The sequence below is a fragment of the Pollachius pollachius genome, assembly GCF_949987615.1.
Source record: "Pollachius pollachius genome assembly, chromosome: 3".
Taxonomy (NCBI): Eukaryota; Metazoa; Chordata; class Actinopteri; order Gadiformes; family Gadidae; genus Pollachius; species Pollachius pollachius.
This window is the reverse complement of record NC_136936.1, coordinates 34,901,944-34,974,032: the sequence shown is the minus strand read 5'-3', so window position 1 is coordinate 34,974,032 and position 72,089 is coordinate 34,901,944. Positions and strand designations below refer to the sequence as shown.

The 72,089-nt window shown below is 42.7% G+C and overlaps 1 protein-coding gene across 1 annotated transcript; it reads left to right on the top strand.

Annotated features, from left to right (window-relative positions):
- Window positions 1–16,981: 16,981 nt before the first annotated feature.
- Window positions 16,982–43,786, top strand: calcrla (calcitonin receptor-like a). Its single transcript, XM_079732602.1, has 13 exons — window positions 16,982–17,085; window positions 27,722–27,821; window positions 29,063–29,219; window positions 29,713–29,829; window positions 31,482–31,594; window positions 32,387–32,478; window positions 32,827–32,953; window positions 34,433–34,586; window positions 35,111–35,171; window positions 35,487–35,553; window positions 38,535–38,753; window positions 39,658–39,699; window positions 40,192–43,786. Exons 2-13 carry the CDS (start codon window positions 27,750–27,752, stop codon window positions 40,411–40,413), a joined length of 1,443 nt encoding a protein of 480 aa, XP_079588728.1. The 5' UTR covers window positions 16,982–17,085; window positions 27,722–27,749; the 3' UTR covers window positions 40,414–43,786.
- Window positions 43,787–72,089: the final 28,303 nt, after the last annotated feature.

Here is a 72,089-nt window from a genome sequence, read left to right as displayed (position 1 = left end):
CTCTGTCTTTTTGCAGCAGACCTCTGATTGTCAGTGTTTTTGCGGATAGATTTGGAATAAACTTCCCTAAAAAGTTCACCATTCCCATAGCTCGCTGTACCCCCTTCTTGTCCATAGGGGCAGGCATGTCAAGAATAGCCTGTACTTTGGAGTGGTCTGGCTCTACACCCTCTCCGGACAGCTTGTCACCTAAGAAAGTGATCTCTGTGACCCCGAACTGACATTTGCTTTCGTTTACGTTTCGTTTCAGACCGCTCAACTGAATCCTTTTCAGGAGATTCAGCAGCCTTTCATTATGTTGTGCTAGTGTTGAGCCCCATACTATTAAATCATCGATGTACACACGGGTGCCCTCTAGCCCCTCTATGATCGATTCCATCGCCCTATGAAAAGTCTCGGGGGCCGATTTTATTCCAAATGGCAATCGAAGAAAACTGTATCTTCCGAAAGGTGTGTTGAATGTGCAATACTTGCTACTCTCAGAGTCCAGTTTCAGTTGCTAGAAACCATGAGATGCATCTAGTTTGCTAAAATATCTCGCCCCTGCCATTTCACTAGTGATCTCTTCCCTTTTTGATATCTGGTAATGCTCTCTTTTAATGTTCTCATTGAGATCTTTGGGGTCTAGGCACACTCTTAACTCACCATTGGGTTTTTTCACACATGTGATGGAGTTCACCCAGTCTGTGGGCTCCTCGATGGGCCGAATTACTCCCAGATCCATCATTCTGTCCAGCTCCTTTTTCAGACTGTCTCTGAGCGGTGCTGGTACTCTCCGCGGCGCATGTATGACTGGCATGGCATCACTTTTTAGTTGGATCTTATATGTGAAAGGCAGCGTTCCATGGCCCTTGAACAGTTCTGGAAACCTGTGCACTATATCATTTACGGATTCCTTTCCTGTGTCGGTGTCTGACACCTTTTCACTGTTGAGCTGGTAGACCCTCTTGACCAGCTCCAGGTCCTCACATGCTCTGTCTCCGAGCAACGATTCGTGGTCATCAGGAACCACTGCAAACATGAGGTTTTGTGTCTTGCCTTTCACACACATTTTAAGCCGGCACACCCCCTTGGTTTCAATTGGCTGTCCATTATATGTTTTCAGTGGGACAGTGCGTTTCTGTATTTTTGGCTTCTCTTTAAGTGCTTTAATGTCCTTTAAACTGATCAGGTTGGCTTTTTCCCCTGTGTCTAGTCTGAACAACACCACTGTCCCATTAACTAACAGTGATGCCACCCATTTGTCTGTTTGCACTGCATTGACTGGCCGCACAGTCTCATCTGCATTGACTGGCTGTCCAGTCTCCTCTATTTCACTGCCCCCCTCAGTAACCATGTACACAAACTCTGGATCACTCTGCGAATCACTGTCATCTGTTTCATTCACTACGTGGACTTTTCGTTCCTTCTTCCTTGAAAGACACATTCTAGCATAGTGATTTTGTCCATGACACCTGGAGCAGGTTTTTCCAAATGCTGGGCACTGTCTGGCCTTGTGCTGGCCTCCACATCGTTTGCAGGTAAATTCCTTTTCTCTGAATTCTTTGTCACTGCTCCTCTCTGTTCCTTCTTTGTGCCTAGTGTCTCTATCTCGGTCCTTCCCGCGCCGCCAAATTGCGTCTACGTCACCATGCATTTGAGCGGGCTGCTGAGCTAGTCCTTTGTCAGCAACATCAAACGTTTCGGCATGCCTAACTAACTCCCTCGCCTGGCATATTTTCACTGCCTTCTCTAGGTTCAGGTCAGCCTCACCCAACAGCTTTTCCCTGACTTTCCTGTCACAGACCCCGAACACAATTTGATCACGAATCAATGAGTCCTTCAATACATTGAAATTACAGGTGCTAGCTTTTAGCTTCAGGTCCGTGAGGAAGCTGTCGAACGCCTCTCCTTCACGTTGCAGTCATGATCTAAAAACGTACCTTTCGTAGGTCTCATTCTTTTTAGCAAGACAATGTTCATCAAACTGCTTGAGTACTGCATCCAGCTTGTTCTTGTCTTCTTCAGGGTCAAAAGTGAACGTGTTATACACCTCTATTGCTTCGGTCCCTGCAACAGTTAGCAACAGTGCTATTTTTCTCTTGTTAGACGTCTCCGACACACCGATGGCCGCGAGGTACAGCTCAAACTGCTGTTTAAAAGTCTTCCAGTTGGCGTCGAGGTTCCCGGTAAGTTTTAGAGTCCCTGGTGGCTTTATAGAATCCATTCCTGGTACCATGTAAAGTTATGTAATTATAAATATACAACTTTGGATATTTCTAAGTAGGTGTCTTTATTTTACCAGCCTTCATGGTTCTCCCGTTACACTTGTTCTGTCGTTCTCAAGTCTAGCTTCATCTGATCTAGTAATCAACACTGCCACCTAGTGGTCATAACATATAACATATATACAGAACATACATATCATTACACTCATGGCATAAAAAATTCACTTTCTGAGGTTTTCTAACATTAATATGAGTTCCCCTAGCCTACCTATGCCCCCCCCAGTGGCTAGAAATTTCGTTGGGTGTAAGACGAGCACTTTCTGCTCCGCCTTTGAAAAATGAAGGTCAGACGTGCTGTTTTGGAAATTTCTCCGTATGTCATCATAAGGGGAGATGCCACCGCCCCTTTCTCTGCCTTGCCAGCCTAGAGAATTTCGCCCGCCAATGAGACAAGTAGGTACGATCGTGCGAGCGCCACATGTCTGTGTGTGTGTGTGATTACACACACTGTAACACAAGTGTTATACACTTCTTTGTTATTTGCATAACCGTTCTGCTGTTGGTGTTATGGCATATGACACGTCGGTTCTTTGATGTCTCTGGTATTTCCACAACAAAAATTTAGTTGGGGTTATCTCAGCCATGGTTGAGAATGAATTGGGGGAAAGGAACTTTGGCTTTGACTCCCTTAAGTACATGAAGTGCGACATGGAGGAGAAAGGGAGTAGGCAGTGTTACAGAGTGTCCCGGAAGGTTAGAGATGTAAGATACTCTGGTCAACAGATACGCTTTAGTCTTGGAGTTAACGGTAGGTTTTATTGAACTGCGCATGCGTACAAGCGGCACTACGGGTAATCCAGGCGGGACAGAACAGACCGTAGTCATGGGATTAAATCAAACAATACATTACATCTTCCTTCTTATCAAAGAAAAGGCATACAACCTAGGAACAACTCAGAAACATGTTAGCAGCTTAAATGTCCTGACTTCATGTCAAATTAACCTTGACATCCATTTGACTTAAGTAAACAAAGTAACAAACACTTTAACTTTAACTCTGATCACACTAACTTGGAAGTTAATACTTTAAACTTTTGATCAGGCTAACTGGGAAGGAGAGGTTACCAGCACTTCACTTCCATAGGTGTCTTTACCAAACCTTGTCCCTAACTAACTTCATGCACACAACTCATAAAGTCAGTCTGTCGGGCGGCTTGACCGCTCTGCCTCGCCTGGTGATGTACAGTTCACCTGCCCGGGCCTGAGCATGGCTCAAGGGTTCTCTGGGAGGCGAGCGAGGCTGTTCAGATGGGGTAGGAGACAGCTGTTCCTTTTCAGCTGTCAGTTCCTTTTCAGCTTTCTGCTCTGGTGGCTCAGTCCATAACTCATTATGTATCCAGTGGCGTGGACGGTTGGCAGCTGGAGTGCTTGTGCGAAGATGTTGGCTGTTGCGGCGGTACTCCTTGTTTCCACTGTCCACAATATAGGATTGCGGAGCACTGTGCTGTCTGACTACAACCGCTGGGGACCATGTGCGGCTACCAGGATGAGGCTGCATTCTGACCTCATCTCCAGGCTTGAGAGCGACACGAGGTTTGCCTGCTCTCTTGCGGTCATGATAGTACTTTTGATTGTCCTTAGTCTGATCTAACAGACGCTTGACATTCAGTGGGTCATAGGCCGTTGGTGCAAGGAGCTCACGTGCCATAGGCAGCTTGTTGCGTGGCCTCCTTCCCATGAGCAGTTGAGCTGGTGAAAGGCAGACTGACTCAAGGGGAGTGGTCCTGTAATCCAGTAGTGCAAGATGTTTGTCTGGTGCCTTGTTCCAGAGCCTCTTCACAGTTTGCACGGCACGCTCCGCTTCACCGTTTCAGTGTGGCGTGTGCGGGGAAGACGTGACGTGTAGGATGCTGTAACTCTTGCAAAAGTCTTTAAACTCCTCTGAGGAGTACTGTGGGCCATTGTCGGTCCTCATGGTTGCAGGGATGCCGTGCCTGCCAAACTGCGCCTTAAGTTTGTCTATGACAGTGCGACTGCGCGTGTCTCTCAATCCATCCACTTCAATGAATTTTGAGTAGTAGTCCACAAGCAGTATGTACTGTTTCCGTTCGAATTCGAAGAGGTCTGATGCTACTTTCTCAAAGGGAAGGTTGGGTGTTTCCGTTGGTTTGAGCGGTTGTCTGGGCAGTTTATTTTGAAAATCTGCACACAAACTGCAGTTTCTGACTACTTCTTCAATTTCATTCAGTTTCTCCAGTATCTTGCCTCTAAGGGCGGCTGGTTGCCTCCGTACAGGATGAACTACACCTTTAGCACCTGGTTCGAGCATTATGGTGTATTTACCTGGCATGGTTCCAGTGGTGCACGTCAGCTCTGGGAACTCAAGAAGTCCAGCAGGAACACGCTGTGTTTCAGTATTGTTAGGGTTTCGTGTGTAGCGCCTCTCTGCATCACTCTCCAGTAAGTCAAGGCGCACAATCAGCCCCAACGCTTCAGCTGAAGCGCCACCGAGCACATTCTCTTGAGCAATGTCCACAATTTCAAACAGTGGTCTCTTTACACTTTTTTGACTTGACTTGTAGATTAACAGCAGCTACAGGCTTCAGCCGGTGATTGGAGTATGAGCGGAGCACTGTCTCAGAGCGCTGCAGCTCACCTGTGTGGGCAAGCAACTGGTAGCTATTTAGAGTCAATGTCTTACACTTTGCGCCTGTATCAATTCTGAATTTCACTACTTTAGACAGAATTTCCATTTTGACCACCCATTTATCAACAGTGGGGTCTTCGGGCTGCATCATATTTATGCCCAGCATTCCCTCATCATCTGGTGAGTCTTGGTCCGAGTCAATACTCACAGTTTTTACTGCACGCTTGTGGCACACTGCCACCCAGTGGTTTGGTTTGTGGCAGTAGGAACAAACAGAGCCTTTTGCTGGACACTTTCCTTGGTTCCACTTGTGCTGTGGGTCTTTTCCACACTTGGTGCAGTTTTTTGACGAGCTGACCGATGCTTGTTGTCCATAAGTAGAATTTCCTTTGTAGGGCATTGCTTTACTTGACACGAATTGCTTCGGTTTAACAGACACTGCTGACATCTGTGAATCCTCTTCTCTAACTATTTTCATTTGTTTTTGTGATAATTCGAATTGCTGAGGAAGTTCTATGCCTTTGTCTAACGTGAGGCTCTCGCCTCTTTCGAACAGCCGCTCTTGGACCCGCTTCTCTCTCACTCCCGAGATTATGGCGTCAATTAGCATATCGTCAGGCTGAGGATACTCGCAGTCCATCAGAATTAGCCTTACAACCTTCAGGAAGTTATCAAAACTTTCCATTGGCCCTTGCTTTCTCTGTTTGAAATGGTGCCTGGCTATCCTCTTATTTTCCGAGGTCTGATATAATTGGCAAATTTGTCCAGTACCTTAGACGGATCTTGCTTTTCTCCGTCTTCCCAGGGCAGCGTCTTATAAACCTCCCTGCCTTGCTCCCCGATCCACGTGCCCAGTCAGCCTGCCTGTTGTCTAGGCGCCAAGTCGGAGAGGGGACCCTCAAAGACGAACGTTACGTGACTCCGGAATCTTGAAAACTCTTGATACAAATCCGAGGCGTCCCAATCTATTTTGGGATGTTCGAACTGTGACGAAGCCATTTTCCCACAGTTCCTGTTCTTGGAAAAACTTCTGACACCATGTAAGATACTCTGGTCAACAGATACGCTTTAGTCTTGGAGTTAAGGTTTTATTGAACTGCGCATGCGTACAAGCGGCACTAAGGGTAATCCAGGCGGGACAGAACAGACCGTAGTCATGGGAGTAAATCAAACAATACATTACAAGAGACACACTCGTCACGGTCACGCGTAAGATGCGAGGGGCTGAGCGGGAGTTATTGGAAACTATGCAATATTAAATGAAACAGAACCCCCCTCTATAGGCCTGTATACAACAACCATGTTGACCCAACATTACGTATTTTTGTATGATACTGCATGCAGAGAAAGGCAGGAGCTGTTGGCAGAAATCCACAAAAGATTTAAGACGCCAAGCTCGGAGACTTTGCTGTTAGACGCAATTAGAGCCTCTGATGAGGCTACTTCGCCTACAGCTCTTCTAACGAATGTTTTTATTTTTTTATGAATGAAGACACCCGCATGCAAGAATCAGTTCACGTCTGAGTGTAGGCTACAAACGTGATTAACTATTTACAAACGCCAGATATTCCTTATTTTGCTGACCGCTTGTTTTTAATCCCGACAAAAGGCTTGTAAGGACAGTTCCCCTGCGTCTCTCGTAGATTGCACCACCTTTCAACGTCTTTGTTTAATACGACTGCATCACCTTCTCTCATATGATCAGCAGCTTGCGGATTTCACTTTATCTCCAGTTAGAACTGCTCGTGATGATATCGCTGCGTTGTCTCTGTGGAGGCAGTGCAGCAACATCTCTACCCAAGGCGGGATGTCCCCCGCTCGGCTACATTATGAAATAACTTATTTTTCTTTTTCAATGCAATAATCACAATCGCGTTTGCTGTTTATTACGTGATCAGGGATGACGTTTACGTGATTAGGGCATACACTTGTTATATGTACGTCTTTTTAGAGTCATCTTGTGCTTGGTAGGCATATGACTAAGCCAGCTGACGGGCCTGCGTCGCAGTTCCAGATGCACTTTCATTAATCAATTCCTTGAACTAGCCTTTGATAATGTTCTGGCCCGCCACCTACTGGCTGGAAAAAAAATTGGCCCGAGGCCAAACTTAGTTGCCGACCCCTGCTATATAGTGTACACCCCTACTGTCCAAAAGCACCCCCCCCGCCCCCATACATTCATACAATGATCAATTAGGAGGCCGAAGCCCTAAAGGAGGTGATGCAATAGGTGACTGTGTTGAGGACATTAACAAGTATGCTATAGACCTGGGGTCTATTTTATATCAAAGGGGGTCTCAAAGGACACATATCATTATCAACCTGGGGGCTCCAGCCCTAAGAAATGAAGCAAGTGCTTCATCTCGTTGCACCTCACCCAGCGGCTCGCTTGCAAGATTTTGGCCTGAAGTTCTCCCCAGACCTACACCCTAGCCATCCAGCATGCATATCTGAGAATCAGGCCTCACTTAAATAATGACAAAAAGTTATGAGAGAAATTTTGTTTGAGTTCTCCAGTATATAGTACCATCTGCTCTGATTTCAAGCTTGCCCCACTCTCTCACCAGTGCTTTAAACTCAACACTTTCACCCTTTAGCTCTTGTACAGTAGGCTTCTCATTTCTGTCTTTGTATTCATACATTCTCCCTATCACAGGGTCTTGTTGCTGAGCTGCCTGTATCTCTTCACTGGATAACGGTTGAACAGTATTGAGCAAACTCTCATCTTCCATCTGTGCCTTGAGAACATTAAACGACACTGAACTGAGGAGTGGGCTCGGTTCTTTTTGTTGGGACTAAAATGCCCTGTTCTGTTGCTCTGACGGCATCCTGACAGACTGACTGGGTGCACTGACTTATCAAAAATGACTCTCAAAATCCATTGGCATTCTTGATAACCCGTCTGCATCAGCATTTGCTTTGCCTGGCCTGTATTTAATTTTGAAATTAAAGTCAGCTAACTCAGCAACCCACCTCTGTCCAGTAGCATTCAACCTAGCTGTTGTCAATACATATGTGAATGTCTCTGAAGCGCTCACAGATGGCCCATTTAAGCGCTAGGAACTCTAGCTTTCCAGAGTGAAGGTTATTTTTCTCTAGGGGAGTGAGCGTTCTGGACCAATAGGCTAATACTTTTAGCTTGCCGTGACTCTGCTGGTAGAGCACTGCCCCTAGTCCTGCTTGAGAAGCATCCGTGTGCAGCACGAATGGTTCATTAAAGTCCGGGTAGCCTAGAATTGGAGGGCTGGAGAGTTCGTCAATCAGATAACACAAAACCTGGTGATGATTATCAGCCCATGAAACTTGTGTCCCTGAGGGTAACTGTCCTGATTTCCCTTTCTTTGTTTTCCCCCTTTTAGCAACTTTGACATTGTTTTCAGGAATGTGGGCAGTGGGCGGGGCAGCTAACAGTTCATACAAGGGCTTAGCAATGCAAGAAAAGTCTTGAATGTATGATCTATAATAGGATAGGAAGCCCAACATCTGCCTGACTTCTACTGTAGTAGGGTGTTTTTCCTTTAGAGCCTGTACATGGGCCACTTCAGCTGGATCCATGCTATGACCTGCACTTGACACAACTCTGCCCAAATATCTCACTTTAGACTTAGACAGTTCACATTTCTTTGCAGTGAGTTTTATTCCATGTTGCTTGTACCGACGTAGCACTTCCCTTATATTTTCTACATGGTCCTCAAAGGACTTACTGTGGACTAAATTGTCATCTAAGTAAGGCAGGCATATGTCGTTACGCAGACCCCACAGACGCTCCTCCATACTTCTTTGAAACTCAGCTGGAGCTGAACTCAGTCCGAATGGGATCCTCACCCACTGGTATAAGCCCCACGGAGTTATAAAGACAGTGAGTGGCTGAGTTTTTTTCATCTAAGAAGCCTTGGTGGTACGCCTTTCCTTGGTCTAGTACCGAAAACCAAGAGCTTCCACTGAGACTGTCTAGCATATCCTGTATCCTGGGAATAGGATGTCTATCCGGCACTGACTTCTTATTTTGTTCACGATAGTCCACACATAGTCTCAATTCACCTGATTTCTTCCTCAAACAAACTATGGGTGATGAGTAGGGTGATTTTGATTTTGTAATCCAGCCCCGGTTAATGAGGTCCTGTAAGTACTCCTTTACTTCCTGATGTAATGGCTTAGGCACACTAATGTATGTCTTTTGGACTGGTGTTTGGTCAGTTAGAGTAATGTACATACGGAGTGAAGGAATACAGCCTACATCATACTCATTGTGGGCAAAGGCTTCACATTCCTCTTTAAGCATTTCTCTTGCAAGGGCCTGCTGGTCACCAGTTAAGTGTTCTAATGTTACAGGGGGATCCCATACTGCCCTACTGTCTGTGGCAGGACATGCTGTGTCCGGGCAGTATGTCTCTCCTGGTTTAACATTGACTGAACTTACTTGTGCTGGTGTCACAGGTTGTATGGCCACCGGGTACACAGCTTTAACACTCTCTATGTGTCCCAGGCTGACGCGTGGGCCCAGAGTAATACTGTGTCCTGTGGTATTAATAACAGAGACAGGGACAGTTGAACAGTTACCTCTTTTCATGGTGAACAACACTTCTTGTATTTTTAACCCCTCAGGTAAGTCTGCACTCGTTTTTGGACAGAACAACATTTCAATGTCTTTCTCAGCCCCCGTCAGTGTGCGACATCTCACTGTAGTGGTTTTACCTGGATGTAGTATCACTTTACTCTTGCCAGTACTTACTGGAATCCCCTCATTACTGGGTTGGTGAGTATGCATCAGCTGGATAAATGTTTTTGCTGCACAAGAGGCAATGTCAAAGGCGCTGCTCACAATTTGTTTCAGTTCTGATGTTTCAGTTCATAAACCACCTCCTCTATTACATTAAAGCCAATGATGGGGTCTTCTGCCACATTGGGATTGCTGGAAACAAGTACTGGCACTAGCAGACTAGAACTAGCAGTGTCGGACATGCTTAGTTGGAATTCTATAGGAACCCACCCCATAAATGGTATCTCTGTCTGATTGGCAGCAAGTCCATTTAGTGGTACTGGCCCTAATAGTTCATCTATTGCTCTGATAGTGCTATTCGGCAGATGCTCAACTCGCCATTTGTCATTTATCACAGTTGCTTGAGCGCCTGTATCCCACAATGCCGTCACTGGCACATTATCAAATGTACATTTTACGTTCCCCAATTAGTTGGATAAGCTTTTTACCTTGTTTTGCTGAGAGGTAATTAACTTTAGCGATTTCTGGTAATTTGTTTCTTTGTGCCTCTTCCCCCGCTAGGTGTTGCTCAATCAACTTAACTGTTTTACTCAGGGCTTTGTGTTCCTGCCAGTGATGCTTCTGCCATACCTTAGAGCAATAGACTGTAGCTGAACAACCTGTACATAACTGTAACCTTCTATTGATGCCTTCTTCCTGCAGACAGAAATGGCACTGTCGGGACCCTGACAATCGTGGCTGAGTCACTGCCAGTCCCTCAGCAGCAACCCCTGGTCGTTACCCTGAGCCTGGCGTGGAACTCTTCATCCTCTGGAGAAGTGGTCCAGCTCTCCACACCTGAAGCAGTGACTGCAGCGGTCTCCTTCTCCTTTGTCCTAGCACGTCCTGCAGCCTCTCCTCCGGCGCGGGTCCCTGTTGTCTTTCGTTGTCTGCTTTGAGTTCGGTGGTCCCACAGCACTCATGGAGGAAAGCATCATCCGTTTCATTTCAGCTACCTCCGTTTGAAGCTCTCTCACCAAGATGTTTACCTCAGGCTCAGATGGATGGTAAGCGACTTTTGTTTTTTCCTTGGAGGGCTCTTTGGTGTTCTTCTCTGGCTCTCTGTTCTGGGTTGAGGAGGAGCCCTGCGTGCTGTCCCAGGTGTTGCTGGTCGTCTGTAGCTCAGCCACTCTGGGTGTCTAGGCACTGTTCCTCTTCACCTTTCTTAGTCTCTCTGTCTCCAGATTAGCTGCTTCATTTATTTTTTTCGATCAAGAGTTCATCAGTCACTTCCAGATTATCAAGGTATGGCTTAATCTGGAATTTGATATTGTCATTTAGCAGTCCTGTACCCACTGACCTTTTTGACCAGCTCTGCATCAAAGTGTTCCTCTCTTTCTTTGGATGAAACAAGCAGTCTTCCTTTAAGTTCAATGGCTCTGAACAAAAAATCCTGTGCTAACTCTTTTGGGTCTTGAGAAATAATGATCAACTTTCGGTACAGGTCTGAGGCATCATCTTCTTTGTAATGTCCCTTTAATATTATTTTTAGCTGAGGCAGGGTCAAATCATGCTTTATTTTCATGTCAGAGTTTAAGGCCTGGGCTGATGGCCCTTATCACTGCTTCTATGACGTCTGACTCACCATGACCCTTACGGAGCCCGCTCTCTATCTGGTGGAGGAGGTTGTTGTATGACAATTTGTCATGCTGTCCTCCCTCGCCGATTTAGCCTCAGATGCGAAACTCATGCAAATGGTCACTTCTGGCGCTCTAATGGCGGCCCGCCTGCGATTTCAACTTGAACTCTTCTCCTGGCTGGTTCGCCAAAATATGTTGCAGGCTTAAAGAAACGTAGGCGGAGGCTGTACTCGCGTTGGAGTAACACTTTTATTTTAAAGTAAAACAAGAAGCAATATGTTCCAACAATACAGTGTGCCAGCATTCTTCTATCTCAGGTTGTAAGCATCAGCTCAGTCAATCAAAAACATTCTCTTCTCCACCATAATAAAAACACATCAACAACGGAGCTTTCTTCTTCTGCTCCAAACATCCGCAGTACTTCAGTAGCATCGCTTAATGGCGGAACTCAGGCATTACAGCTTACAATATTAATTGGCATGAAACAGGAAAACTCAATCATACAATTATAGAACATATATTAAATAACTTGGGGGGTCTGAATTAACCGTCTAGATTGCCCACAAAAACTGAATGAATACAATTTTGACCATGTGAACCTATACCTCTACAAATGCATACGAAGTTCAGATGACAACAATATTCAAGATTGACAAAAAAATTGGCTGAAAAACATAGAAATTGTGGCTCCTGCGCTTCTGTAATGATTTGGAGCCCTGCTTAGGAGTGTTTGACTTGCAGCTGGAAGCTGCAGGCAATTTCCCAAGATGCCCTATTTACTCCTTAACGATCTGTATCTGAATCAGACCAGAGACAGACAGACAAACACAGATTTAGATAAATAGACAGAATGGGGATAGTTGGTTTTAACATGTGAAATCCCTGTCATCCACTGGCTGGGCATATAGTTTCATATAAGTTATAGTAAAAGATGAGATACAATTCTCAAATGTTTAGTTTTGATGTGATTGCTGGGGAATTGTTTGGTGCAGTTGTGTAGATTTTCAGCATCAGAGTAAATTACTCCATCAAGAAAAACCTCGTACATTAAGCAAATGACATACAATTCACCAACCGACTTTCCCCTTTTTTTGTCTAACTACATACAGTAACTAACTAAATATAGTGTAAGGAAAAAAAACTGCAGATAAATCTTCTATTCCATGAGTAAGGGGAATGCTTCATGATTCAACCGATTTGTTTTTATCGTGAGGACATGGTTAAAGGAGACATATTATGGTGTTTTCCCAACAAGTAAACATAGTATTTGAGTTCCAGAAAACCTGTTTTTGAAGCTGTTTGCTGGAAATAGCTTTTAGGAAAAAAAATCTCGCCTACCTCTATTCCCCTCTGTTTCAGTCCCTTCAGAATGCGCTGTTTCTGGTGTCTGTAGCTTTAATGCAAATGAGGTGCTGCCCATTGACCAATGAGCTGTCAGACTGAACCACAGCATAGAGGAGAAGGGATTGTTGCCGTTTGCGGACTCCTTGAGCTCTATATCTATATAATAATAATAATAATAATAATAATAATAATAATAATAATAATAATATATATGTGTATTTATATGATATTATCTCCAATATCACGGCCAAAACCTATGTGCGCCTCAGATGATATTACTTGTTGTGGAAGTCTCTGGTACTTCTGCAACAAGTAAAGACTCGTAGTGGGGGATATCTCGGCCATGGTTGAGAAGAATTGGGGGAAAGGAACTTTGACCTTGACTATCTGAAGTCCATGAACTGTGACATGGAGGAGAAGGGGATTGTACTCGGGAGCTGAGCTGCTGGACTGCCGCCAAGCTCTCCCTCACCAGACCTGCCAGCTTCGGCGACACAACCGCCGGAGTACGCCCGCCGGAGCAGCCGGAAAGCTTTGGGGGCTTTTCAGCTCCCGGAGTACACTGCCAGAGCTGCTGGACTCTAGGAGTTTGTGTGTTTAAAAATATCAATGTTTTAGGTTATGACAGTTGTTACAGCGTGCATCATTTGGAATGTTTACTGTCAATCTGCGTGGGTGGCCAATCACGGTGGCAAGAGGGAGGGGCTTTGCTGACAGATAAAAATGGGGTTTCTGCAATTGTTTGGCGGTAGCAGGCGTTGACCTATAAAGCTACGGTCGGTAGATGGTTGGAGATTTAGAGAGAGTTTGTCCTCTCTGTATTGTTAATAGACAGTCTTTTATTTGTCGGGGGTTACGGCCATACATTAACCTTTGTGTTCACCAATTTAAACTTTGTGTTGCATACTCCTGACTGGACATTCCTGTCACTGGCGGGATCGGTACACTGAAAAAAGTATAACCGTGCTAAAATCAAAAAAATGATGTCGAGATATCACATCTAATATATTTGACTTCACAGAATCTAAATTGAGTCACTTGTTATGACCTGATTATTTTATGTTGATGTAAACAATAATATTGCACTTGACCCAACCTTAAATCTTTGCCTTGATCCAAATGATTTTCTCAACATTTCAGTTGTTGAACCAAACGAACATATTTACTTTCAACTAAATTAACATGAATTAATGTTTGCATTGACACCAGTTAATTTATTATTATATAGTTAATTAAGTTAAATTATTTTATTTATTTATTTATTCTCGTCATGGAAAAAAGGTCGTTGACGAACATTTTTCGTTAACGAAATTAACACTGCTCCGAAGGCCCCCCTTTTTATTTTACTAAGTAGTAATAGGCCTACTATTGCTGATTTCGCTTGAATTTTTGTATTTCTCTACTGATTGCTTCCACAATGCAACATTAAAAGTTACTAACAGCAACTTCACAGAAACTCTGGCTTAGGGCCCCTGGGCATGTGCCCGGTGTGCCCGTGCAGTAATCCACCCTTGCTACCAGTAGCAATTTTGTACAAAAAAAACCAACACAAAATACTAAAACATTGATTATCTGCAACTGATTTGCTACTTACGTTTATGTTTGGATTAAATCCTCCGAGGATGTAAACGACCGAAAGAGAGCTCCTCACGTTCTGGGACTGGGACTTGAACTTGAACATGTGCTCCGACTGTGCAGCGCGCAAATTCAAATTCAAATTCGACTCAAACTAAAAATATCACCTGCAGGTCATGAATAAAAAATAATAGTTTGAGAGAAATCAAAAACTTTGTTTTGTGTCCTTTGGACGTATATTTAGTTCAGTTTAAATCAAACTTGGTGTCTCAAAATGCAAAAAGAATGAGTTACACAATCAAATCAATAATTTTATCCTGTTTTCAATGACAGTTATTAGTTTAAATGAACAACTGCATGTTACACTTTTTACAGTGTACATTGTGTCAGAAGTGAAACTTTCAGGTTCCTGTTTGGCGAGTTCGCTGAAGTTGTTATCACTGCTGGCTTTGGTTTTGTTGTTTTATTTTTGTACATTTTTTCTCAACACCAATAAAGTTCCCTGCGGCCTGTCGAGTGTATACTGGGACAGGTTGAGTAGCGAAGGAGGCTCTAGTGAGGGGACGGGCCCACCTTGAACAGGCTGCCGATGGAAACAATGTAGATGTTTCCCGCTTAGTCTGTAGCTTGCACTGCCCACAGCCGTCACTAGACAGGGACAGACATGGTGGCGCCCGTCTTGCAAAGAGCCCAGTGTCAATCAAGATGCCAAGATACGTAAGGCTGAATGGGAAAGTGTCCATGTTCAATTTGAACTTTTGTCCAAAATAACTTTTACTGGCGGATGGACAGTTGAGGTAAAAGCGCTGCAAATCGCCATGCGTTTGTTGGATGAGGCATTGTCATGTTTGCTGCTGCCTGGCCCATAGGACAAACGTGACTGTAGCCCTAGTGGGGGCCCTGAGGAAGCGTTTTGGACAGTGTGTTGAGCCGGGTCTTCTCCACTCAGAACTCTGTAATAGGATTCGGAAGCCAGGGGAGACACTGCAGACCCTAGCCAATGATATCGGGAGCCTGTCTTGGTGAGCAGACCCCGCATGCTGCATTGGATGGGATCTGTGAGCAAGAGCAGTGACGACTCACAGAAGCCAGTGTGGGTGGATGAACTCACTGAACTTGTGCACACCGTCTTTATACAGGCAGACTATCACTCCCTGTCTCGTCGGGGGCTGAGGGTCTGCTGAGACTGTGGGCAGCCTGGCCACCTGGTCAGAAAATGTCATGAAGCTGTGAGAACCCAGCTTCACGTAGTTTGGGAAAAGCGAGAACTACCCCCGTACCCCCGCCGTCATCGTCTGGAGGATCCCACCAACACAGACAGGGTATTTACCAGCGAATGGCATTCCCAGAGTGGGGTAAGCCTCTGATGCAGCCGTAGGTTGATGACCTTACCACTTATGAGCCAAACACGGCAAGGGCGCAGCACCACCCAGTGGCCGCTGGCAGGATCTTCAGACTGGCAGCCCCCCTGGTGACAAAGATGCCGGCAAAACTGCCCAAGCCGCTAGAGCAATACCTTGCACAGTTCCGGCTTGCTGCGTTACATAGCGGCTAGGGCTTAGAGTTGTCGGCCATCCACCTTGCCCTGGCATTGGAGGGGACAGCAGTGTGGGAACTCCTCGATGTGGCCCCAGTGCAGCAGCGGGACCTCCAGGCCATAACCAAGACTGGAATTCGCCCCAATGGACAGCTGCTGTTTCCTGTGTGGCAAGCCTGGCTGGTGGAGGAGATGTTCAACCCCTCGGGGTCCCCGCCAAGCTCCACAGTGACCACGGACAGAACTATGAGTCCCAGGTCTTCGGGGCAGTCTGCCAGCTGCTGGGGTCCACAAAACGAGGACAAAGCCCCTCCAACCACAGAGTGACGGGCTGGTGGAGTGGTTCAACCGCACCCAGGCCGTCCAGCTTGCCATCTTCACCCGCAAGCATCAACTGGACTTGAACCGACTCCTATCCTTGGTCCTGTGGTCCTATTGGACTGCAGTGCAGGAGTCCAGCCATTGCATGCCTGCTGTTCATGTTAGGGCGGGAGCTCCTGACACTGATGGACTTGGTGTTTCGGCATCCGCCTGAGCCTAGGGGTTGGGGGTGCGGGGGTGCAGCACAACTTTCGCAGGCCTGGAGATCGCCTACAGGTGGTCCATGACTACACTCACCAGGATCAGGGTGCTTCAGGGATGAGGCAGAAGAGGGCTTACGATACCCGCTGCAGGGGACATGACCCTGTCGACACCCGGATTACCTCTCACGTTCCCCTCGCCCTAGTTGTTGCTAAATTCCATCAAATTATAGCAACATACTTTACATGTACTAAATATTTGGTCCATGGCCTGCATGTAATATCAAACAAAAGACAAAGGAGGGCAGTGTTGGATAAAAGTAATTGTGTTTTGTGTATTTGTGTGCGTGTGTGTGTTTGTGTGTGCGTGTGCTTGCGTTACCTACTAAATCCAGTATTTTCAGTACTTAACTAATGTCCCACAATTTTAAAGAAAGAGTACTAAAAGTTATATTTGACAATATAAATAAATATGCATATATGCATATAAAAATGAATAGAAGCCACTCGTATATAGAAGAAAAAACAAACGAGGTTTTAAGTTTTATTTCAGAAATGATGATAAGACATATATTAATATCATCATTATTCAAAGAATTCTTTATCATATCAAAAATAATTATATATTGTTGTTGTTATTAGTAATAGATAGTACTATACTATAATAGTGGGCCCTATAGACTGTTATAGAGCCACTGCCGCGAGAATATATGCTATTTTAAACGGATAGACATGTGCGTGATGTAACAGGAAGCTGTGGGCTGACACCAGTGTGTCATCCCTCTCTCCCTCCCCAGCTCTTCAGTGCGCGGACAGAGCCGTCGCGTCCGCCTCGCAGCCTACCGCGTCGCCGTGTTGGATTGCCGTCCAACTTTTCCCGACCATCCGATCGGATTGGCTGGGCATAACACTCAGGTAAGGGAACGTTTACATGAGCTGATCCTACACGACGGTGCAGGGATGAGGACGTATAGGGATCTCTCCCTATTCCTTTCTATTCCTCTCCAGTGTAGGCTATTGCGGCGTGAATTCAGTGTAACTTTAAAAGATAGGAAACACATCTGCATTGATCACTTGGCGCTGCATGGTATTTGAATGCGTTAACTGTATGCCATTAGGATGGGGACGTACGTGCGTGTTAACGGGGATCCCCGAATAAAAACAACCTGGGAATTTGGGTTCAATGCATTCCATCGCTTATTACCTGTGCATGGTATTGGTATAAATGTGGTATGAATGTGCAGGCCTACTGTAGGCCTTCAGAGCGAGCCACTCCATGTGTGCATTCCAAAGCATTAGGTTTGAAATCGTGGATGTGTAGTTTAGATCGCCACTCAGACACTATTCGTTCGTTGTTCTTCGCGTACGACACGTTATGTTGTGTTTGTTGCATGTTCAACAATAGCGCCGCTAAATATACGGGATCCACATTTAATGAAGCTCGCGACATCCCCTAGAATAATATCAGATGTCATCACTGCATGTTTCATATAATGCACAAAATCGATTGATCGCTCACGCTCGAATCGATCATGACAATTGGACGGTGCCATATTTTAAAGAAGAACGACCATGTCAGAATGCTCATTTGGTCTCTTTTTGTTTGAAAATAAATACCATGGATCGAACCAGATTGAGTAAAAAAAAGTAATTTCGACAGCCAATAGTATTTGTAGACCATGTACATGGTTCGTTGACTAATCTGATGTAGAAAGGTGATATCTTTGGAAGAAGATGGCTGATGATGAGGATGAGGATGATGATGATGCTGATGTGATAATGATGCTATACTCATTTCCATATGGTACCTGTAACGTAGTGCGTTTAATTAGACCTGACACATTCAATACAAGCCCATCAAGTAGGCTTGTGTATATAGATTGGTCCTTCTACCACTGTCAGACATGGATTCTGTCCATAGATTTATTGCACCTTTGCTGATAGAACTACAAATCGATGATCTTGCCTTCTATATCCCATGATGAAAAGTGTCTTGAAAAAGCAATGGTGGTCACCAAAACCATCCAACATTGTTTTTCAGCTGTAGTGTTGGTCATTGCATTGTCTTTTTTGTATCAAAAGCCATGCCATCGGAAGTAGGGTTTTATGTCAATACGGCTGCCAGCTGGCACGATAGTGGCCCTTTGTGCGTGTGCGTGTTGTACCCCGATGTCCTACAGTACGACAACTGCAATAAACATCCAATGGATGTCCAATGGCTAAATCATACCGCGGGAACTTCATACTCAAATAGCAAAGTGGCTGTTTTAGTTCAACCAACAGGGGAAAACAATACTGGCATACCGCAAAGAAATGAGGTGCAGGTGGTCAACATCATAGTTAGGAGGCTGTAAGTCTTAATCCGAATGACTCTGGCTATGCTAACGTTTCTCTTAACCTATCCGTTTTGAGAATAAGAAAATATTAAGTATTGTGATGAATCCCCACCATATCATCCAGCAATATAGTCAATGATAATATAATGCTGTATCCCACTCAAAACCACACACACACACACACACACACACACACACACACACACACCCCTTAACCTACAGCCAAACCTAAAACCAAACCATCCAGTGTCACAGACACCCGACCTGAACCTACAGTCCCCCCTGCCCCTTCCCCCACCTGTGTCACCGGCAAGGTCTTTGTTATTTTTATTGTGCTAACTGGAAATGACTGACATGCACCTCAGTGTCCACTGGGAGAATGATGGCCATGCCGACGTTGTTAAGCAGCAGCTCATAACTCTTCCCGGCACCAACGGACAGAGGCGGAGCCAAAAGGGCCCTGTGTCATCCCCCCCCCCCCGAGTCCTACTCCATCTCCTTTATTTTACTGGTATTAACACTAGCAACCCCTCCCCCCGTTTATTGATCTCCCTTTTATTATTCTCCTGCCACGTTTGTTTTCTCTACGTGGGTTGCTGCTCTACACACACACACACACACACACACACACACACACACACACACACACATACACACACACAAACACACAAACAGAGACACACAAACACAGAGACACATGCACACACATAAAAAAACACCCTGCAGTAGACTTAAGTTCCAGGGAGTTGCAACCTTTTGTTGTCAAATGTTTATTGTCAGGATTCACGCGCTGCATGTCATGATGACCATGACATCATCCCAAATTGTTTTCCTGCTCGAGGTAGGGTAGGTGGTAGCGCGTTGGCGGGGTCTTATCATGGAGAATGTTCCAGTGGCGTGCAGGGTTTTGGAGTGTGGTTCCTAAGGGTGTTCGGTATTTCAGCCAGCTAAACAAAGTGTCCGTGACAGATAAAAGTTAACCAGATTCACTGGGAGGGAGGGGCACATACGTATACACGCACATGGATATGTGAGTGTGTGTGTGTGTGTGTGTATTCTTGCTTGTCTGGGTTTGGTCATGTGTGGGTGTGTGTGTGTGTTTGTGTACATTCGACCATAGGAATTTCCTACACTGTCAATGTATATATGCTTCTGTATCACGTTCATGACCCCTCACCCTAAACTCTCCCCTGCTTTAACATCGATCAGGTGTCCATACACACGCACACATGTCCAAGTTCTGATGCATGTCAACACACAAAGGGCACAAGGTCAACGGTTAAAGATTCTATAGCCGAAGCCTAACACAGTGCTCCTGTCTTTTTAACGCTTTCAAGCTGTTGTTTTCCTCTTCTTGTGTTTAGTTAATACACTCAAGTGACCTATCACAGTATTTAGAATATAACATTGTTTTGGGTTCTAGTGTACACACACTTTGCCACTCTGCTCAGAGACATAAATCAACCCGTGTGTATTAAAGATATGCTTACATAATATCTAATATTTAAGGTCAAATCTGGGTGCACCAATCATTTTGTTCGAGGTGGGGATCTGTTATTGGCAAACAAACTTGGCCAGCACTAGTTAACCATATAGGTAAATGTGTCTTTTAAAGGTCCCATGGCATGAAAATGTCACTTCATGAGGTTTTCTAACATGAATATGAGTTCCCCTAGCCTGCCTATGGTCCCCCAATGGCTAAAACTTGCGTTTGGTGTAAAACGAGCACTAGGTATCCTGCTCGCCTTTGAAAAAATGGAAGCTCAGGCGTGCTGATTTGGAGTGTGGCCCCATGTGTCGTCATAAGGGGCCAAGTTACCTCCTCTTTCTCTGCCTTGCCTGCCAAGAGAATTTGGCCCGACAATGAGCTACGACCGTGCGAGCGCCATATGTATGTGTATGTGATTACACACTGTAACACTAGTGTTGTACACTTCTTTGTTATTTGGATAACCGTTCTTCTGTTGGTGTTATGGCCATAACGTTATCTGACGTCTCTGGTATTCTACAACGAGACTGTAGTGGGGGTTTTCTCAGCCGTGGTTGAGAAAGAATTGGGGGAAAGGTACTTTGGCTTTGACTCCCTGAAGTACATGAACGACATGGAGGAGAAAGCGATTGTGGCCTGCGATTGTCTGCCGCCGGAGCCCCGCTGCCCGCTGCCGCGAGGCACCACCACCACAAAGCACCACCGCTGCGGGGCGGTGGTGCCTCAGCGCTGCCCGCTGCCGGCGGTGGTGCCTCGGTAGCGGGCAGCGCCGAGGCGGTGGTGCCTTGGCAGCGGGGCTCCGGCGGGAGACGATCACGGGCAACAATCCCTTTCCCCTCCATGTCGTGGTTCAGTGTGCTTCAGATTGATGTGGAAATGGAAGAACCAGAGACGTCGGAGAACCCAACGCAGTTGTTCGAGATTCATAATATCGTCTGGCGCACACAGCTTTTGGCCTATGATATAGATACCTATGTATAATATGATGTTATTTAGATATAGAGCTCCAGGACTCCCGCCGGAGGACCCGGAGTGTTCTAGAATATTTACAGAACACGGCTAAAAGCTGTGTGTGCGCCTCGCCATTGGGATAGAGACAATGAGCTACGACCGTGCGAGCGCCACATGTGTGTGTGAGTGTGTGTGTGTCTGTGTGTGTGTGTGTGTGTGTGAATAAACACACCGTAACTCAATTTTTGTACACTTCTTTGTTATTCGGATAACAGTTCTGCTGTTGGTGTTATGGCGCATAACACGTCGCGTCCTTTGATGTCTCTTGTATTTCCACAACGAGACTCGTTGTGGGGGTTATCTCAGCCATGGTTGAGAAGGAATTGGGGGAAAGGAACTTTGGCTTTGACTTCCTGAAGTAGGCTACATGAACCGCTAAATGAAGGAGAAAGGGATTGACGCCCGAGATTCTCTCCCGCCCCGCTGCCTGCTGCCCGACGCCGCGAGGCACAAACGCCGAGAGGCACGCTGCCCGCTTCCGAGGCGTTGGTGCCTAGACAGCGGGGCTCGGGCGGGAGACAATCGCGGGCAACAATCCCTTTGTACCGAACCGTCACGGTAAAGGCACTTCTGGGTGGTTACAGAGGTGGACCGCGGTGCGTAAATGTGGCGTACATAGCGTTAATATGGCGAATGTAAAGGCTTGCTTAGCAATGCGGAATTTAGACTTGAAGTCGGAGTTCCCCCCGGACTGTTTAGCCAAACTATACTACTCCAACTCCGTATCCAACTCAACAATTTACAAAATTAAATAAGGTTCAAGAAACAAACCCTTGATAAATACCCTGACCACATTGAACTAAATACTGCATGGGTCAATTCATAGAAGTCATAGGCTCACACACACACACACACACACACACACACACACACACACACACAAACACACACACACACGCACACACACAGAGGGTCTCACGGAAATATTCCTCCTCAGAGGTCACACGGAGGACCCCCAGGGATATTCTTTGGCATCTTGAGGGCCGTTTTAAAACAGCATTGAATTTGACCTCACTCCCCCCACCCGGGGTTATTTTGGAGACGTAGATTCCAGTAGGGACCTACTCCTGCGGTTTCAGGATGTCCCAGATGTACACATATTCAGGGTTTGGGTTAAACAAATATGAGGACATAAATATATGTCCCGCAAAGCCTTTTGAGACTAACTGATTAATGCTATACTAATAAAATGTACTTGACTGGACTTGAGACGCATGTCAAAGATGTGTCTTTATATATATTATTTGGTAAATAGGTTTAAGATCTTGCATACAATGTACTTTATTCAGCGAAATTCTTTGTTACTTGGGATTGGTGAAGAAGCAGTATCATATGATCTTATTAAATGTAAATATGTATGCTAAGCTTTTGTCAAACTACAAACACTGACATTAGGTATGCAATTCTGAAAGAAATAAAAATTGTGAATTTGAGTTCAATACAGTATTTGATCAGTCCCATCCTGTAAGACACCCACTAAATCGTAGCATGGTCATGTAGATGCAGTATGTGAGGTTAGATGTTTTAATTACGGTTTTCCTTTTTTTACCATCTCTTCACATACATCAAAGCCGGGGGTCGTTGCGACATAGGGCTTCTTCTTACAACCATGTTTTTATTTAATCTCATCGCTAAATAATTCAGAGGAAAGTGACAGAGATGGAGGTTTGACGTATGGAAGAGGAGCAGCAAAGCGGCCTGCAGATGAAAGTTAACGTGTCGTTGGGGGCATACATTTTCCATGGTTTACTGAACAAAAATGTCCCTCAATGTTAATTTTATAAGTTGATCATACCAACCAGTTGCTACAGTCCACTGGGTGGGTTTTTAGGGTGATCTATCAATCTGCTATCTGGGGGGACCCTCCCACTTTTGATTTCACTAATAAAGTAGACTAAGGTAGAAAAGTCTTGTTATGACAAATCAGCATCATATCTGTTGGCAAAATAGGGGTCCTTTAAAAGGTTAAGAACAACAAATATGTTTCTGTTTTCTGGTCCCATTAGTTAAAGACACTTGCAACAGTCAAGCGATCCATCCAGCAGTCCTTGTCTCTGACATCTGGCTATGCATCCACATACCTTTCCTTGTGCTCATGGAGAAGAATAGACTATAAGACGCGATTTAAAGCTAAAGAGTGGAGAATGCATCCCTTACATCTGTGCCTTGTTGCTTTACTTTTTGTTCTATTGGAGCCCTGGGCAATTGTTTGCAATGGCATGTGGTCCTCTCTGGCTTCCTTCTAGGACAAAGAGATTTGTTCAGGTTGAAGTTGAACCACTAAAATGATACAGATTATTATCAAGAGTTATTACCGCCGGGATTCCATTAAAATATGCATGGTGCATGGAGAAAGGGTACCGCATGATGTATGCCCCTGAATCTATTGGGAAAGTTTGAGTGTGCTTTTGAAATGCCTTTTAAAATGCATGCATTTTAATGTTTTTTTGTGTGTTTGGACATCAAGGTTAACGAATGCATGTACACATCAAGCATGCTCGAGTGAAGGAAAGCTGTAAGGGGCTTCCTTTACATCTTCAGCATGGCTGCGCGTATGTTTGTTTACCAACACACATACTTACACAAAAATAGTCACATTTCCTTTCCCCCACTGAATGAAGTTCTGACTATAAATCATGTCTTGTGTCGCTTCAACAGTGCGCCGGAATGGGATGGGTGGGTGGGGGTGGTGGGGGTTGCAGGATAAATTTAACCACCACATGGGGTAAAGAAAATACACCGGGTTATCTCCGCGTGTACATTTTCCACGCATGGAGTTCGGGTCACATGTGCGGTATGGTTGGCGTGTAGCGTTGAGGAGTGGCGTGCTGAAACTTCACAAACACCCGGGGACACCTGTTTCACGTTGAAACTACCCCCAACCCCCTTTGCCACGGGCTGGAAAGGTAAAGGTCATGTATTCAGAGTAAACAGAGTGTACAGTACAGTGTCAATACTGGAGCACTAAATCTAATCGTTAGTAGTCGTCTAGTCGTGTATCGGTTCTGCGTGCTAAAAAACGAAAGGTTGAAGATGGGGTTTGTTGTTTATCTGATTACAATTGCTGCGTGTGTTTGTGTTTGTGTGTGTCAACTATTTCCCTATGTAAGTTAAAATTTAGTCCAAGAAGTGTCCAATTGAGGAACACACTGAAAATCGGAGTAACTGCAAAACAATATATATGAAAGTAAAGCTCGGGAAAAATAACAGCTTGACAAATTGAAAAGTAGCTAGTGGTGTGTGAGTGTGTTTGTGTGTCCCTGCCAATGAATGGCTGTACTTGAATAATGAATTGGCTCAACCAGACAAAACAGAGTCTGAGTGAGAGAACACAGACATTTGAGTGACCTCGCCGATGTGCCCTGTTTGTATTCAGATGAGTTTCGGGAACTTTCAGATAATTAAGGACATTCATCGTGGTTGTCAAAACTTAAACATCATGTTCTCATGGATTCAATGCAAAGATTATTTGGCATCAACTCACAGTTGAGGTTTTTGTGCTATTTAGGGTTAGGGTTAGGGTTAGGAATGTAAATGGCAAGTTTCTACAAACATTACTTTCAACATGATTTGGACTTCCAACTAATGCGCCAATATATGGCGTCATAATGAAATACATTACTACCTTTCATTATTTACGTATTGAGAAGCTGCTTATACCCAAGCTAACCCAAGCAACTGATTTCAGTAGCAATTAGGGAGCAGGTAAATGCAAGGAGGTCCATCTATCTCATGGATGCCTACATGATAAGCTGTGGACATTGGGGGGGTTAAACCAAATACCTTTCGTCTCAGAGAAGAGAACACCCTCTCCTACACCATCATTCCATCAGAAGCTGTTCACCTGTGTGGCTTCATACACAATGTCTTTTCTCACTACATTATCCTCAATCTGCCCGGGCACGCTAGTATAGTTCGGTTACGTTGTGGGTTCCATTACATTACCTGCAGGCATTCTTCAGCAAGAGGCCCTCACTCTTAACTGCTCCTTAATGACAGGTATCTGAATTCACAGTAAGTCCATATTCCCTATCTGCTATATATTGAAATAGTAACAGAAAATTAACCAATTGCCATTATATTTTGTCTCAACCTCAGGTCCTCAATCTTTCTTTATCCAAGCCATTGGTCATTAGTTATTGGGTGCCGTTTTCAATCCAAGTCTATATTAGGATTTTGCTGGAGAATTGACAATGATTGCCATTGTGGTGATTGGGCAGATTTAAAGCCACATAGTCTACCGTGGATCCCATGATTGGCAGATGATTGGCATGCCCTGTCATTAGAGCAGAAAGCCTGTTGTCGGTTTGAAAGCCATTCAAATGCTTGGAGGAACATGTAGGACCACTTGCCAAGGTGCCTTGTGTGGGCAGGAGGAGGTTTCCAGTGCACCAATGGATCTATTACAGGGATATGGCAGTCGATAAAATGTAAACTGGGGCTCTGGCAAAGGACGACAAGCAGCTGTAGAAGGCCAAGCCATTTCTCAGGCAAACCTTTCGGTGTTTGCAGATGTAACGTGTGACGTAGGCTCTTGTGTAAAGTGTTCATGACTAACGGGGAGAGAGGCAGGCCACCCACTCTTGAAAATGGTGAGTGCTTGGATTGCGTTGACCCCGATAGATCTGTGATCGCGTCTAGTGGATCAATGGAGGGCCTCCCTCTTTAAAATACAGAGCGCTGGCATTTATAGAACACAGAATAAACATACTTGTACAGAAATAATTACCATCCTTCTACCTCCCCAATTTTTTCCTCCTTACTGGATTATTTGCGGGTATATTTGTTTTCTGATGTTGTTTGATAATGTTCACCATTGTCCATTCCCATTAAGCAGTTATTCGAATTAGTAACAGTCATATTTGTTTCATTAAAGTCGAGAAAGATGAAGACATAATAGTTTTCAGCAAATGCTTTTTATTCTTTGGTTTTTAATGAAGACAAGATATATCCTCTGTCTCAGTTCACACAAATGCCCAAAATATGAATACAGACAAATAAGTAGAGAACAATAGCAAGAATCATTATGTTATTTGTCTGTGGAGAATGAGGGAAAACATGCATTTTTGTGTATAATTCAGATGGAGAGAGTGAGAGAGTGAATGTGAAGCAGAGAGAGAGAGAGAGAGAGAGAGAGAGAGAGAGAGAGAGAGAATGTGAAGCAGAGAGAGAGAGAGGGAGAGAGAGAAAGAGAGAGGGAGAGAGAGAAAGAGAGAGAAGACAGCTCTATGTTTCCAATTTACACATGTATTTAATTTCGTACAAACCCATTTCCAGCCAGCTCTGCGTCTCCTCCTTCTCCAAATCCTCTCCCTTGTGTCAGCGCATTTGTTGATTTGGAGCAGCTTTGAGCAGGCTTGTGGCCAGATAGAGATGGGTTGACGTCGGGCATTTTTAACCACTTCTGAAGCTGTTTAAATATTGATCGGTTTTCTTGTCAGTCCATTGTAGGGCTCAAAGATGAAAGTTCCAAAGTTGTATTCGTGTATGTGTGTGTGTGTGTGTGTGTGCGTGTGTGTGTGTGTGTGTGTGCGTGTGCGTGTGTGTGCGTGTGTGTGTGAGATGGGCATACATTTTCTCATTAACAATAGTTGCCGTGTATTATGCTTTCTGTGGATTAGAAAAACAGCGGTTCATGTTTGGTGTGCCTCAAACCTTTCCCCTTTGTCACAATTGCAAATTTGTAAAGCAAACTCCTCCTTGGGGATTTGTCTCCAATTTATTTCTATGTCATTAGCATCTACAGCACAATCCATGCTCCTCGGCCATGCTCGTTCGAAAGCGCTTTGGCATTCCAATCTAATTAGGGGCCATCCCCACCCCCCTTCCCCCACCCTCCCTCAGCCATCACGGATGGATGGGCTTTGAACTCATGTCCTACCCAAAGTGCACTCTCATGTTAATGTCTGATTTAAACATCACCAGGGGGACTGAAGGGGGAAGCATGGGGTTCTGTGTGTGTAGCCTGTATGTCGGGTATTTTGTATTGTCCATTAGTTTACATGAATCCCAATAGGAAACTGGATTTGTAATAATGTGGCCGCTGGGAATGTGTTTTGTTCTGTTTACCTTTGATGATATAACATCCGTATAAACAAAAACGGTTTTCTTCTTCTTCTTTTTCCTTGAAACAAGAAAATTGCCTCATTCAAGCTATTGCGTGTGAGCATAACATGCCATCATAAACTCACCACTCAGACCAAGGTTGGGGCACATGCTTCTAAATTGGACCAAATATGGTACTACAGTCCTGACCATGATTATTTGTAATCCCATAACAATGCTTCTGTAAATTGTTCTGAATCATGTGCAAGGTAAGGTTATTACAATTAATTGGAGGGCATCCTCATATATATATGTATCCCTATCTTGACATATATATATATATATATATATATATATATATATATATATTATTATTATTATTTTTTTTTTTTTGTTATTCCTAAAACATATCTACATCTTCATAAACCATATCCAGCTTGTACTGTGCGTCCACGATACAGTGGTGAATCCTAGGCTGCCTTGCATCAGTCAAGAAGACTATCACTTAAGGCTTTTTCTCCAAAGCAGCCATCATCAGCCATCATTTAGATACTCGGATTGGATGTTATATTTGGAAACAACATTGTATTGAAGAGGATCCTTGAGTATAATAAGAAGGAGGATCCTTGAGAATAATATTGTTAATGAATTGTTATTATCTATTATTTAGATTCATATCCTGATTATCCAACTCGGACATGACCCATTGCAACATGGATGTGATTGGATGGTTGTGGATCCTGGTCCTTGTCCTCTGCACACAGAATGAGGTGAGTTTCATTTGCAATGTGAAACTGTACTATGTTAATAAAAGCATGCAGTGACATTAAAAACCAACCTGGAGGGGACACATCTGGCCAGTGTTGTTTTCTCTCTCATTGAACCAGGGTCATATTTTCTATCTAGATTGTATGTAAATCAGTGTGTGAAGGCCCCTTCCTGTGGGCTAAATTAGGATACTCTTCCCATCCTGTTTTATTAGAACCCTGTGGGATAACAGGGAGAAAGAGCTGGGTAAAAATAGGGTTCCCCGCCAAAGTTTTTCCAACGTAAATCCATAGAGGGTTGGGATTTGTTAAATCGAAAGGATCCAGAGATATTTTTGGTAAGAAATAAATCGTATGGATCATGTTGATACCAAGACCAGCATTATGTTTTGTATAGTCGATCCTGCATAATGGAATGGATGTTGAGAGTGTGTTCTGCAGTGGAATATTTGTGGATTGAAAAAAATAATAGTATATATATATGTCAGGGATAATGTATAAAAAGCCGGTCATTATCGGGAAAATACGCCCTGACAGGGCGAAGCGGAAGTGTCTTGCTTCGCCCTAAAGGGGCTTATTTTCGATAATGACCGGCAACGTTCTATACATTATCGCTTATTACATGGCTACTTGCCAAAAGGAAAAAAGAACTTCACACCGTGTGTCTTTTTACAATTTATTTGTCAACAGCATTCGTAGTGTTGATCAGCAGAGAAATAGTCCGCCAAAGACGTTGGCGTCGCTTAGCAACCGAGTACGCTGGGGTTGATAAGTTACCAGACTTCTTGCTGAGTGATACGAAAGACGGCAAAAAGTCCACTTTTCTTGACAGCGGTCAATTATACTTAGCAACGGTGAATTATCAAATATAATTCACCAATTATAATTCACCGGCGGAAGTTGTGAGGGGTCCATGCAAGTGAACGGAGCGTTCCACAACATTGAGAAGATCCGTGTAATAAATATCGATATTATATATAGATTCAGATATAAGTTCAATGAAGATTGACAATCAATCTTTTAACTGAAATGAAAGAAAGTGAAATAACATGTAGTATAACATGGTCTTTATGTACAACAAAAGTAGAATATATTAGTATTTCATTAATATCATTGACGAACTCTAGGAGAAAATAAGTGGTCTGGGTAAGCAGGAATGCTCACTTAGAGGTATGCTTAACGGCTAAACGTAAGTGGGTAAATGTTGATGCAAGGTTGACGTCATTGGTCTGCCATGGCTGCAGGTGTTTGTGAAGGCGAGTCTGGAGGTGAATGAGACCCAGCAACAACCGTATCCCGCCAACGTGTACCATGACCTGGGGGTCACCAGGAACAAGATAGTCACCGCACAGTTTGAGTGCTATCAAAAGATTATGAAGGACAACAACCCCAAAGGCCCAGGTAACAAGTTAGCATAACATTGCATGAGAAATAGAATGACATGGCAAAGCATAACATATGATGGCACATGATATAGCATAGCATGACATACTATAGCATGATATAGGATAGAGGCAAAATGCATGCACACAATTTTTAAGGGGATTAAAGTTTGTTTGCTGGCTTTACAATAAAAAATGATTGCATTAAATTACACAGAATTATAGCATCTGCGATTCTGATTAAAATGATTTGGAGTGAAAAGTTACACCAGCTGGGTGGCACAGTACTGTTTATAAATACATCTTAAACCCTAATTAGTATAACTTAAGTTTCTCCCAGGGAGAAATTTCATGCACTCTTTCACAAAAATGTATTATGCTTTTCTGCCATCCCTCGTCAATCTCCTTGAGAGATGAATGAGTCAAATCCGAGCTGATGCTTCCATTTACCAGGGTTATTTCGTGATCACAGCGGTGCGTGAAGCCACTCCTCTGGTATTTTGGCCCCCCAGGTTCTGAGTCCATGTGTAACCGCACCTGGGACGGGTGGCTCTGTTGGGAGGACACGGTTGCAGGCTACACCTCAGAGCAGAGCTGCCCCGACTACTTCCAGGACTTTGATCCTTCAGGTGAGGTGCTGTTGCTATTGGATTACCATGATCGCATTGCAGACACGCTACACCGGCGGTATGGAAAAGAACGCTGTTTTCCTCTCAAAGGTTTTTTGGTCCATAGAAGGGCTTTACCAATGTTTTTTGTATCATTGTCATTCCCTCCTGAAACAGCTACTTCCTTCAGTCAAATTATTTCATCGCTCCACTTGCCACAAATGTGTTAGATTACATGGAAATACAGGTGGTAACTTTACAGAAATGTAAAGTTACCACCTGTACCCGTTCAGAACAGGGTACTATAGAACACTATACACTTATCCCCTTTATAGAATTATTCTGGAAAAAGTAATACACGCCTTCATTACATCACGGCTGGATACTGCAACTCCCTTTACCTAGGACTCCTTCACTGACTCCTCTCTTGCCTTCAGCTGGTCCAGAACTCCGCAGCAAGGCTGCTGACTGGATCCAGAAAGCGGGATCATATAACCCCCATCCTAGCTTCCCTCCAATGGTTGCCCATCCAGTACAGAATTCATTCTAAAACCCTACTTATGGTTTTTAAAGCCCTAAATGGCCTGGCCCCGCCCTATATCACAGAGCTCATCCACCGCCACTCAGCTCCCAGGTCCCTTAGATCATGTAGTATGGGTCTCATGCACGTTCCACGCACTAGATTAAAAAAGAGAGGCGACAGGGCTTTTGCTGTGGCTGCCCCCCGCCTTTGGAACAAACTGCCACCTTCAATTAGAGACGCTCCTTCCGTCACCATTTTTAAATCTAGGCTCAAAACACACCTCTTCTCCCTGGCCTTTCCTCCCCTGTTGTGATATGTTGTTTATTTTTATGTTTTTCATGTACTGTCTATGTATGTGTTATGTGTTATTTTATATGCCTTTTTGCACAGCTATACTTTTTGCACTTTGGCCAGTGAAACTGTTTTTAAATGTGCCTTATAAATTTTTTACATTTTACTTACTTACTTACTTACTTTATAGAGTCCAGCTCAGTTTTGGGTGGTGGAAAATGCCGGCTTATTGTGTACAGAAGACCACAACAGAGAAAAAACCTGGCACACATTTCTCCAGCGTAGTGTTGACATGGCCTCAGGCTGCTATACATGAGTGAAACCAGTAGTTCCCTACGACAGGGAAGATGTTTCAATTGACAACACGGCCACAACAACAACACAATCACCCCACATGTTTTTGATATAGTTTCAAGGCCAAACGCTTTCTGTTTATCGTTTACTTTTGTTCATTGATTGCTCACAGATTAGGTAATGTGGTAGATAAGAAATGTGAAGCTAAATGCATAGGTAAAATCATAATCTTAGTCTCTCAGCAGCTTTTTGAAAACACTGTTTTTATAAATGTTTTTCTGTTCAATTTTCTGTTTTCTTAATTTGTTTTGGTTGTTGTTTTCTGAGTATAGTAGTACTCGTTTGTAAATACTTTAAATCCAAAAAGCGAAAAATACATTAAAATGATTGGCCCATATGGTAATATATCAAATAAGTAAAGACCAAATGCGCCTTTGGTGACATTTACACATATACAGTATATGTCACACATATATAAATCCTGAAGCAAAAAACACAAATGGTGGCAGTAAGCACGTGATGAGTCTAAAATATTCCTAAATGTGCATTTTCCTTTGACGTGCAGAAATGGTGGTGAAGATCTGCACTGAGAGTGGCAGTTGGTTCCTCCATCCCGAGAGCAACAGGACGTGGACGAACTACACCCTCTGCAACGCACACACTAACGAAGGACGGATGGTAGGTCTATTGGGTACTGGATATGATGTTCAATTCCTGCCGACAGGAACTGGGGGGACCTCGATCACATATGGCTGCAGCCTACCTGTTGGCATCCTCTAGCAAGATGCCCCGAACCACTACTTGTGGTTAGGGGCCTTAATTGTACCTTAATTACATGTATATTTGAAAGCAAGTCCTATAAAGGCACCAGATAGAGAGCACAGCACAGTTTGGGTCAATGTGATATATGACTATTGTTTTTTATTGGAGACAGTCACAGGTTAAACATATAACAGTTAGTTAAAGGACTAGCATCATCAACTGTGTTACTGTTTCCAAAATGCAGGTTTTTTTATCTGGATTTTCTGTTAAAGGTGACATATTATACCACCAGGTGTGAGTGTGATTAACCTTACAAGCCGTTTCAAAAATCTGCCCCATATGACATCACTAGTGGGCGTGTCCACCTAGATCAGTGCTGGATAGATGAGCAACGTTCACTTCAGTCCACTGGGTAGGCTGGTAGACTGATCTATCCAGCACCGATCTAGGTGGACACGCCCACTAGTGATGTCATATGGGGCAGATTTTCAAAACGGCTTGTAAGGCTAATCACACTCACACCTGGTGGTATAATATGTCCCCTTTAAAGCAAAAAAACATATTTTCAGGAAAAAGAAAATGACCCTAACAATTGAAGGTTAAGGCTTCTGAATTCTGCTGAAGAGATAACGCATATTGCTGGTCATATGAAGTAATACTCGAGAGAGAGACGTTATTGACAAAATGGAACTTTACTTTTGCCTCCAGACTGCAATGAATCTTTTGTACTTGGCGTTCATTGGACATGGGCTGTCGGTGACCTCCCTGATAATCTCACTTGGAATATTCTTCTATTTCAAGTATGTCCGAAAAAAGGCACAGTTTCATACACTTGACACTCGACAAAGCTTTGCTTACTTCTCAGACTGGTTTCACAAAAAGTGCATGCTTTATTATAAAATCTTAGTCACTGGTTTGTAATACAAACAACTCAACACCTTCTGCAATTTTATATATGTGTTATTTGTTGTAATGTACATATTAAAACGTCTATATGCAGTTACACCTGAACACCTAAGGAGTGTTTAGTTTGACAGGTGCGCCATATGATAAACAAATGACAAACAGTGTTTTTTTATTTATTTGATTTTATTTATATAATATGTTTAGGAGAAGCATACTTCAACTGTTTTCTCCCATCATTGCAGGAGTTTGAGCTGCCAAAGGATCACTCTCCACAAAAACCTGTTTTTCTCCTTCGTTCTGAATTCTATTATCACCATCATCTCGTTGACGGCTGTAGCAAACAACCAGGAATTGGTGCAGAGAAATCCAGTGAGTACTTGGAGAATATACCCCCGAAAAAACAAGCTACAACTCCAACAGTGGTTACTGTATGATCGCAACATTTGCTCATCAAGCTGGCACCAAATTCAAGGTTGTTAAATAAAAGTAAATGTCCTTTATTAAAGGAGTATTTCCCCTGTGGAGACATGAATCTGTATTGAAAGTGGGTCATATATGTAGTCGAATTGTAACATAAATTTCTAATTTGGTGCCTTCTTGACCGAGAAAAGGCAGACAGTAACTTTTTGGCACTTGTGGATTGAAGACGACAACGCCCACAATGCCAATCAGCGTTCACTCCCTGAGGGACATAACATAACAGCCAATCAGCATTCACTCCCTGCAATCCAGAGTATGGCAGCAGCATGGAGGAGAAGTGATTGTTGCCGCTTGCGGACTCCCGGAGCGCTATATCTAAATAATATAATATTCGAACGGTATAAGATTTATTGTCAAAAAGCATTGGTACCACAGAGAAATAATCTACCAAACACAAATTTCCTTACTTTTTGTGCTAAGTTTAGATACCTATATATTATATAATATTATATTATTTAGATATAGAGCTCCGGGATAAACCGGGAGTCCGCAAAAGTTTATATAATATATAATGTCACGGCCAAAAGCTGTGTGCGCCTCCGGATGACATTATGAATTAAAGACTGCGTTGGGTTCTCGGAAGTCTCTGGTACTTCAACAAGAAGTAAAGACTCATGGGGTTATCTCGGCCAGAGTCCTGCATGGGTTCGGGGACCCGACGGGTGACCCGCACAATTTGGAGGAAACGGGTGAAAAATAATGTAGGCCTACTGTGTCGGAGACGGGTGCGGGTCGGGTCGGACGCCTGAACAGTGCGGGTTGGTCACGGGTTTTGCGATTGCGAGCGATATTTCTCCTGTGCTGGATGATTCAGGAGCGGAGGAGTCAACTAAAAACATTGCTTCATTGCTTCTTCAGCGCTCTTGTGCTCTACCGGTCACACCGGTCACACGGTAACGTCAAAATCCATACCGTAGCCCAAATTCATGCAGTGTACTCGCTATACCGTTTATACCATACGCCCACCCCCCCCTTACACTTTAAATTACGCAAGAATCGTCATTTTGCGTTATTTAAAGCAGGAAGTGTTAGAGTTAGATTCGGATCTCTCCCGTGTCAGGGGAACATGAGGAAATGATGCAAGACCATTCAAAAATATGATATGGGTTTCTAACGATACAAAGCTTAATGCAAATGGGTGAGGTGAAGTGTCCCTTTAAATACTAACTTATTAAAGGAAAAACAGCTTTGATTAATCACCTATTCATAGCTGCTCTGCAATCCTCCGTCTGCAGTGCAGTTGGTTTTTGCAAACTAGCTTGCTTGCAGATTCATTCCCAGCCTCACTTGCAAGTCACGTTGGATAAAACTGTCTGCTAAATGACTTCCTGTGAATGTACCTATATCCGTTCCTCTTGCCGTCCACAGACCAGTTGCAAGGTGTCCCAGTTCGTACTCCTGTACCTGTTTGGCTGTAACTACTTCTGGATGCTGTGTGAGGGAATATACCTGCACACGTTGATCGTGGTGGCCGTGTTTGCTGAAAAACAGCACCTGATGTGGTACTATCTCTTAGGATGGGGTAGGTCATCACCATAAACTACCGTTCAAATAATATGGCATTTCTTCTTGAGGGGCCCCCTTTTTACCACCAAGTTTGATGTTGTTCTACCATTGCAGGACATTTATAAAATCTACCCCTAAGTGACATTACACGTGGACTCCCTCTTCCACCCAGATCTATGATCGATAGATCAACCTACAATAGTACAGGCAACTGGGTAGGCAGATCTATCTATCCATCATGCATCCGGGCTGACGCTCCAATGTGTAATGTCAATATAGGGTAGAATTTGAATTGGCCTGTAATGGCTGATCAACACTTTGTCACACCTGGTGCTTAAATAGAGCCCCTTTCATTAAGAATACGTTTTGGCTAATTGTAATATATAATATATCTCACAATAAACAAAACCAAATCATCATATAAGAATTGTTTTGTACAGTAATTAGCATATTAGCTTTACTTATTAACAGAGTAACGGATGATTGAGTGGATAAGAACTAGTTTTAACAGCATATGTGTGGACACACGTATATTTTCAGGCTTCCCGCTCATTCCAGCTTGTATACACGCCGTGGCTCGTAGCTACTACTACAATGACAAGTAAGTGATTCAATCATTTCATAGCTATTCATGGCTATTATGATGATTCGAATCCCCCATCCTATCGTCTTCCTCTCTCTGTTCTCCTTCCTTTCTTCAATAATTTATGTAAAAAAAACGACCAGAAACCCTCTGGTACACACTTAGTCCTCCTTAATAAGCCATTAAACTGGATCAATAAGGCGTTGCCAGTCTTTCCCCCCTGGTACCTCACCAAATACATTGGGGGACCTGATCTATTATTGTGCAGGCGTGTGGAGGACATATGATGCCATTTATTCTCCTCCTCTCATTCCTCTTCCTCCTCTCCTGAAGCTGTTGGATCAGCGCCAACACCTCCCTCCTCTACATCATCCACGGACCCATCTGCGCTGCGCTCCTGGTAAAACACTTTCACCCTCTTTTGTCAATTCTTATTTTTCAAAATGTGTTTTGACCTTTTTTTCAGTCCTTTTACTTCCTGATACTTCGTCTGAGAAATAGGATTACCCAAGGTGTTTAGATATTCCCATTTTGGGTTAATAAAGTATTTTTTAGATGTTTTTTTACTATATGTATTTATATACGTTATATGTATGTATGTATGTATGTATGTATGTATGTATGTATGTATGTATGTATGTATAATTGTGTATGTATGTATATATTTATAAATATATATGTATGTGTGTGTATATATATATATATATATATATATATATATATATGTGTATGACACGTCGTTAGATCTGTAACAATAGCATATCTAATGCAGTAAAAAGCTTCAGTTGCTGTTGCTTAAGGTCCAATAGCTGATTGATCTCGATGTCTGTGAGGACTGTCATCTGGCTGTGGGTATGTTTATTGAAGTGGTCGTTGGTTTAATCAATGGCTTGGATCAGACCAACGGTCCCAAGTGCCCTTTGCATTCTAGAAAATCCCTAACTCAGCACAGCACTCTACAAGCCTCAGATATCCATCATTTTAAGATTCCCAGAGGATTCAGGTTGTTTCCGGTTGCTCTTAAAGTGTTATTTATCCTGCAGCTTGTATTCAAGCCTAATGCGTAGTGTTGACATTGGATGGCAACAGATACTTCTTTAAGTTATTGTTCAAACCTCCTGATAAGACGTCAGTGCCATTGATCGTTGAGTTAGGCATTGTGTGTTAATCTGAAGCCCATCCCCTCGTTCAGTTCTATCTGCCTCTTGTATCGGCTGGAGGAGATTCCTTATTAAGCCAGTTTCGCTTTAACAGATTGCTTTAGCTACTGCTAAGATGTGGAATATAAATCAATTTCCGTTTTTATGAATAGTATCGTATATTATTAATATCAATTGGGCAACAGTGCTTGCCTTTATGTTGAAAATGATCTGCTGTCTGATCTTCATATTGAAGAAACCGTATTCATATCATAACTGTTCTTACTGCTTTATATTCATAATTAATGAATAAATGTAACTATTGATTGCTTGAATCATCATTTAGCTAAATGAGGCAGGATAGTTGTTAATGGTGCTGGGTATGATCCCCCAATTTCCATCACTTCCAAGTCTGAGTCCTTTGTTGATCGACGCCAGATGTTTATATAATCTCTGTGTCTTTGTAATCACTGTTTGAGCAGTCATAAAAATGTGCTTTATCTCACATTCTACACAAATCCTGCTATATGAGGTCCATATAGAGGTGTAACGGTACACGTATTTGTACCGAACCGTCACGGTACAGGCACTTCGGTGAGTAAATGTGGCGTACATAGGGTTAATATGGCGATGTAAAGGCTTGTTTTGCGATGCGGAATTTAAAACTTGAAGTCGGAGTTCTACCTGGACCGTTTAGCCAAAGTATACTACTCCGACACCGTAACTACGGAGACCCCTCAGCAGCTCTCCGTCGGAATGTCGGATACGCAATGCAATTCGCTGCACAATCTATATTATATGTTGACTATAAACCATGTAACCAGTGTTGTAAATAAACTTCCAAAGCTTTTCAAATCTTATTTGCTGTTTTATTGGTCCTTAAGGTGCAAAGTAAACAATGTACAAAGTAAGGATAGGATAGGATAGTCGACGGATAGTTCAAAAATATTGGATGCGCACGTAAGATACGGAGAGGGTCTCCGACAGGCTCTCCGGCTATGGAGAGGGCTCTCCGTGTCTACGTACAGCACTTTAACATGCACACGCTAGGGATGGGCAACGATCGCCGAATAGTCGTAGTCACGTAGAATATCGAATAATGAATGTGACTATCGTTATTTATTACACGGCTCTTCTCAATGCTGTTGAACGCTCCGTTCACTTGCATGGGACTTCACAACTTCCGGTGGTGAATAATTGTTTGATAATTCACCGTTGCTAAGCTTATAATGACTGCTGTCAAGGAAAGTGGATTTTTCCTTTTTTTCTGTCGTATCACGCATGTAGTCCGGTAACTTATCAACCCCAGCGTCCTCGGTTGCTAAGCGACGTCAACGTCTTTGGCAGACTATTTCTCTGCTGATCAACACTACAAATGCTGGTAACAAATTGTAAAAAGACACACCGTGTGAGGTTAATTTTATGTGTCTGGTTCAAGCCCTCATGCATCAGTAAAATAATTAAATGAATAGCGATCTGTTTTCGGCACATGTAGGTCTATCTGCCTCGTTGAAATAATTTTGATGTTGAATGTTGATGGCGCAGTTGTTGAAATAAACAGAATGATTTCTTACAAATCATAAAAGCCTCTCCCTGTGTCATTGTATGTGTTTGTATCCGAGGTGCGTGCGTGGGGCGTTCTTGATTGACCCATTTTCGAATATTATTTGAATACTTCTCAGCGAATATTGAGTAGTATTTTTGCCAGAAATGCACATCCCTAGCACACGCATTTGAAAAGGCACCATCCAGGTGTTACTATCACCGTTGCTGTGGAAAAAAAAACAAGCTGTGCAAACCCAGCTCACGACACTATTTCAACAACCCCTGTCTGGGAATTCAGAAATGCAAATGCCATAACCAAGTTTATTGGTGTTTTCATTGCTGCTGATCTACGGCCATTCTCCGTTGTTGACAAACAAGCATTTTATTTAAAATTTCCCCTTAACTATGAACCGTACCGTGACTTAAAAACCACATTCCAAATATTTACGGATAGCAGATACGGAAGTCATACTCAAATTGTGTTGTTGGCCAATTAAGGACAGCTGTGTATTCGGGAGCTTGTGGAAAAATATGTTCTATTTTGATTGAGCATCCTGCGCCTGTGGCGATAAAAGCCAAGTAGTGCTCGGTTTTGGATGCAAAACTTCCATTTTGTTTTGAACGCACCACTTTCAATTCAGTTTTAGTTTGTAATAAAAAACAAAGAATATTACACTTATACTGTGTTCCTCTCTAGGTGAACCTCTTCTTCCTGCTCAACATCGTGCGGGTGCTCATCACCAAGCTGAAGGTGACCCACCAGGCAGAGTCCAGTCTGTACATGAAGGCAGTGAGGGCCACCCTGATCCTCATCCCCCTCCTCGGCATCCAATTTGTCCTGCTGCCCTACAAGCCCGCGGGACGGGTCTCCTCTGAGATCTACGACTACATCATGCACATCCTTATGCACTACCAGGTAAACGTCTGGTATTGAGTTGTGGACCTGGACACCACAATCTGGGGATTTCTAGGGGGGTTTAAGTTGAAATACCGAAAGGGCAGGAGAGGGTAGTGGTAAGTGGTTACACCTTTGCATCTCCAGATGGTTCTGGGTTTTAATACTGCAGTCCACTTGTCTACTTGTATGCCACTTTCCGTGAAATACCTTAACCCCTACCTGCTCAATTATCACATGTATCGGAATTCCCTGTAAGTAATTTTGGATGAAAGTGTCTGTTTATTGGTGAATTACACTTTTGTCATGGTGGAATTTGTTTAGGTGAGGTATTAAAAAGTTGTTCATACAGTTCAACCACATTAAATAAGCAAAGAAATACATTGTGCACACATTCACAAACACAGTATATAGTCCCTGGAAAACAACTGGGCAAAGGAGCTCTTTGTGGCACCATCTGGTACTACATCAACTTCTACTATAACTACTACTAATGGTAATGAATATGATAGATAGTAGTCGTGGATTTATTTATTTATTCATATATTACCTTTTTTATGTCTTTTATACCAGGGTAACAAGTTTCTACAAAGCAGTTACTGATCTTGTTCTCGAGCTCGTCCCAATATGTTGGAGGCCGGCGGGTTTGTTTATGTTGAACCCTCGGCAGAGCGGAAGGCATTAAAACATTCCCAGCGTGTTCCTGCCAAATATCAGCTGAAAGATCTGTCCAAACACTGGTGGATCAGGCAGCATCTCTTGTGCAACAAGCTGGATCAGCTCAGAAAGAGTGTTTCCTATCATCACGCTGTTTATCAGTTCCCATTTTTGGTGTATAAATGCATATCTATTTGAGTATCTAAAATCAAGAAATTCTGCCCAGTAATTGACCCTACTTTACTTATTCAATTGTGTTCATTTTCAGGGCCTGCTGGTTGCCACAATTTTCTGCTTTTTCAATGGAGAAGTAAGTGTGTTTGTTCCTTCACTTCATAACAGAGATAAAGGAGGCATATCTCACTCTGACAGAAAGCCCCTATGGGAATACATGATGGAGGGTGGAATGCTTTTAGCTTTGAAAATAGGCCCATAGTTGCTTGCTTTGTGATTAATGAGAATTTACTCTGTTGGTGGTATTCCACAAAATGTAGTTGCTTGCTTATGTTTGTGTCCACTTGTCCACTTGGGTCACCTCAAGTAATCTTCGGTTTCACAAAAACCAGTTGATTTTGTGTTAAAAAAATGTCAACAGAATGCTATATAATGAAGATATAAAGTTGACATTTTTTTACAAGATACCCCAAAGATCCATGAGTAAAATAAAGTTATAAATCTTCCCAGGTTCATCAATGACCAGTATCTGTATTCACTGTAGCGCCTACGGACAAATATCTCAACAACACACATTCAACTGGAATGGAAGGCATCTTTTTTTTTTAACAAACTGCTGTCTTGGCAGGTGCAAGGGGTTCTACGGCGGCACTGGAACCAGTACCGCATCCAGTTTGGCAGCGGGCTGGGCTCCCACTCCGACGCCCTGCGGTCGGCCTCCTACACAGCCTCGTCCATCACCGAGGTGCAGGGCTGCTACAGCATCGACGGCAACTCCGAGCACATGAACGGAAAGGGATTCCACGACCTGGAGACGTCCATCTTGAAAGCCGATAATCTTTACTCTTGAACCAATGGGATCTTTCTTTTCAAAGGCCCCGAAGCAGCGGAGCCCTCAATGCCCCTCAGCTCCACCCCTCCGTTGAAGGCTCCTGGGCAGGTTGCTGCCTTTGGAGGTTACTGCTGCCACTGAATGGTCCTAAGGCCCCTGCACAGTCCTAGGGCCCCTGCACAGTCCTAGGGCCCCTGCACAGTTCTAGGGCTCCTGCACAGTTCTAGGGCCACTGAATGGTTCTAGGGCCCCTGCATGGTTCTAGGGCCACTGCATGGTTCTAGGGCCACTGCAAAGTCCTAGGGCCCCTGTACAGTCCTAGGCCCAATGCATGGTTCTAGGGTTGTGTGTGGTTGTAAGGCCTCTGCACAGTTCTAGGGCCACTGCATGGTTCTAGGCCCACTGCACAGTCTTAGGGCCACTGCACAGTCCTAGGGCCACTGCATGGTTCTAGGGTCACTGAATGGTTCTAGGACATTGCACAGTCCTAGAGCCACTGAATGGTTCTAGGGTCAATGCACAGTCTTAGGACCACTGCATGGTTCTAGGGCCACTGCATGGTTCTAGGGCCACTGCACGGCTCTAAGGTCATTGAGCAGTTCTAGGGCCACTGCACAGTTCTAGGTTCATTGGATGGTTACAGGGCAAATAACGGTTCCTAGGGCAATCAAATGGATCCTAGGGCCATTGCAGTCCCCTTTCCCCCACTAATTCCACACCCATAACTCAACACCTACAGACTTGACCGGTGTCGTACAAGATTTTCGGATAATGGACGACCATTGTGTTGAATAGTCGGAGATCCTCTCCCCCTTTTCACACTGATACTTCTGTCTTTATACTGTATGCTGTCTTTTTCTTTGCTGAGGTGATGAAGGTGATAAAGAAGAAGGAGAGCATAGACAACAAAACCATCTTTTTTTTATTTTACTTGCATAAGCATGTTGCCTGAGAACGTTCTAGTTTATCAGCACTGTGCAAACAAAACCCCTCTCATGATTCTGTGCACTGTGTAAACCTTGTTTCTTTGTTGTACTGCAGATTATGTTTTTCTGTGCCTTTTTTTTACCATGCACCGTAAGATCCAATTTTCCCACCAAATTGCCCAGTTCACATACCTCACCCAATATGTGCTCTTGGTTTTTGTTTCACGCATCAATACCAATCAGGTATTAATCTTGGTTACAATGTTAGTCTTCCTGTTGTATGAACTCTCATCACAAAAGGGGAAACATTTTCGTGAACTCATTTATACGTAGTTGGTAAACTGAAGGTTAAATCACCACTGAAGGACATTTCTTCAATTTGGAACTCTTTTGTTTTATTTGTTTTAAATTGATTAATGTATTGTGTATTAGCTTTGCCAAAAACATTTGTTGCTGCATTTTTTGTAAAAAGTACATGCACAAGCCAATGTACATATATATAGAGCTACCACGAAATAGCTACAACATTTCTATATTGCACAAATACCAAGCAGTAGTACACAAAGACTACTTCAATGCCTACATTCATTTTGGTAAATGCTTGCCATATGCAGACCTTAACGTATGCACACCTTCCTTTTAAATCTGGGTCTTATGTCTGGAAAAGCAAGACACTATGCTTATCGTGATGTCGGGCAGCATTCTGGCAACCCTAGACTTAGACTTGTTTCTGCTCATAATCGCTCGACTTGCACATATACTATCGGTGACTTCACAGTGCATAACATTCCAATGACCTATTTGTTTGTCAGTTTATCCTTTGATCAAGCAACACTCTTTATGGTCAATTACTACCAGTAGTCATAGTCATACCGACATTGGTATCAGAAACAATGGTGTTTTGCATGGTTTTATGGATGGTAGGACCTTTCAAGACTGTATGTCGAGTATCTGTTATGTCCATGGCTGCATTGTGTTAAGTATGCGTTTAATGGTTAAAGATGTAGAATTTATTTTATTATTTAGGTGAAACCTGGTCTTTAATCTTGGCACATATTTCCTCCAATTCTGCTATCATTTTCCCTGTGTGGAATTCTAATTGAAAACTATTTTTCTATTCAAAATGGATCTACATATGTTATTTATGACTCCAAATGTTGTAGGAAACAACAATTTGTTCATGCAGATTTATTATCTATAAATTAGCAAACAAGGTCATTGGGTCGTCTTTATATAATATCTAATAGGATCAGCATTGTTTAAATCATGAACCAATCATGAACTGATATGATTGTGTTTGCTGCAAAGATAAGTTTGGTTAGAGTTGGCTTGTATTTTGGAGAGGGGTTGGGGGGTTTGTTTCCAAGAAAGGGGGTGTACCGTTAATGGAACCTGGATTCACATGTTGTTTAGTTATGTCCAGTGTCGATCGTCCTTCTGCTGTTTTTTTCTATTTGACTGGCGTACAATTACTCTGTAGAGAGGGACTATGTATAGCAGTGTTTTAAACTGAATTGCACAATCACAGCAGTATCATACTAAAATGTTTCTGAAGCACTTACTGTTAGTATTAAATCATTTGCAGCAGCTTTGAGGATGGGGGAGGATTTTGTCTCATGACTTCTGTCCGTGTCCTCAGATTGCCTGAGACTGAACTCTGAACGTTAATTGAAAGAGTCATCCAACCTTTTCTCACATAAGCATTTCCCTCATGAAGGTCTTCTGGGTAACATTATCCTGACAGTTTTCCAGTTTGGTTTAGTGGCATGCTACGTTAAGCTTGACCCAGTCTTGTCTGATAGGATGTGTACTTTTGGTTTTGTTTGTTTGTTTTGTCTATTTATCAGTTCCCCCCCCCCCCGGACAGGGCCAGACCACATAAATGTGCTTTTGTTCTTATTAATGTTGTTGATGTTTTATTTTCTGCAGGACAGTTTTACCACATTACCCACTTACTCTTAACCATCATTCACTTATTTTATGAATTGCTACAAAGTCTTCATGAAACATTATTAGCCGCGTTTAGTGTACATTATAACCATTTAATAAGCACACGTTTCTTAATATAAACAAATTACCAAATGTAGTTCTATGTCAACCTTTACGTTGTGTGTTTATTTTCTTAGGCTATACTTATTTTAGATGGGTTTCCAGAGGTCTTATGAAGTCTTTATGAAGTCTCAAGTGTGGCTTTGGATTTATGGGATTCATGACAAATGCATTGAGGACGATGTCTGTAATATCTGATTTTACTCTACTGTATGTATCTTTGGTGTGTCGGAACACCACGTCTCCACACTACTGTCTGAATGTACATGGTGGTGTTGTATTATATGTTTCGAAAAAAATAAGCATATTTACATATTATGTATATTTTTTATTGTATTTTATTGAAACAGACAATGTTGCTATCTTGTGTTAATCTGATGAAACTAATACAGCATAGCAAAGCCTTAGCACCCAAAGTTGTGTCTTTTCTCTCATGCTTTTCATTGGGGTCTCAAGCCAAAACTCCTGTAAATGTAAACATACTATGGAAAACACACTACAGTAGTTGGTTTACACTCACTCAAGAACTTTTCTGTTCGGTCTTGTTGAATTCTAAGTTTGTTAGATGACCAGAAATGATAACTGGACTAACTGGACAAAGGGTTTACGAGGAGACTTGCTTGTGCCCCAGGTTTCTTCAATGAATAGCTACCGAACGGCTCTTGATTGGATGCAGTTTGCCATTTTCCAATGTCTAAGTCAGATTCGGTTTAAACCAGAAACAAGGCTTTCCATTGCATGCTAAGATACATGCACGCAACACCCTAAAATGACTGCATGCAAACATAAACACACACAAACACCACACATGCATACACACAAGCACACAATCACACATTAATAATGTATTGAATGCATTGCTTCTCATTTTAGAACCCGATTGATGAACTATTATTAAATCTCTGAATAATTCATGTAGTAACTAGTTTAAATGATTGTGTGGTTTTAAGTAGTTTTGAATAATTGATCCATTTTAGCCACAAGCAAGCAATAATTTGAGTCAAATTCAACAATGCGTACATCTACCCTAAAAAAAACAAAACGTACCTCGGCATTAACCCACAAACTATGGCCAAATGTTTCATCGGCAGCGGTGGCCTCTGTATCAAACGACGCCTTCTAAAAACTCGTAAGCAAGCAGCCCGCTCTATCTTAACACCTTGCTGCTTCAGAACATCTCTGGACTGACGTGGGGATTCTTGGAGGACTTCACCTTGATCCAACACACAGTAGGGGAGGCTTAATCAAAATTGGACCCAAAAATGTGTTTTTTTTCGTGGACAGTACGAAAAAAAGTGGTACAGAAATGTATTGGAAACCTAGATCCTAGGCTACCTAATACGCGCTCTCTCTTTTCAAAAGGCTGCTACATGAAGCTGCCGTATTGATGGTTGAAGAAAATGCATCTGTGCTGCATTGTGTTGTCTCATAACTCATAACTCTTTAAGATTGACAGCAGACTAATTATTTTAGCAATGATAAGGGAATCTGTCACTCCTTCCACTTGACGTGTTCAAAGATGGAACATGTTTCCACCACAAAACAACTTGGTTTAACGAATCATTAGATTCTTCACTTATTATGAGAGAAATACTACAAGTACTAATTTTTAATGTTTGAGGTGAATATTAATGTGTGTTAATAAGAAGAGAATGCTGCTCTTGGAGAAACTTCACCTGCACTTAACCTCAAAGCAAAGGATGAGTGTGCAAAATCCACAAACACGTGGAAGAAAAAGAACAAGATATTAAGTCTTAGAGACATGTTTCAACGTGAGTTCATGTATTTTTTGTAATAGCTAAATATAAATAGGATGTGTCTCCTGTAGCCTACTGCAGGCACACATACTATTTAGGAGAAGCATCTTGCTTAATGCGTCTGTTGGGGGATTGAACCCAGTAACCAGTACCTTTTAGGATGGGAATCAAACACCCTAGCTACTACATTATCCTGGCCCACACACAAGTACGTGTAGCCTAGTAAAACAACCAATGAATCAAGTTTATAACTAACGCTTAATAGCCAGATAAACAAAGAGAGTGGTTTTTATCAAATCCGTCATTCAATAGCCGAGGGATATCAGAGTGGACCATAATAAGAAGTTGATAGAACGATAATACACAAAATAACGGTGGGATTTCCCTCTCAACAGTGGGTACTTATTTGAGTGCTTGTGCCGTATGAACAAAGTGCTTACTAGCCCGCTGTGTACACCTGGTACACCTGCTTTCCTTGGCCAGCACACACACTTCAACTCTTGATTTATGTTCCTTGACATTTCTGCCTTATTATTCAGTGCACAGCGGGGGGGGGGGGGGGGGGGGGGGGGGGGGTCGTGGAGCAGGCCAGTCGTGGAGGCTCGGAGGACTTGGTGGGGGCCATGGAGGCTCAGAGTGGAGTTAAAACCACTATATGTCTTCAAAGGGTTGTGTTTATGTGATTCTTTCAGACATTCAACGGGACAGATGGGAGGTGGGTAAAATGCAAAAAATGGTGTGAGAAATAGGAAAACACAGCACTCTTCTTTCTTTTGATGCAGTTGACGCATTATTTTCTTCATAGACCCTTTCCCAGAGACAATATCATGGTAGGACCAAAAAAGGTGTAGCTCATAACACTTATTATAAGTCTGGTCCTTTATGTATCAGGGCACGGGTAGTAGACACTAGTTTAGACTACTACCCGTGCCCTCAAACATAAAAGGAGCAGAATCATAAAAAGTTCAATATTAAGTCTAATAAATTCTAATATTGATTTTATTGACATGTCAAGTAAACCCAATCTGTTTTAGCTATGACGGGGCTGTGGTATCACACAAGACAATATATAATGCTCATTATATATGCAAGGCCTTGGCATGTTTCCATGACCACCCTCTGAGAATCAGGCCATAGCTCACCCTAACAAAGACAAGAGTGTAAACGTGGCTGTTGGCAGCTATAGTAACAACAACAATTGGCATTGTGGGGACAATGTTTTGTTTCACACTAAGTGTAAATAAGGTATTTATATGCTCTATATCCGTCACAATAGCACAACCACAATGGCATTATTCAGAAGGTTATTTCATAGAAATTTTCTGTGTTGATCTCATACAGACTTTCCACGAATAAACATCAAAATATCAACAGAAAGCTTGAAAGGGATGTTTCCAGTCTAAATTTAAAAGGCGTTAACTGATCAATGTCTTATTGTTGCTGAAGCCATTACCATGACTACCTAGAGAAAGTAGTAAATAATGTCTTGACACTTTGGAACTTTGGAGAATCAGGAGCATTTGTAAACGGTTGTGTATTCTGACCAAATTGCTTGCCCTCTACTTACAATCACTCACGCATGTACAATATTTTTTTTATGCCAACTCTTTAATTTAGGTGTGACCAAGGGGTTTGTGTGGCTCTTGAATATAAAACAAAAGAACACCAATGCAAACATATACATCCACAAATATCCTAGGGATTTCAGCGGCATAATTGTTTTTGTATTATGCACAATAACGGAGCAGTACTTTGCTTCCTTTCTAATTGCCTACTTGACCAGTGCGAAAAAAGCAAAAAACAACAACACTTGCTTTATAAACGGCTTGTGACACATTCTTCTGGGTATGTTTTGATAATAGCGCAAGCCACCGGTGTTCAAACAGTCTGAAGGAAGGGTTTCAACTCAATAAAGCTCCTTCCGTCTGAGAGCTCCTCCAATGATGCCTTCCCCAGAGCCAAGCTGGGCTTCGGCTTGAGAGAGAAAGACGTTGTTTATTTTTCTTGAGGAGGACTAATGGGATTTTTGGAACAATGCAAGCATAGGGTGGCCATTCTGGCTACCGGAACATTTAAGTTGTTTATCATAGATCCTCTTAGTACAGAAGACTGATTAGAAGTATTGTGTACATGGAATACAGTGGGGCCATTTAGTCTTTCTATTTAGTCTATAGTCTATCTTGATCTGTCTTAAGATTGTTTGATTTTCAATTTGATTTGATTTCCTTATTGATCCCATGGTCGTAACCCATCCTGGGTTAAAATCACAGGGTAGTGCCCGAGTTAAACCAGGGCGCCCAGAGGAAAATCACGTGAACACGGGGAGAACATACTAACTCCAGACAGAAAGGTCCCATCCCCGGGGTTCGAAACAGGACCTGTTTGCTGTGAGGCAACAGTGCCATAGATTTCCTTAATAACAAACTGGACATGGGGATGTCAGAGCAGGAGTACAGGATAATATTTCTGTCATCCACATTTTTCCATTTCACCCCTGTTTTTACATATACAAAACGCTTTGGACGGCCGCCAATATCTGGATCCCGTCACGATTGGATGCTTTTTCAGTTATGTCACAGCGTTGACAATAGAGGGAAAACAAAGCAACAACTGGAAGAAAATACTAATAGTAGGCTAGACCAACTATCAAAACTAGGACATCTTTCTTTGTCGTTGAGTGCCGGAAATATAGTTTTGTCTGTTGAAGGTATGAAGTTGTAACTACGGTCTATCATGTCCACCTGATCAGAAACTAGGAGTAACAGGTGATTGATCTTGTTACTCTTTTAGCGAATAAGCCAGGAAAGTTGGCTTATTCGAGACAATCCCACAGATAATATAACAACTATTAAGTTAAGTTACAAACACTTATATAACATGTAGGTTAGGCTACTTTGTCCTACCAGGTAAGTGCAGTCCGCTGTTAATATATAGCTGTTATGGTTATTTACAATATGATAGATTATAACCATTCTGTGCTTATGGTCTCTCTATAGTACTGTATTATAAACGTGTGTGCTGGACTATCTACTGTATTATAACCAGTATGTGCTGCTCTTTCTATAGTACTGTATTATAACCAGTTTTTTATCATAGACTTCTATAGTACTGTATTATAACCATTGTTTGTTGGTCTATCTACTGTATTATAATCAGTCTGTGTTAAAGGTCTCTTTATAGTACTCACTATAGTACCTATAGTTTACACTTTTATAGCTTACACTATAGTTTATAGTACCACTATAACCACTGTGTGCTGGTCTCTCCATAGTACTGTTTTATAACTAGTGTGTAATGGTCTCTGTATAGTACTGTGTTGTAACCAGTGTGTGCTGGTCTCTCTATAACACTGCATTTGAACCCGTGTGCAATATTATTCACAAAATAAGGGGTCACAAACTTATTTGCGACCCCCTAGGGATTGGGTGACAAATGACAGCTGCAGTAGCTTTCTTCTCGGGGAAAATAGTACATTTTGTAATGCAAATGTTATATCCAATATTATGACACAGAACGAGACCTGTAATGTTTAAAAAAATACCCAATATATATTTAATTAACAGTTGAACTGTGTAATTTAAAAATCCCCAGCAAGAGCTCTCCTGAGAATCACCCCATTTCTGTTCCTGAATTACATGTAACTCAACTCAGTGTTAGCCTCCACTGATAAGAGCGTTTGCTGAAGAATAAATACTAAATAGTTAACCAAGAGACTCCCTATAGCTTTGAGGCTGATTGTATTGACTGGTGGCATCGCCTCATTCCCAGTCTAAACCAAGTCTTTGTGTTTGGTTGATGCCCGCCCCTGGTCGCCCGTTAGAGACCCATTTCCTCCTCTGGCCCTTATCTCCCTGATGGCAGTGTAGGGCAGAGAGGAGCAGCTGAGGAGGTTAGAGTGGTATGCAGTCCGTTTTGTTATTGTTTGTTCACCGCGGCCGCCCAGGAAATTGAACTGCATTCTCTTTGGCCACTGTCATCACCACTCCATGTCTGCCTCCCGCCCCAAACCAACTCCATTTTCCAGACCCCCTACTGCTCCCCCCCAGGCTGTCTCGCTCACTTTTGTTTTTGCTATTTCTCTCTCTCTCATTCTCCCTCTCTCTCTCTCTCTCTCTCTCTCTCTCTCTCTCTCTTTATCTCTATACATCTCTAAAATGTTCTCTTTGTCTCTCTCAATGTCAGTCTGTCTCTCACTCTCTTTCTACCTCATTCTCATTCTCGCCTCATCTTTCTCCATCTCCCTTCACTCCTTCCCCTATTATCTTCTACACCTCCCGTCAGGGCTTCAATAGGGGCCCAGTTAAGGGTGCTTATGTGAATCAAATGTAAAGCTTATTCACCTTTGAATGCAAGCATCATACATAATGACTGCAAGTAACCTGGCAACACGGAAACGCACGACGGCCCTATGAGGTGGGTCGGATGACGAAGAGGAAGAGGACAGGTGCTGACACTTGAGATGCTTTCACATTTCGCCTTGGCCGGTTGGTGCTTTCCCATCATGCACCTCTTCAGGCAGGAGCTTCCATTCCTAGGGAAACACCCGTGGGGCTCGGGTGTACAGTAAGTGACACCAAAACATTCCAAGGGGCACCACTTTTCTTTTTTTTTTTCTTCTGTCTTAGTTTGAGAACTTAAGACAGGGTGAGTTTTGGGATACAACTATTCCAATACTTTGTAACTCGGCCATTACGAGTGATGGCCATTCCTAGATTAAATGATTTTCTTATTTTCTGGTGTGAGTCAGTTCTTTGGAAAACCTGTATTTTTCAGTTTGGTGATGTGAAGATGTATCTGTAGAAATAGTCAGGTTATTGTTTGGTGTTCTCTTCCAAAATGGGTTGATTCTCCTATTAAATTTCTGAGGATTTACAATTTGCTTGTGATCTCCTAAACAGTTGCAATCTTTACCATGGTACCATTTATGAAAGGTATACAGTATTTAAACTTAAAATTCACATGGATTTTATGTCAAAATGCTAACTTGCAACACTCGGTTTGTTCTTTAACAATGTGTTATCTAAAAGGATACACAGAGATATCTGTAAATTGGCGCTTGTTTGGCTTATTCAGATTCAGTCAAGTTGTTTTTCCCAACTTCATTATGTGTGTCAAGTAGGGAAGTTCACTGTGTTAGCATTTCCTTTCCATTAGCCAATTCCACTGACTTGTAGTAACCTAGCTCCTGCCCATATTAGGGGTGATTCCAAAAGAGGGCTTTGTGTAATGCGCTGAGAGGTTGCCCTCTGCCCAGCCAGAAGTAGCTGATAATATGATTGTACCAGCGATGCATCACAGGAGATGCATGATGAATCTGGAATCAAACAACTCGTCTGAATCTGGGTAGGACAGGCCAACACCAATTTACAGATACCTCTGTGTATCCCTTTAATGTCACAATATATTGTGCACCAGCTCTCCGTTACCCAAGCAACCTTGACGTTGACCACCTTCTCTTTAAAAAGTAAGTATGTGGGATTGGATAGGAGGGATACATGTGAGATAGAGTGAGGGAGTGGGGGGGGTAGGGAGGGAGAAAACAAGACATGGTCCAGGAAGTTCTAAATGTCAACACAGGACAGGAAAATTTGGTTAGTGGGAAAGACTGTTACTGTCAAAACCTTTGAAAGGCATAACATGGTAACTTTTTCCATTTTCTAACAACAAACTTATAATTACAACAAACTATTAATGCTCTTCTTATCTACTAATCTAATCTTGATTGTTTTTACCTAATACACAATGCCTCAAATCAAGAAATTCAAATAGCACATGGGCTTGTTCCCATCCTAAACTACCACCGATGTTTTGATACAGTGACCTTCAGTTAGTTGTCTGCACCGAGAATTTAGGGGCATGGCATCTTGCTTAAGGATGCCTACAGGTAGACAGTGGACATTGGGGTACAGACCCAGAGCGTTGGAGAGTCAAACACCCTCACCACTACCTACTATCCTGCTATTCCACATTCAGTTCCAGCACACAGTTGGAACCAAAACGGACTGCTAGGTGAATAAGGCCATTAGAAGGGCTTTGTTTAGGGTGGAGCCAGCAGCCAAATAAGAGGTGCCGCTGAGCGGGCGTAGGGAGGACGGGTGTGCGGTTACAGGGGCTGCTCCATAGGAGAAAGTAAGAATAAAGTGATTATGTCTGAACATAGCTTCTGCTGAAAGCGGCTCTGTGAGTGTTTGTGTGTGTTTGTCGGGATAGTTTGTGTGCCTGCCCTTTTTTTTGTGTGTGTGTTGGATGAGTGTGCATCATTTTATTTTTATGCTTTCATCTATGCTTCCATGTGTACGTGCACTGCATGCGTGTGTGTGTGTGTGTGTGTGCGTGTGTGTGTGCGTTTGCGCAAAAGCTGGCATGTCACCCGAGGCCAGCACACCTCCGTGGTTAGTTGTTGCAGAGTGCACACATTGTTTCCTTTTATATTTATTTTGTATGTGTGCTGGCATATCCTGCATGTGTGTCCATGGCAACCGTTTGCCATTACTCACTCGTCCTCCACAAGCAACATTGATAAAAATAAAAAAGCCAGGGCCAGTGCCACCTCCTGTATGCCCTTTGGTGGGAGCCTAGAGCCCCCCCTGGGCTAGGGGCCAGAGAGGGGGTTTAAGCTCTGTGCTAAATCTGCCCCCTGGCATCCGGAAAACCAAATCCCAGGATCAACTGACACTGACGATGTTGAAAGATTAGTTGCAACTCTGTGCGTATTGATGTGGTATCAATTCCCAGAATACCTTTTGTTTGTCCTGGTACTAAGTTGTTCTAAGACCACAAGTCAGGCCCCCATGCCGTGCCCCCTGACAGAGGCACTGCATTTTGGTCACTTATGCCACACAATAAACAAAATATAACAAAATCCAAATGGTGAATATAAACATCGGGACAATTGTTGCAGCTGTAATCGCACATTGCAAGAAGAAATCAGAGACTAGTGGAAGCTGAAACGTTGGCCCAATTTTCGTGCCAAGGGTTTTCAAAACAAGAATTTGCATGTTAGCGACATTGTGTGTGTGCGTATATATGAATGTATATGTGTGTGTGTGTTTGTGTATGTGTTTGTGTATGTGTGTGTGTTTTGTGTGTGTGTTAAAGTGTGACTATGTGTGTTAATGTGTGTGTGTGTGTGTGTGTGTGTATGTGTGTGTGAGAGAGTGTGTGTAACTGAGTAGTGCTTGTGTGTATGTGTGTGTTTAGTCGTTTGTGGTAGAAGAGAAGTGTGCCACACTTTCCAGAACATTGCATTTAATCCTTCCTGCATAATTCAGTAGCTCTAATGTCAACTGCGGTTTCCTTTTACAAATCCACCGGAAAAAAAACACACACATCTCCTCACATGCACTGGTCCTTGCCTGTATTGCCTTCAGTTTTGATTCCCCCCAGAAAAACAAGCATGACATTCTAAACGCGACTTATTCTGAACATGTACTAATTGTCCTGGTAGCAAAAACTTTATTCTCAATTCAGTTACTGTTCGTTTTTCTACCTTATGGCTAGGTTCCATTGTTACAGCACCTAGGGAAATGCATCCCTGAAAATGTATCCCTGCCAAAAATATGCATCTCTTTCTATCTCTATTCATATATATTCACAATATTTGTTTTCCCTTTATTTATTATGATTTATCTATCTATCCAGATTGCAACCCTTTTTCAGTCTGGAAAACATTATTAGTTTTTTATTCATTTATTATTATTAGTCATTATTTTTCATCTGTGAAGCAGTATGTAATCATAGACTGTGCATGTCATCTGCTTATTTTGATTTCCAATGTGGGCTGACTGTTAATTCACTGCATTGAAACAATCTTATACAGTCACTTATAATCATTAGAAAACAAGCTTACAGTGTATGATTACATTGTGATACTTTTGTGACCTGTGACCACACACTCACTCCCTCATTATAACTAACATCTGCTCAAGCACAGGAAGTTTTATTTACTAAATCTACTTTTTTCCGGGGCCGGTTGTTTAGATATGCTGAATATGTTTAGATATTAGATATTGATATTGAGTGCATGGTGACTGCTGACTTCCTGCTTTTTACTTTGGAGGATAGAGTTCTAAGTAGGCTTGCTTAAACTGAGATGTACTCATCCCAGACAGGACATTTGGGAGTCTGAAGTCTGCTATGGTACCTGACTTATCGACATGACAATGTTTAAAAGCACATTATTTAGATACTAGAAACTTCATTTGTTGCATGAGGTTAATATCAATTAGCGCAATGCCACTTGTGACTAGATTCAACCAGTCAGAGAAAGATTAATATATAAATAAGATATTTATTTGATTATCAAAGCTCATCACAAATCGCAAACATCACAGCTTCGCCAAGAGACTAGTGAGGGCTGTTTGAATTTATCTATGCCGAGGGACCACACCCGACCATACACATCCTAGATTCTTGGAACAACACATTAGCTTAATTGACAAATAAGATGAACAAAATGATTCTGCATCATCTAAACAACGACAGACACTACTTGATTATGTTGAATGTATTTCTTGGTATTGATGTCTAATGAATGAGATTTACTGCTAGAATACAGTATATTTTGTACATACATAATGTCTCTATGGATGTTCGTCTAGCAGGTAGGGGTTAGACAGTAAATACAGAGACAGGTCATTAGGAGTTGTATAAAGGTATGCTTATGGCTTGTCAAACACTGTAGTCACTAGACTCTCCTGTATTCATTTTTAGCTTGTTTGAGAAAGTAATTATTTCAGTAAACTATGTTTATTTTGTCCAAGATTGCATCAATGTGAATTATGTAAAAACTAAGTTTTTTAAATCCGAGCCCTTTTGATCGGGAGGCCATGGGGCTCCCTGATGACTCAGCAGCAACAACAGTGACTCACGCGACCTGCAAGCCCACTTTACTGGCAACCAGCTCAATGGAAATAGAAATCACTCACAAAACACGGCAGCATTTTGAAAAGGGGGCAGGGGACAGAGAAAAACAGCGGCAATTGAGCATCAACACCTACAAATGAAAAAAGCTCCAACTCTGATTTTTCAGGACCAGTGCAGCCACACAGACTGTAAGATGCATGTTTTTAAATTCATCAATGTTTGATTAAACAAAACTTCACACAGAAAGACATTTAGTACTGGATTTAAATGTTTAAATGTGCAGTTCTTACACAGATTCATTATGATAATTGAATGAAAGGAGAATTGAGGAGACAATCAATATTGAATGGAACACCTGTGCTGATTGTGTCCTCCGCAGCAGAGTCAAGTGCATATGGGTCAGAATGAAAAGACAAAAATTGAAATATTCTTAAATGTTTACAATATTTAATGGTTTGGAATAAACTTATTTTAGGCTATATCCTACTAATACAATGCTTTAAGTTCCCCTTTAGGTTAAATTAAAACAACTGTATCTTATCGTATTCTATCGCCTTATAATTTACGGTTAGAGTGCACAGGACTTTTGGACTTTGGGGTGATCATGAGGTGCTCTCCATTGTTAAACTAATCTCTGATTGTACTGCTTTTGTTTTTAAAGCTCTGCGACACTCTGACTATTGTTTCAACCAAATCCTTGAAAGTTTACCCCCTCTTCCTGTCATTGCTTCTCCCTTTGCAGACACTCAAGCTGGGGCCAGTTGAGGTTGGCTGGGGGAGGGGGGAAGGGGGTTGGGAGAAATGCTGGATGGTAAAAGTACCCTGTTTCCTTCCCGACACCAGGCTCCATGCCAAACCCCTCAGAGGGGTAAATTGACCCCTGACCTCTCTAATCTACTGGAGGGGACTTGCTCTCCATACAGCACACTCACACACCCATAAGCAGAGGCTGAGAGGACATGAATCTTCAGGGTAACACTGAATGACAGCCACAGCAGTACTATGCGTATGCATCAGGTGAAGCAAACTATGTGACAGTATAACAATGTAATTTGGCGAATGCAAAGAAATGAACTCATTTCTGAATACGGAGGACTGAAAGGTCTACATACCAGCGGGTTCTTCCAAACTAAGACACATCATTCACACTTTCAGAGACCAAGTCAAACACAACATTCCTTCTTTGAGTGTGAGGAAAATCAAGGGTAAGAAAGTCAAGGGATACACAATGGAGGGAGAAAGCACTCATCTCCTTAAGGTTCAGGTCAAGTTAAGTTCATGTACAACCAGTGCTGGCAAGAAATGTGAGAACTAATGAGTAATTAGAACAGGTTACAACGAGGTCATTCATAAATACGACAACTAGCTTCAGTGAGACATGTACTTAATTTCTCTAACACATCATCTTACTACTATATAATAGCACGTCTGTCGCACCAGTTACTCAAGTTGGTCAGTGCGCATGTGCCAAGCAGCCTGCAGCTCACACACACACACACACACAGCACGCGCAAACACACGCACAGACACACTGCATACAGACACACAAGCACAAGCACACACACACAAACACACACACGCACGCACGCTGATGCAGACGTTTTGAGACAAAGTCAGTGCAGCATACCGCATACACAAACACCGCACACATGCACGCACACACATGCACGCCAAGCGGCCTGCAGCTCACACACACAGAATGCGCAAACGCACACACACACACACACGCACAAACAAACATGCGCCCGCTGACGCAGACATTTCAAGACAAAGGCAAGGCAGGACACCGCATACACACACACGCGCTTGTTGAAATACAACGGCAAGACCAATCACGCATCCCGCATAGGGTTGCCACCTTGGATTTGGGAAAAAAAGGGACACTCGATCAAATGTTTGGGGCGGAGGGCTCGGCTATTATTACCAGTTCAGACTGACCAATGAACATACAATTCGGACAAAGGAGACAGAAACAAAGTCATGTTAAAAAATGTATTCGTTCAGGGGTTACCAGGGTGGATGTACACCAGCAGATAATTTCAGTCCAGCAGCCATGTCAACACACTAGAACACAGAGAGAGACATCACATGAGACTTGATCACAAACTTTCAACATTTTTATTATTTCAACATTTATATTTTTGTATTTCTTGTTTGTTTTGGTGTGTGTGTGTGTGTGTGTTTGATTATACGTATGTGATTAGATTAGTATGTGCTTATGTTTATACGAGACTCGGAATGTATTGTTAATATAACTGTATTCACGGACTCCAGGAAGAATAGCTATGCTACTGTCAGTGTTGTGCCTGAACGCGTTCATTGAACGATAGTTCATGAACTCTTTCATATTATGGGCGAACGTGAACTGAACGTACTGTATCACAGCCTGATAAACGTTTCTGTGAACGGCACGCTCACTCGGTTTAACTTCGTTCAATATGGGGGTTATTTGTTTATCAACACGGCGGATGCGCAAGCAGATCGCCGTGTTTTTTGACCGGTTGCCATGGTAATTTCCGGTTAATTTGCAGTTTCGGTGTTGTCATCTTACTATTACATTAAACTGTAATCAGAAATCGCGGTTATATGCTATAGACCCTATAGCAGTGTGCGAAATACGGGGGGGTCCGGGGGGGCTCGACCCCCCCGATTGACCCATGAGCCCCCCTGAAAGCCTCAAAAGCAAATTTGAGGGGGGTCTCAAATTCTGTCCAAAAAAAATAAAAATATATTTTATATATATATTAATGGTCACTTTAATGTTTTATGCTCACCATGTATTCAGAATTCAAAACATTTATTCACAACTAATGTGCTATTTTTTGCCAAGCGGAGCCAGCCAGTCCTGTGCTCTATGCAAATTAGCCATGCGCGCCAAACAGAATAAAGACTTATGTTGAGTTACACTAAAAATGGCTAGCAAGCAAAAGCGCGTGAATGTATCACTCACACACTTTGGATTCACATCCAAAAAGGTGGCACTCAGAGATAAAGAGGAGCCTAAAGACGATGCTGGTACAGCTAGCACAGTGGCAAGAACAGAGGATCCTCTCCCACCCGGCTTCCCAGAAGAAGAACAACGTGAAGTTGAGGCTAAGTGCTCCGTAGACGCAGCAGGTGCTGCGGTAACTTTACCTACTACTGCTGCTAGCACAAGTGACTTGCCGGCTGGTTGGACACTGAAGCAGGTGGGCGAATGGAAAGATCGCAACGCTTGGCTTGACATTAAGGCAGGAAAATTGGGGTGTTTAGTCTGTAGAATTGCAAAAACGTTGCTACTGTCAGAAAAGGGACCGGGTGTACACCTCGCAGAAGAATGGATCAACGGTGATGTTACGAGCTCTGAAGCAAAGAGGCTACGGAAGAAAATATACAAACACAGGGACAGCCAGGCCCACACAAGGTCAGTAGAAATAGCGCAGATGAAAGGGAAAGACACCCTCCCGAACACGTTCATTGACATACAATCCGAGTTACTCAAGACAACCACAGTCTCGTTCAGAACAGCTCACACCGTGGCAAAAGAAAGGCTATCCTACAAAAACCTCAACCCACTAATGACAATGCAGGAGCTAAATGGAGCCGAAGTTGGTAATATCCACAAATCTGACCATGCATGCGCAGAAATAATCAGTCACGTTGCCAAGGAAATGCGCCGCAAATTTGTCTGCAGTGTGAAAGAAATGGATTCAGGGGTGTCAATCACAATTGACGAAAGCACCATTCATGGCAGGGCCTATCTAATACTCTACGTAAGATGTGATGTCAGCGGCAAGGGGAATGTAGAGAATGTTTTCCTGGATCTAGTGGAACTTACAGATGGGGTCGATGCTGAATCCATTTTTAACTCGATGATGGCGAGTCTACTTAAAGCGGGAATGGATGATGAATTTTTGAAGACGCACCTGATAAGCATTGCCACCGATGGAGCTGCGGTGCTGACAGGAAAAGCCAGTGGGCTTGTCGTTAGACTCAAGGAAAAGTTTTCGAACGTGCAGTCTGTTCACTGCCTGGCGCATAGATTAGAACTGGCTGTCAAAGATGCTCTTAAAGAAGTGGCTGGCACTAATCAGTTTGAGTTCTTTATTTCAAAGTTATACTCCCTTTACAATCAGTCAACCAGGAACGCCAGATTGCTTAGAGAAGCAGCGGCCGAGCTCGACATGGAAATACTGAAAATAGGTCAAATATTCTCCATCAGATGGGTTGCCAGTAGCTTTAAAACAGTTAAGGCAGTATGGAACGATTTCCCCGCACTAGCACACCATTTCAAAACAGCCAGTGAGGACACATCACGCAATGATCTTGAAAGGCAAAAATATAAGGGACTTCTGAAGCACCTTGCTAACTCAGGATTTGTGGAAGATTTGGCTGCCATGAAAGACATCCTGCGTGAACTCCAGGGCCTGTCTCTCAAGCTGCAGAAAAGAGAAATGTCACTTGTGGATTCAAGTCTCGCCATCGAACAAACTATTAATGTTTTGGCGACCATGAAGACATCTGGTGGGGGGAAATCAACCAAGAAGGCCGAACAGTCCGTCTCATCTGGCCTTTTTAAGGGCGCAGAGCTGAGTGAAGGCAGGGCGAAAATAAACAGGTCTCAGTTTTATGAATCAGTGAGTGCGTCTCTAACTAAGCGATTACCGGAGTCAAATTTGGTCATGATGCTCAAAGCTCTTGACAAGCGTTTTTGGCCAAGAGAGGAGGAGGACCTGCCTTTGCATGGCGAACCAGAAGTACACAGCCTGGCGAAAGCACTTGGATTACCAACCAGGGAGGCCGTGGAGCAGTTTCGAGACTGGAAATTACAGGGCACTGCACCAGGGAAAACATTGGAAAGTATGCGCATAGCAAGTTGCACGTATCTCCCCACGTCAGCTGAGTGCGAACGAGGCTTTTCCGCAGTTAATAACACGGACCACCAGACGCGCAACAGGTTGCGCGAAGACAGCCTGTCTTTACTCCTGTTTGTGGACCTCAACGGACCTCCTCTGGACAAATTCGACCCAGTTCCGTTTGTCAGAAGCTGGATTAAAGCAGGACATCGCCTGTCTTCTTCCTGGAAACCTGGACGGCAACCACAAGAAGTTGAGCCAAGGCATCTTTGGTCTATTTTATTTTTTATCTAGAGAGAGAGAGAGAGAGAGAGAGAGAGAGAGAGAGAGAGAGAGAGCGAGCGAGCGAGCACCCGCCGTGGTGCTTTTTGTGGGCTGTCTGTCAGCATCCGCCGTGGTGCTTTTTTCAATTTGAGCGATGGGCCTGTTTGCACGGTTAGACGAATGTGCTTTGTGTAGGCCTACGTATGTGTTCAATGACGTATCTGTCTGATCATATTTGCTGTAGATGGATGGTTAAATAATGTCACACTATCGGTCATACACAGCAGGCTCTCATTTGCAAGTGCACGGATTGCGTGCCAGTCTCCGATTTATTCAGCGGCATTTATTCAGTTGATTGCTCTGTAAGTGCGCCAGATTGGTGCCAAATATTGTCGTGTCTGCATTTTAAGGCACTACTTTGCCTCTTGTTATAAAACAACGTGTATCCAAACAACTTTAGCCAATGCAACCTCCTATGTCAGTGTTGCTATGAATACTATGTCGGATTATCAAAAAGTGTTAGTGTGTGATGTCATGTAGGCTATAGACTGATTGTCTTGGCTCGCATTCATACAATATTGTAATGATAGGCCTACTGCATACTGACAACATTTAGATCGGTATTGGGACCCCCCCGAATATGGACGGGTATTTCGCACACTGCCCTATAGTATCTGTCGTATAAAGGCTGGGACGAATTTAAAATTATAAATATGAACACTTTATTTTGAAAGTATAGACCGGCGCGATTCCTGTTGAAATGAATGGCGCTGTGATTATTCTTCAAAACGAGAGCTGTTAAATCGTGGAAAATGAATTAAACTGTAATCAGACAACGCGGTTATATGCTATAGACCCTAGAGTATCTGTGGTATAAAGGCTGAGACGAATTTCGAATTATAAATATGTACAATCCATAACGTTAGCTCTCTGGCTCATAGCTCAGCGGACTGGAATACCTTATGGAATCATTGCTTGTTGGCCGGAAACGGAAAAGGGGGGCTGTTCATGTTTGGTTGTAGTCTTTTCGCTCGGTTCTCCATCTCATCAGTAGGGCTAGAACCGAGCAAAAAGACTACAACCAAACGTGAACACCCCCCCCCCCCCCCCCTTTCCATTTCCGGCCAATGAGCAATGAGTATTCCAACAGAAATCAATGGGATTTACAAAATGCGCTAAATGTGCAATAACACGATAGAAACTGCATTTCGCTACGATACTTGATTCAACCACTCTATTTTATCCTAGACAAACCACAAAGGGGGCTCAATGTTCAAAATACCAGAAAAAACTGTCACGACTCAGGGAATCAATTGCGGGAATCAATTGCAGATCAAAAAGGATTTATTTCCAAACAGTCCAGCAGGTAAATCCGATTCCAGGTACAGGCAGGGTTCGTAAACAGGCAGGCAGGCAGACAGATACAGACGGACAGGTACGGGCAAGAGATCCAAAACCGATAGGCAGAAGACTTAGTCCAAAACAGGCAGGGTTCAAAACCAGGAAGAACAGTAAACTATAGCTTCTCCTTAAAAAGCTTCACGCTAGTCTCACTCACGTGGCAGTCAGGTAGCAAACAGTACATACCGTGACGATCTGACAAATTGAACAGAAAGGGCAGTGTTTAAATACTCCACCAATCAATACCCAATGAGAGACAGGTGAACAGAGAAACAACAGGTAGGGGGAGATAAAAACAACAGTCCATGCGAGAATCCTGACAAAAACGAATAGCTCACAGCAACATATTGAAAAAAAGAACTATGAACTAGTTCATTTTTTGGAACTGTGAACTTAGTTCAAAATTTTGAATTAAGTACGTTTAACTGAACTAGTTCATTTTAAAATTTGTGAACAGAACTTTGAACTAGTTGACGTAGAAAGTGAACTTTCCCAACACTGGCTACTGTGCTGCTGTAAATGGATATCCAATGAAAAATAAATTAAATGCAGTGGAGGTGGAGGATGTGACAGGAGCATATTTGCATTGCAAATACTAGGTTGACTATACTACGTTGACTACTCAGTTATCTAGGCTATACTAAGTTATAGGAATCCCTGTTGCCTCTCTCATTGTACCTTTGTTTTCTTCTTGACACAGGTTGACTCTCTAAGGTTGGACATACAAATATACTAGGCTGACAGTTGTAAGACTCCCTATTTCTTTGCTTACCCATTTGTCGTCCTGACACTGATTCTCTCCCTGATGGAGATGCTCTTGACCCTGACAAAGATGCTCTTGACTCTGTTGCACTGATTCTGGATGGACTCCTTGTTCTGCTGCTGCTACTCTGTTCTGCATTAATAGATTAAAAAATACAGATGCAAACATCATTAATGATTAGATGTTCAGATCAGATATACTAAGTGAACTGTTTGGACTTCCCACAGCTCCTCTTACCTCTTTGTTGTGACAAAGGTTGTCTCTCTGACACAGATGCTCCTGACTCTGTTGCATAGATTCTGGATGGACTCCTTGGCCTGCTGCTGCCACCTTCTGCATTAAATATACATGGAAAAAATACAGATTAAAACATGATTGGACATACTAGGTTGACAGTTGTAAGACTCGCTATTTCTTTGCTTACCCATTTGTCGTCCTGACACTGATTCTCTCCCTGATATAGATGCTCTTGACTCTGACAAAGATGCTCTTGCCCCTGACAGAGATGCACTTTACCCTGACAAAGATGCACTTGACCCTGCACTTGGACTCATGTGTCTGCTGCTGTCCCTTTCTAATTTGAATACAGGTTTAAAGAATACAGATGAAAACATGATTGAATGTAATTGTGTTATAATGCATTAAAAACATTTTAACTTAATGAATTTGTTCAGCCACTCAGCTATTTTTCCATGTGTATTTGGCATCCCCTTTTGCTGACTTCAGTAGTCCATGCTGTCCCTCGATGAACACTTTAAACTCCAAGCATGAGAGTTTAAAGTTTAGTCTTTCTTGAAGTTCTGCTTTGACCAACCCCACTGACATCCTGTTTATTTTGTCTGGCCAGACATCCTCCATGTGGATAAACACATGCTCAGTATAGGCGTTACTGACAGGTACAGAGATAACAAAAGACACCACTTTGAGCAGTTTGGTTGACCTGGTCTGGTGCCAGGTTTTCTGGGATTCATTCAAAGACACTGTTCAGTACAGTGTAGTCCTGGTACAGTTTGTCTTCATCTATGTCCAGAGCAAGTTTGTTGACCAATCCCTCGAGTGCATCCCACTCCCGCTTGGACGCAGACAGCTCGTGTGAGATAAAACTAGATCATCAAAATCAAAGTTAGCCTCAAGGTACAGAATAGCCATTTCAAAGAAGCAGTCAATCAGTGTTGCAAACTTTGATTGTTCTGTTGCACTCAGTTTTCGGGTTGTTTGCTTTGTTTTATGACCATAGAACCTGTCTGCACGGCTGCGCAGTCGACTCATTACTTCCAGAATGTCAAGTAGAGTAGCACTCTCATTTTCCAACTTCAGAATTGTGCAGTGAAACTTTTGCATGATATTGTGAATGAACAGCAGGACACACTCAGACACTGTCACCTCATCCTCATCGCTTCTGTTGGCGGCAGCATCAGCAGCACTTTTGCACATAACCCTCCAAATAATGTCAGGACGGTCCTTTTTTCCCAATGACAAAAAGTAGCACTTCAGGGCAGGCCAACACTGCAAGATCCGCTGAATTGCAGGCAACAGAGATATACAGAGATTTTCGCCGACACAAAACGCATGTGGCTGAAAAATGGTCTCCCTGGGTCGGTCGTACCCATTCAAACTCTGAAAGTTTTGCCCAGTCAGGATTGTAACTAGTATACCGTGAGTGACTTTCCTCCACTTTAATATGATAATGTTTGAAATTATGTTCCCGCTCTGTCTGAGGAGCGCAAGAATGGGGGCGCGTGCCTCGGACGTCACGGTCACGTACGCATAGACGGGAAGAAAACGGGGACAATTTTAAGAGCCATAGAAGCACAGGAACCGTATTAGACTACAGAACGAAAGTAATCAAATGAGGTGTTGGCATTTTCCCCCAAAAAACAGGACAAATTGTGTCCCGGGAGAGATTCATGTTTCCTGGGACAGCTGGTGAAAAAAGAGAACAATTCTTGGAAAAACGGGACGGGTGGCAACACTAATCCCGCAATGTCTTGCGATATTAATACCCCCCCCCCCTTCTGTCTGTTTAAACGGCACCGCCGTCGACAAACTCTCCCAGGTAAGGTGTTGTATAGACTGTAGAAATTGCGATAAAATAAGTGAAGAGACAATTTCTCACCTCGACAAGCAACGGAAGGTCGTTCATTTTGTCATAAACCGTTAAATTCAAACATTGCGCGGACCGGCATATCAACACACAAGTCACATGATCTTAAAGAGACAGCGTCCCTATAACGCAGAACGAAAACATGTCAATAACACAGAATGGTGAATTATGTCTATAGAGTCCACCACAAGACTACACTTTGTTGCTCAAATGTAATATTACCCTCCTCCTTGAGCCTCCCGAAATGTATTTACACTTTGTGTATGTCTTGCGATATTGATGTCCCCCCTCTCCCCTGCGGACTGTTTTAGTTGTTTTATTTTTCTTATGTTTTGTGTGTATGCTATGTGTGACTGTAGGCGACTGTCTTGGCCAGGACACTTGAAGAGATGTTTAATCTCAATGATGATCATTATTTTCAACTAACCAATAGTAGTTGCCATGCATTTTAAAATGTCAACAGTAAAATCTGTTTAATAATTGATTTGCATGCATAGTATACTAAACTTTCCATTGAACAATTACTCCTGTTACCCATGAATGACTCATTTTATAATGTAATCAAATGCTGAAACACTTGCTGCTTTCGGACACACGTATAAATCCTGATATTCTCCTGATGGGCCGTATCTGTGAACAACATATTCTGACATTCGTACCCTGAAAATCTCCTGAATAATACTACCCCTGAGGTAGCATTTTCTATGTAGGAAATGTTAATTATCTTATATGTAAATGAGGACTAGAAAGTCTGTGTTTCTCACACTACTTTGATTGATGATGCTTCTACATTTCATTGAGTGGCCCCCTAAATGATAATCAGCCTGTTGCCTTTTGTTTGCTGAATGGTTAAAACATATTTAAATATTGACACTGCTTTTAAGAGTCATTTGTGGTGAACGCTAAAAGATCTTATCATAACCCTAAAAGTACACATCATACAATAAATTACAATAAATTAGTTCACAGCTGCACGTGTAAAGAAAATGTTTATATTTATATATAAACATTATAGGGTCCCGTCCTTCCACTCCCTGTTTTCTCAGGTGAACACAGAAATCAACTACATTTGTCCAAGTGTTAGTTATATGTGAAATGAAGCAAAAAAATATGCTCTCTTTGTCTGGTAACGCAGTCATTTGCGACGCCTTTCTTCTTCGCCGTTTCTTCTATTTGTCTCTAACTCATTTTCCAATCTTTCATCGATCGATGCTTCATATTTTGGGGATGCAACGGAATATATATAATGCATATTTTAGCAACATTTAAGATGATCACGAAGAGTTCTGCCCATTCTGCCTCCATTTTGTCTACGGTCAAACAAACAACAGTGACAGCTGCCACACTTTTCCCGCCTCTTGCAAACTTAGACCCTACGTCATGGCGCGACCCTTGCAAGCCCACCCTCATAAATCCCCCATTGATTCTACTGAGGTCTAAATGACATTGATGATTGCATATAAAGCATTAAGTGTGAATCACCCTCAGGGTAGAATCTCCTGATATAGAAATGCGGCAAAAATGTGTGAAAACGGCTTATAGGTAGAAAATTATTATGCTTGCTTCATAACGTAAGGAGGAAATAATTATGCTTGCTTCATTGCATAAAAGGTGAACCAAAATGTTATACGTTGTAACATTATAGGCAAAATGTCATTATATTATGTGCTCAAATATTTGTTACACTATCGACTGGGGTTTCCACATTATTGCTATGGGTTTAATTACAACTAGAGGTTGAGCACGCGCAAAACGTGCGCGGAAACTCTAGTTATACTAATAATACTAAAAGTATATAATACTATTTCAGATTAATGTATTGGTCTGAACTGATGACTGCCATGATGAGTTATTGGTCGGAACTAATAATGTAATATTCTCCCTTTTAAACCTTCTACATACATTTCTACAATGAGTATTTCCCTGAAACTTCTTCATCTTAGGGCCGGTGTTATTCTAAACAGACAGTGTTGGAAGAAGCAAGTAATCTTAGATGTCAACTGAATGGCTATCATATTGAAATGGGGGAGACATGAAGAAGGAAACATACAAACAGTCCAGTGAAACGCATGCAAGAGGCCAACAAGGCTAACACACTAAAACACGCACACACACACACGCACGCACCATTCACGCACACACGCATGCACACACACACACACACACACACACACACACACACACAGACACCCCCCCCACACACACACACACACACACCCCACACACCCACACACACAATCTCTCTTGGGGCTGATAAAGCTGTAGGGTGTGGACACACAAAGAGAGATAGAAAGAGAGAGTGAGAGAGGGTGGTTCCATGGATTATGTTGTATTAAGATGATGATGATGAAATGCAAGGAACAAAACAAAGTAGCTGTCAAAGATGTGTACAGTTGTTTATATCAATTTGAATCAATGCCAAGACCGCTCAGAACTCGGAAGTTTCAAGTCTGAGAATCTGACTTCTGACATCATTGCTTTCATTCACAATGTACAAAAGAAGTTTTGCAAATTGTGGCTCAATCATGAAAACAAAATATACACTGTATACACTGTTTATATTCAGCAGCAGATAAAACTTGCTGAAAAAAGTTGTGAAAGTTGTACAATCTATAAATAGTTATGTACTGTATATATTTACCTTGTTGCATTTTTTTAATATATTATGTATTCTTACTTCTATATACCCTGCACATGACAAAAGAAACTTGAAACGAAAAAACATAAAGTTGTCCCTTTCTTTTGAGCATCCATTGCTTCTGGTGATGTATCGTTGGGCTGTGGTGACCCAGTGGTACCTGTCCAAACCTCCGTCTGCAGCCTCATCAGTCCTCTGGTGCAGACTGCCGCAGACATCCGCCTGGGTTGCAGGGACGGAGCATTTGGCTGACAGCTACCTTGACAGGACGTGTCATGTAATGGGGAGTTGCTGCCAGGCATAACCACGCAATACTCCAACACAAAGAACACAAACTCAGGCGCACACACACACAGACACACTCACACACGCGCACACACACTCACAAGCACACACACAGACACACGCACACACACATGCAGACACACACACACACGTGGGGGACAGGAAACAGGAGCCTGGATGGTTATGTGAGGCTATAGTGGGGAAATACGCTAGAGATGTTTATATGCTCACAGTATGCCCTTGTATGTGCTTGTATTTGGAAGGAGAGATGGTCTCTTTCCCTCAGTCCTACATATAAAAGTAGTTGAGTGCATGTCCAATCGATTCTACTATTACGTAAACAGTAATAGGGCCCTATTTTAACAGTCTGAAACGCAAGTGAGAAGCGCCAAGCGCAAGTAGCTTTGTGGGCGGTTCTATGGTGATGTTGCTAATTTTACCGGCGCAAAAATGACTTGCGCCCGGCGCAAACCTAAAAAGGGTTGGTCTGAAGTAGCATAATTACCCGTAGGTGTTGTAATAAACCAATGAGAGGGCCAGCTCCCATCCCCTTTAAGAGCCATGAGCTCATTTGAATCTTACAAGTTGATATTTTGACAGCGCGTCTGCAGTCTCCGATGAGACAGATGCACATGAATTTCAAACTTCAAATGGCTCAGTTTATAATATAATATGAGGCCGAATAATATTGCCTTATTCACACATGGAATAAGGTTTTCTTCCACAACTTCAGAAATACTGAGTCCTCAAATAAATTTCGGCAAATAAAACTTAACACACATATGATATGCGGTAACTGTGGTTCTATTTAATGATATACGCAATACATTATAAACATCGTTTCTTATCAGTATTGTATGCATTATCGTTATCGACTTGTGTTCCTAATATGCATGTGTCCCCCCGTTAATATACATTGCCATGGAATGTATTATGGGTTACGTGTTTAGTTTGCATGTGTTTAAACAGATAGACCACACACGCACGCCCGCATTCATTAATCTTTTTACACATACACACACGCGCGCCCGCATTCAATCATTCTTTTTAACACTCACTCGCAGTAAAACAATGTTTTCTCACGATCAAATACTCATCAATCCTAAAAGTTATGGGCATGTACACTATGTCTGTGTCAAGAAAATATGTGTTTGCTGTACGGTGTTTGCAGATGCATTGATTTAAAAGTACAACTTATTACCGCTGTATCAGCTGTTCTTTCCCAAATAATTTACCAAGAATATGTGGCTAGGTAGATGAGAGAAGCAAAGTGTATGCGCGAGGTGCATAAGCAACAAAAAAAACGTGCCACTGACTTTAAACCAGGTATTTCCTAGTTTGTGGCGCAAGTGATTTCTGAAACTGCAAAATACCACACTTTTGAGCCAGAACACGCCTCCTCCTTTCACCGAACCGCCCCTTGGGGCACAAGGTCATTCCCTAATTTACAGATGCATGGCGCAGGAGGGAAAAGAACGCTCTGCGCCAGTTGCAAACTAGCAACGACACATGCGCCAGTGAGAAAGTCAATTGCGCCGGATGCAAGATAGGGCCCTTAGTAGGATCGATTTTATGAAACGCTTTTACCCAAAGAGACTTGGAGGGATTTCTGATCAATCCCCATAATGAGCAGGTGAGGGGTTAGGGAATCTTGCTCTATGAACCGAAGGTTAGCCTGCAGGTATCTGGGATTGTAACCCAGAACCTTTGGGCTGGACGCCCAAACACTCTGGCCACTATACTATCCATATACAGCCTCCTGTTTGGAGACAGCATGTTTGCTGTTGTTTCAACATGGCCAAAAGTATCCGAGACTCAAGTGTGTCCTCCAGCTTAGCTCACTTGATTTGGCACCGCTTTGGTTATGTAAGGCGCGTTTAGTTGGGGTGAAGCTAATCACACGCGCTACAATCTGTCAGAACGTGGCCGCACATACCTAATTAAAGTCCCAGAAAGTCGCCCCATTAACAACATGCCTCTCCCCATTTGAATATAATGTGTACCCCTGCTGACAACTAGCCTTGACTGGGGGAGTTTGTGAAGGAAGCTGTGAGCAGTAGTGTTCTTTAAGCTTGCATCTGCAGGAACTTGGTTCAGGGTGCTATGGGGACTTGTAGATGCTTTGGGGTGCAGTTGACGCAACACTGAGAGTAATGAGTGGCGCTGAGGGCTGTTTCAGGAACGCTAAGTGTTTCCTATAATAGAGTAGGAGCCCACAGCAGAGCTGAGCAGCGTGAGGGTGCATGGAGATGGGTAGAGAACCATTTTGATGGTTTTAAGAGACGGTTCTTCGGGGCGTGTGTGTGTGTTTGTGTGTGTGTGCGTGTGCGTGTGTGTGCGTGTGTGTGTTTGTGAGTGAGTGCGTGAGGGTGTGCTATTGTGTACATGTTTTTTTTGTGTCGGCCTGTGTTTGCGTGAGTTTGGCTGTGAGTGTCCGAGTGTGTGTGTATCTGCGTGTGTCTTTGTGTCTGCCTGTTTATCTGTCAATGTCTAAGTTTGTGTGTGTGTGTGTGTGTGTGTGTGTGTGTGTGTGTGTGTGTGTGCAGGTGTGTGTGTGTGTGTTCGTGTGTGCCAAATAGATGGCATGTGCATTCTGTAGGTGCGGATACATTTCTTGTGCATGTGTATTGAAATCCACATTAAACATTGTGGGTTGGTGTCTTAGAAAACCTAAGGGCGAGCCGGGGCTATTTCCGTGTTCATTACTCTGTGAGTGGGAGGTTAATTGGAAATGATAGACAAATTATTGTGCAGAGCAGTTAAGCCTCACGCTTCCATTAGGATTGCGAGCAGCCAAACAGCTGTGTGGACACATCCTGGAGGTAATAACTTCAGATGACCCCAGAGGGAAGTAGATTCTTTGTTTACCCAATCAGGGCCAATAAACATTAGTGTCCATATTGGTTATTAATGCCAGCTGGTTTCAATGTGTGTTATAAAATAATGTTCACTTTGATTGTACATGTTTGAGCAGCGTTTGAGCGAATGCTACTGGTATACTGTTATTTCTGTGCAGTATGACACTGGGGGAAGGAGAGTCCAGTGGCTATAGTGTTTCACTCTGAAGGCCCTAGGTTTGATTCTCAATATCTGAACTGAAGTCTAAGGCCCAAACTCGTTTCTTTGCTCTACAAAAATCTCCACCTTAACCCAACCCCTACCCCTTACCCCTACCCCTTAATCCTACCCCTCAACCCTACCCCTACGAAATGGGACGACAACCCTTGAAGACCCAGTTACAGTACGTCATTAGTAGTCGTTGTCAGGGTTTTGATCTTTATTTTATTTTATCTTTTTTTATCTTTTGATACAATATCTGTCTCTGGAATTTTACTTTATAGTTTGAATGTCTTAGGAATGCAACCTTACCCATATGGAAAAGCACGGTATGATTAGATAAGAACATTATTCATGCTCACAATCTGTTAGAAACTGCAGAAACTTTATTTTGGATCAAACATTATACAAGATCAACGTAATATATAAAGCCAGAATAAACATGTCTTGAGGTAGTAAGCCATCCATGTAAAACATAAATATTAGGGGTGTAACGATTCACCGATACAAATCAGTATCCGGTCGGACTACATCGATACGTGGGCCCCTGAATCGATTAAAAATGACCAAGTATCTGTTGATGCACCAATTTAAACGTTGTGAATCGTTTGAGTGAGCTTTTGCCTGATATCAAAACAGCATTGTCAACTCATTTCATTCCGTTTTCATACGGATCCGGAAAATTAAACTCAAGGAAGCGAGCGGATCCTTTTGTGTGTTTGTGTATGTTTGCGCGCGCGTCTCTGTGCCCGCGCTGCGTCTCGCAAGCAGGGAACAACCAGAGTTGTGAGTGTGCGGAAAACAGCCGTTTGTGCGAAAACGGCGAAACGATTTTCATTGCACCAGCGAATCTGAAATCAAATGTGTGGTCCTTTGGGTCTTGCCTCTGACAAAAGCTCTGACAAAAGCTTCGCAATTTTTTTAATTGTGTAGTACAGCGATCAAGTCTATAAATAACCAAATAAATAGACATGTAGTTCTGAATTTATAAACGTCTTCCATTTTTTCCCCACGCAATGTTAAAATGCATCGTCCCTGAATCGTGTCGTAGCACATGTATCTAGATACGTATTGGATCGTCCTATAAAGGAGAGGTGCACACCCCTAATAAATATCATACAAACAAGAACCAGTGATATAATGGAACTAATATTGCACATTACAAAAAGGCATCAACCATCACATTTTATCAATAACTTGATCGGTTTTAAACCATCAGTGGATGGTTAATCTTTCTATCTTCCTGGGGGTTGGGGGCCTTAGAGCTACCAATGCAGAAGAGGTGCTTGAGGTGGAGAGATGGGCTCTGTGATGGCAGCGGCCTCAATGATCTCCTGAAAGAAAACATAACAAATAACAAATAAGAAGGAATTATCTGGCAGAACTGGGTTATATGGCCACATGTTATGTACACTATATAATAACAGACAGACAGACAGACAGACAGATAGATAGATATTTTTACCAAAATAAATGAAAAAATACACTGGTTTATAAAAAGAAACGACATCGCATTGATCCACTATTCTCCAGGCTAATAAGCATTTTTAAAACGATTTATTGCATTACTTGGGAAGGGATAAAGCTTATCTTCAACCTAGAGTCCCTAGAACATGGAACATATGGATATCATTGTCCCATTTTCTTGAACAAAATGGGACATGGGCCGCGAACGGGCTGCCCGCGGCCGGGCTGCAGAGCCCACGGTCGGGCTTTGAAGCCCGCGGCCGGGCTGCCTGCGGAGTCCCCGGCGTGAGTCCGGGAGCTCAGCTCCGAGAGTTTTGGTTGTGCTTGTTATAGAGAAAATGCCTATCTAACATTCAAACGGCATAATGATAGTGCGATGATCATCGTCATTTGTTTATTGATTATTAACATAGAAAACACTTACATTTGTGGTTTTCGATCCTGTCGCATATTTTTGCCCAACATCTTGCCTAGGATTTTTCTTGATTTTCCATTTTCTCGCAAGGTATTGTGGGTGCAAGTCACAACAACAGGGATGTTAGCCCTCCCCCTTACCCCTTACCCTACCTTAAAATGGCTTTTGGGACGCGGCTCCACTGCACGTGAACCCGCAACAGCGAGGGGTAGGGCTGAGATTTAGCTCTGAGCAATGAAACGGGATTCGCACTAACTGTTAGTCGTCCTTGAGCAGAATATCTCCTACTTGCTCATTAGTGAGGTGTATCTGTAAGTCGCTTTGGATAAATGCATCTGATAAATACATGTTTTATGAACAATACCATTCTTTCTGTGGTAAAGCAGACATCATACAAAGTCATTGCTGTGACCAAATTTCTTACATCTATTAATACAGGCACATAGAATTTCAAAAGTGAGGGGATCAAATCTCAAATGGATGAATGGAATCATTAAAAAAATCCTTGGAGAGAATAGATTCATACCCTACATGAGACCATTTCCTAAACTGTTTAAGAAATCCGCAGGCATATAGGGATTTCACCAAAGACATTCTTCATTTTCCTTCCCTACACCTGGAGGATTTCTTTATTGTTATTTCAAGGAGGAAATTATATTGCTGTAAGGATTTGAGGACAGATTGATGTCCGTTCCTAGAGGATGTGATTCACTTCAGCAGTATAACATCGGGCTCATGAGCCTTGTGATATCGGGAAGCTTAATCCACATTATTTGGTTTCCAAATACAATGTGTCATTTCAAAATGAAATGTGAGCTAATGGTAAACCAATATTGTTGAATGTCACAACGTTATTGAATAATAGCAG

What these genes read in the sequence shown, in the direction of transcription:
- calcrla (XM_079732602.1), top strand. Translation starts at nt 27,750, where the DNA reads ATGACCCATTGCAACATGGATGTGATTGGATGGTTGTGGATCCTGGTC. An exon ending in ACACTAACGAAGGACGGATG is followed by an intron (nt 31,595 to 32,386) that starts GTAGGTCTATTG and finishes TTTTGCCTCCAG; the next exon opens with ACTGCAATGAATCTTTTGTA. An exon ending in AATTGGTGCAGAGAAATCCA is followed by an intron (nt 32,954 to 34,432) that starts GTGAGTACTTGG and finishes TGCCGTCCACAG; the next exon opens with ACCAGTTGCAAGGTGTCCCA.